This window comes from Coptis chinensis, chromosome 3 (assembly GCF_015680905.1).
Source record: "Coptis chinensis isolate HL-2020 chromosome 3, ASM1568090v1, whole genome shotgun sequence".
Lineage (NCBI taxonomy): Eukaryota > Viridiplantae > Streptophyta > Magnoliopsida > Ranunculales > Ranunculaceae > Coptis > Coptis chinensis.
In genome coordinates, this window is record NC_141458.1 from 23,298,683 (window position 1) to 23,357,920 (window position 59,238).

General features: G+C 35.8%; 1 protein-coding gene, 2 long non-coding RNA genes and 1 pseudogene across 9 annotated transcripts; all 4 read right to left on the reverse strand.

Annotated features, from left to right (window-relative positions):
- Positions 1–11,594: 11,594 nt before the first annotated feature.
- Positions 11,595–13,063, reverse strand: LOC147508694 (11S globulin seed storage protein 1-like; annotated as a pseudogene). The gene is made up of 3 exons (XR_015218150.1): positions 12,696–13,063; positions 12,267–12,553; positions 11,595–12,152 (listed from the first exon to the last, which is right to left on the reverse strand). The product of XR_015218150.1 is annotated as an 11S globulin seed storage protein 1-like (transcript).
- Positions 13,064–14,772: 1,709 nt separating this feature from the next.
- LOC147508695 (uncharacterized) lies at positions 14,773–30,874 on the reverse strand. Of its 5 annotated transcripts, XR_015218154.1 has the most exons (12): positions 30,546–30,874; positions 30,201–30,432; positions 28,599–28,683; positions 26,544–27,250; positions 25,416–25,599; positions 25,173–25,302; positions 24,397–24,482; positions 24,176–24,275; positions 23,176–23,232; positions 21,675–21,733; positions 15,283–15,441; positions 14,773–15,128 (listed from the first exon to the last, which is right to left on the reverse strand). It is a non-coding gene; the product is annotated as an uncharacterized LOC147508695 (long non-coding RNA). The 5 variants fall into 5 exon arrangements; XR_015218152.1 differs by lacking the exons at positions 24,397–24,482; positions 25,416–25,599; positions 26,544–27,250 and adding an exon at positions 29,776–29,999 and having other exon boundaries at positions 25,173–25,278; positions 30,546–30,817; XR_015218155.1 differs by lacking the exons at positions 25,416–25,599; positions 26,544–27,250 and having other exon boundaries at positions 25,173–25,278; positions 30,546–30,560.
- A 425-nt stretch (positions 30,875–31,299) lies between these two features.
- LOC147508696 (uncharacterized) lies at positions 31,300–33,481 on the reverse strand. The gene is made up of 2 exons (XM_086599157.1): positions 31,990–33,481; positions 31,300–31,916 (listed from the first exon to the last, which is right to left on the reverse strand). Exons 1-2 carry the CDS (start codon positions 32,702–32,704, stop codon positions 31,435–31,437), a joined length of 1,197 nt encoding a protein of 398 aa, XP_086455283.1. The 5' UTR covers positions 32,705–33,481; the 3' UTR covers positions 31,300–31,434.
- Positions 33,482–38,695: 5,214 nt separating this feature from the next.
- Positions 38,696–42,905, reverse strand: LOC147508697 (uncharacterized). Of its 2 annotated transcripts, none has more exons than XR_015218157.1 (3): positions 42,235–42,905; positions 42,066–42,145; positions 38,696–39,144 (listed from the first exon to the last, which is right to left on the reverse strand). It is a non-coding gene; the product is annotated as an uncharacterized LOC147508697 (long non-coding RNA). The 2 variants fall into 2 exon arrangements; XR_015218156.1 differs by having other exon boundaries at positions 42,087–42,145; positions 42,235–42,892.
- Between the last annotated feature and the right edge of the window lie 16,333 nt (positions 42,906–59,238).

The following is a 59,238-nucleotide window of genomic DNA, read 5'->3' on the forward strand; positions in this document are numbered from 1 at the left end:
AACACGTTTCCTTATAATCATATGCCCAAATTTCTTTCCTTTGGAAGTTCAGACTCCAACATTTCCATCCCTACACTAGTCGATACACATATTACGGATGAGGATGAGATAGATGACTTTCTCAAAGATGTAGAGGACTATCATAGTAACGTGGATATGACCAATCTAGATGAGCAATTCGATGAGTTTCTTAGAGCAGGTGATGATTCACCCTATCAAGAACTACTTTGCACAACATCCACCTCGACTCCCCTCCTTCCACCCTTTCAAAGGAATCTCGAGTTTGCACTCGATCCTGTTGTTTCTTCTGTGCTTCATAATTTTTTAAATTCACCTAGTAAACAAATACTTCAGAAAACAAAAGCATTTGACACCTTCATTTTCAGACTTGAGACAGTCCCTAACTACACCATGAATGAGTTTTGTGCTAAACCCACATCCTCATTGTTTACATGCTTTCCTTCTACAACTTACCCATATCCACCATATTCTCCACAACCATTCACTCTTCCACACTTATTCACTAGGACACCCTCTCGTTCAAAAATGAAAAAGAAGGTGCATGCTACGTTATGTACTAGGGTTATCCGACTTCGCTTTCATTTCACTAGGTTGCGTCATAGGAAATCTTGGTGCTTGATTGTGTTTGGATATATTTTCTGTGATATTTATTTATGAAATGATCCACAATTATTTCGGTTGTTGATATATGATAAACTGCATGTTCATACATATGTTTAGATAAAGTCTCGAGTATCTGACTATAAACGACTCAACTTTTGTGTTTGGTGCATTTTCTTTCATTTCCATATATTGGTGAGTGCACCATTAAGGTAACCGGGCCCTCCCTACGGAGTGTGTGGCTGTAAGTACCGGATCCTAAGTCCACGTTAAACATAATTCACGTTTTCCACTCTTACATGTTTTCTCGGATTTTTGAGTCATGTTTCTCTATGGGGTGAATTATGTCTTTCTTGTTTATTGTTTTTCTTTTTAAAATTAAAAATATATAAATATATATTAAAGAATAAACATAGTAATATAGGAAGTCTCGGGAATCTGACTTTAAAAGACCCACTGCTAAAAACAAATTTTCTAAGCTTCGTTGTAAAAAAATTTGTTTGGGGGTGGGGTGTTCGTGTTTCCGTCCTAAAATGTTTTATGTCCCATTATAATTTCTTAGGCCGTTTAATTGTATTCTGATTCGGGTTGACACAATCTATGAATGTAGAGTTCAGTCGTTCGCATAACGTACGTCATGCACGCACTTTGAGGCGTTTTACACTATCTTATATGTCATCCATAGTCGGAATAGAGTGTTTTATGGATCATTGGATTGGAAATTCTCTCCTGATCATTTCCATATCTCATTCGCAAAAATCGGACCGGTAACGAAGCGGCAATTTTGATTTGAAGTTTCGCAAAAAAACCGAAAAATTCACAAATTTCGATTTGGGCTTGGGCCCAACCCGCGCCCTTACCTTCACCATCAGTTCATCGTTTTTTTTACAAACCACCATTAACAAAGCTTCAAACAAAACCTAAAAAAAATAAAAAAATAAAAAGAAAACTAAATTTACCTACGCCCACAGTTCAAATCTAATCTAAAAGCTTTCCACCACCACCTCCACCAAATTAAATAACCAAAAACCACCGAAAATATCAAATTTTGAACCGCCGCGCCACCACTCCACCACCACCACTGTTTGCTTCAGTCGTTCGATTCAAATCCCACTACCACATCCCATTTAAACCCCCACTACATTCCAAACACCAATGGCTCAACAACGCCGAATTTTACCAGAGCAAGCTTTTACAGGCGACCACTTCGCTACCGCTTTACGGATGTTTAAATGATCAGTCGAGACTGGAATAGCTTGTGGTACTCGACTGAAGCCTATTACCACGAGGACTTAGTCCGACGGTTCTACAATACGAGGGAGTTGGAAGGGACTAGGATTTTTGTTGTGGTGGCGAAGAAGAGGAAGGAAGTGACGACTGGGTTGTTGGCTGAGATTCTAGGCATTCCGCCTAGAATCCATCTGGATGTCACGTTGCAGGAGTCCCAACATAACGGGGTAGAGCCATTGATGAACGAGACAGTTACTGAAGGGAACTATAATGGGAGGTCGCATTGTGTTCGTCAGGCTTCCCTTAGAACCAACCAACCGGCTACAAATTTCGGTGGATTAGTCGGGTCGAACGCCCGGGAAGGAGAAGGTCGATGACATCGGCCCGAATCGCCTCCACATCTTATGGATACTCCAGAGCGAAGTATGAGTTCTGCATCTTGGAGTTTTTACTTAGCTTGATTAGGGGAGTAGGGAAGTCTGTTGCACCTCTCCCTGTGTTGATAACCAAGATCATGCTGAAGTTGAGAGCAGCTCAGGCGTCTGATAGGTCGTACATCACCCTACACCGAAACCCACGCATCTATAGGGAGTGTGTCTAACGAGTTTGGAGGTTGGCTGAGGATAGAGAAGAAGACAAGGAGGACGGTGGAAATGAGAATGCCGAGGAGGATGGGGGAAATCAGAATGCCTCGGAGGATGAGGAGGATTTGACTTGTTTTGATGTGGATGCCTTGGAGAGGTGTTTGGTCGGACGCAGAGCGCATGGATGTGATTCATCGGGCATCGCGTTAAACACTATCTCGCGAAGACCTCTCGGACTCGACAGGCAACGATGCATCATAACCGAGATCCGCATACGAGAGAGGATGAGAGGGTGGGAACAGATGAGGGGCGAGCTAGAAGCTCGGCCGCCCGAAATGACATGCTTGCATGATTCCCACCTCACGGGGACTCTCCTTCTGAGGACACACCATCGAGGCACGAGCGTCGTCGCCAAAGGACGAATGGTGCTGGCCCATCAGGAGCCCAGGAGGCATCTCCGGACCGTGAACCCTCCGCTACCAGTACCGGAGTGGTTAGGGATAGCATCGTTTGATGTTTCTATGTTTATTTGTAGTTTCATTATTGTCATTTATTTTAATGTAAGTTTTATTTTCGTAATTTGAATTTTGTAGTGAAATGTACTTCGAATGAAATTTTTAATATAATGCGGTTATTTTCATTATGCGTGGTTGTTTAATATTGATCCCACCTTCCCAAATTCTTTGGGTGTGGTTTTATCTACTCCAGCATGATTTTTATATGACCCTCATCTTAGAATTTATTGCGGAGTCAAGGTGAAAATATGGCCGTTTAGGCATATCTATGAATAAGTATCATGGTAGGATGAAATATCAATTAAATAGGTAGATTCTATCATAAATTCAACCTAAAAGATACTAGGTTTGATTTAGAATCAAGAAAATGATTTGTTTCCGTTTTCGGGTTTGGAAATTTTAGGATTTCCGAAAACTGCCGTAAATACTTTTTGGCAACTTCCCGATCCGTTTTAGCAACTTAAAACCTATATAAACTTCATACATTCTACACTCACAACTCACACTACACCTAACCTCCATTACTCACCTTTCACTCCCACGATTCCCACGTTTCGGCTCATTTTCCGAAGTTTTTCAGAACTCCGAAAAGACTTTTCGCTTCTATAGGAGCGCGCTTTTCGCTCCGCGATATTTTTTCAGATTTTTTGTCGAGGCGACTTCGTTACCCAAGGTGAGCGCGACCCACGCTCAAACACTGGAAATTCCAACTATTCAGAGGGCACTCACGCCCTAAGAGAGCGCACTCGCACCCTGACTTCCCTGGACCAGAAATTTTTTTAGTTTTCTGCGGGTAGTATCCGGATCATTCGCAGCTATTCCAGAGCGTAATTTTGAGATGACATCTCCAACATTGGTACCGGAACAGTCTTTTAAAGATTTGTTCCAAAGCACTACTTATGGTGCTTGGTTTCACGGCGATCATCACATACGCTGGTTGGGGAGCCGCTTTATGGTAAGACCCGATGCACTTTATTCTCCAACACTAGCATCTTATTTTTACGATAACTGCATTTTCTTTGAAAGACCAGATGGAGAATAAGTGTTCTCCATCAACATTGATAATGAACCAATGGAAATTACCAAGTTCTTGCTAGCATTTGTTCTTGGACTTGCTATGCCCATGAAATACAAGACCCATGGTGTTATTGGGTAGATAATATGTATGTCTACACTTATGAGTTTTTTGCATGAGTCATTGGGGCGGGCATTTTCCGTGATCGAGGACCAAGGGACTATAACGTCTCTTTTGGTAGCCCGTCCCATGAACATAGGAACTGTTATGTTTTGGATCATGCTAAACATTTTAGGGAATGGCGTTTTTCTTACGGAATGATGCCACTTGCGGCGTTTTTCCTTGCTTTAGCCACGGGGCGTATGTGTCATGACCTTCCCCGAACCTTAATGTCTAGTTTAGCTCGATCCCATAGCATGAGGCATAAGTTCCTTCTTATGCCCGTTCTAGTTTCCCGTATTATGCTATATTTCTTTTCTATTTTTTGTACACGCCGCGGATTGGATTACGGTTGACAATCGCATCGACCCACCAATAGTATTATTCGATCTTTCCGCAAATGACTTGGCAAGGGTGGAGGATACAACCTCATCGTTGCACCCTACACCCGTCGGACCAAGTGGCTCTTAATAGTTTAGCAATAATAGATGATAAATGGCGGGAAGCCCGGCAAATTATCATGGCATGGCAGATCTAAAGGAACCTCACTTTTTATGGAGAAGAGGATGAGGAAGATGATGAGTAATCACGGGGAGATAAGGTAAGTTTTCATTCTAGTTAGTGTAATGCGCTTATGTCCCAAGCAATTTCATTCTTGTTAACCCCATAATGGGTAGAACTCGTTATAGAGTTCGTCATTTTTATTTCCTTTATTAGTACGCTCTAACTTTGTTTTGCGGATGTTCACGAATTTCACACGCTTCAATGGTATTTTTCTACCCTCTTTATTTACAATGCTTTGAGGACAAAGCATGCTTCTTGTTTGGGGGATAGAAACACGGTAATTAAGGCATCCGTTAGGATATAGATATGTATAATATGCATTTGTTTTCTAGTTAAAATTTCAAAAATTCAAAAATATAAATAAATAAGTTATGCTATACACTTAGGAATAGTGGTATTGTTTTCTTTCTCTATGCTCTTAACGATCTAGAAGTCTCAATGAGCTTTTTGCATTAGAATAATTGTTAGAAACTTAGTTTAATATGTAGGTAATAATTTTTCATCTATCTATAAATATATTACATTAGTATCTATGATTGTTAGCATGAAGTTTTTCTCAAATCTAGGCTAGAGTACTTATTCTACAAATCCTGTGAGAATATAGCCTAAAGCCTTATATGAGCGAAACATTTGAGAAATGACACAAGGGAGAAGTAAAATCTGGATAGAGAAATCACACGTCCACTTGCTTGATCACTATGCCATATCCTAAGCGAGAATTTAGGCCCTCTTTGGATCGATATAGCCAGAAATTCAAACCTATGAATTATTGTCCGCTAGTCACCCCTTTGAGCCTTTCTTTAGCCTTTCATAAACCACAATTCCTTTACCCTGTTACAAAAACAAAACAAAATAAAAAGAAAAAAAAATTCAACTTACCCAATCTAGAATAAGTCTGAGAATAGAATGAGTGAAGAAAGAAAAAGAGAAAAACCTGTGTAAACAAAAGTTAGTTAATTGCTTCAGAAAATAAAGAAAAGAAGTTTCCATCCAAATAAAAGAAAAATAAAAATAGAAATAAAATAAAAACTCCAAAAAAAAAATAGAATAAAAGGAGTCAAAAGCCAAAGGAAAAAAAAATATGGCTAAGGATGGAAACGAAGTGTAGAAGCAAAAGTAAATAACAAGGTTTCTCTAGTTACATAGTATGAAGACTCTATTATCTCAGACTTGTCCTTTTTGAATATCAATTTCCTTCCTTCTTAAACCATCTCCTAATCTCCGCAACACCCAATAAAGACCTCTAGCTCAATTAGGAATAGGTTAGTGTGATAGTAAGTGGCAGATGTGTTTGATCAACTCAGGCTTCCTTGTTGTCATTGAGATTGTAAGGTAAAGTGTGCCCACCGCATTAACCGAGTAGCTAAACTTGAGGGAAAAAAAAAAATCGTGAGTGTTGTATCTTGACTATTATTGTGAGAACCTACTTAAGGACGTTATTCGAAGTTTCAAAACGGACCTGCTAGGCATTTCATAGTATTACTCATTGTATATATGTTTATTATAGATGATTGATTATTATGCATATATTAGCTTAGGTTTCACTTGATTACTCTATATGCATTGCTAGTGAGAGGTATAGTTAATTTAGAGCATGGATAAGGAAACAATAGTTTTATTTCTTAGTCGTTGTAGTATAGATGAAGTTTGTGAGTACCTTCATCGGAAAACTCTCACGAGGCTATAACTTCGTCCACTAGGGGAATTCCTAGTGGTTTAAGGCCTTATTGCATATGGTCAATGCAATCGCGACTCAAATAAACGCGAGTAGTTAGAACTCCATTTTTTGGTCACTTATTCTAATTTCTCATCTTTGCTTGAGGACAAGCAAAATGCTGTTTGGGGTGGTTTGATAAGAGCCCAAAACTGTAGTTTTAACCTCGTAAATATCATACTATTAGACCAATTATGTGAGTAATAATTAAGAGTTAACACTGATTACGTGTTTTTATGCATTTCAGGCTTCAAAGTCCATTATGTGCAAAAATGCGCCACTTTAGCGAGATAAAGGAGCAAAGGTCGGTTACTAAGGAGTTCCATGATTAAAGGCCAAGTTTCAAGAAGACAAAGCCTTTCTAAAGCCCGATCAAAAGCTGAAAAGTCGACGCAGAAGTAAACGTAAAACAGTCAAGTCAGAGAACTTCCGGCGTCAGATCTTTGGACTCAGACCTCGGAATGGGGCCTATCTTATGTCAAAACGACCGGATCGGAAAGAGCTTTCCAATGGTCTAAGCCTTGATCCAATCAGAGGAGCAGAAGTGGACGAAAATTCTATCGAAGCCAACTGCAACTGAAGAGGCCTGTTTGGACTGAAAGAATTGGGTTTTGGGCCTGATTCTCTGGCCCAAAACATGGCTCCAAGCCCATGCACGATTTTTGGATCTGAGAGTATAAAAACCAAAGCTTAGCTCTTTGTTAATGGTAGATAAGAGGTAGAGAATAGTAGATTTTTAGGTTAGAAAATAAAGGAGCTTAGAATAGAAAGTAGCCATTAGAATAGCTTCTAGATCTAGATTTAATTGTTTTAATTAAGTTTAATTTCAAATCCAATTCTTGTTTTAGATTAAACTATTAGAATCATTACTCTTAATTAGTTTGATTAATAAAAATAGCTAGTTGTTAAATTTCGATTCTTGTCATTTACATTTGTGTTAGATCTGATTCATTTATTACTTGTTATTCAATTCTTAGTTATTAATTAGATTTTAATTATTGTTTAATTTAGATTAGTAAATTTCAATTCTTTATATCATGTTTAGTTTAAATTTAATCGGAAATAATTGCGTAATGATTCTCGGCTAAACCTCCATTAGAGGGGGTTGAGAAGCCTTGATGAAAGCTTGATTCCACTATCGTAGAATCGCCGTAATTTCCTTTCCACTCTAGAAATGATTAGTTCACCATGAGAATGGGTTTAATCGTTCACATGCTAGTTATGAATTGGTAGGAATGTCATGTGTAATTAGGGATTAGGAAGAACCAATTGTTCTCGCTGGGCATTCAATTCGATTACTTAACGATTAAATGGTAATAGGATTAAGTCGAAGTTAAGGTGGAATCAATCCCCCTCTAACTCCTTATCATCGAATCAACGTAGCATTCCCATAGTTGTTCTGATAGTCGACTAGTGCATCTTGTGGGTAGTTGCATCGTAGTCTAGTTGCCTTTTCGTAAATCTCTCATTAGATTTAAAGTAGATTATTTATACTTAGAAAACATTACCATGCGGAAGGACTAGGAGTGGAACGAATCACTCTACTCCACTATATCTCATAGGATTGAGAGTAGAATTCTTTGATAATATAGGCATAATAAGAAAGTGTGTAGTTTTACTTTCGTATAGAGTTTCATCGCTTTATTTCGTAGGTAAAACTATTTCATTTTACGTGTATCAGATATGCCTTGTCATGAAGAGTTCATCAAGGCTAGCTGGAATATGGAGACATGAGTACTCTTTCTCATACATCTCCATATTCTCCTTCCCTCATATACTACTTAATGTCTTCATATCTCCCTATTCCCACTCTCAAGGTGGAATATACAATGCTAAGTAAGAATATACAAAGACTTGTCTATTCCGACTTGAACTTGAAACAGAGAAAACCAAATACTAACTTATATAACCAACCAAAATACTATCAATATCACTGTTAATGTTAACAAAATACTATTATTAGTACTCCTGAAAATTGAATACTGAATACTGGTGCAGTTATAACTTGACTGCTACCTGAATCCTGATGAGTGCAGTTTAGGCTTGATTGCTACCTGAAACATACTTGCAGTTAAGGCTTGACTGCTACCTGAAACATACTTGTAGTTTAGGCGTGACTGCTACCTGAAACATACTTGCAATTTAGGCTTGACTGCTACCTGAAACATACTTGCAGTTTAGGCTTGACTGCTACATGAATACTAAAGACTGAATATTGGAGATATCATACTGAAGACTGAATAGTGGATATGCCTTGTCATGAAGAGTTCCCCAAGGTTTGCTGGAATATGGAGACATGAGTACTCTTTCTCATACGTCTCCATATTTTCCTTCTTTCATATACTACTGAATGTCTTCATATCTCCCTATTCCCTCTCTCAAGGTGGAATATACAAGGTTGAGTAGGAACATACAAAGACTTGTCTATTCTAACTTGAACTTGAAACAGAGAAAACCAAATACTAACTTATACAACCAACCAATGCCCACATAAAAAAAAATAGTACTTCATACTCCAGTACACAAAAAAAATTCTAACAGAACATGCATCAAACAATACTCACTATAAAGGGTGGAGGGTGGGTCGTGCCTTTTTATGACTATGAACTTCTGAAACAGTGGAAGATGGAAAGAATAATTTTTGAGGACTCTAAGTTAAAAAACTTATTGCACCCCAGAAGAATGCCACGACTTATTGTCAAAAGGAAGCTCAAATGGTGGTGTAGCTGCAGTGTTTGATGAGATCCCTTACATAAATATCTTCCTTGCCAAATATTGTTCCAAGTACACCATGGTCGAACCTACACAAGACTGATGGGTTTGGATTTGTAAGAATCACTTCCTTTTGCAAAATCACCAAACAAGAGTGTGAGGTAGAAGATAAAGGAGATTTATCGAAAAGAAAGACAGAGGAGAGGAGAGGAGTCTCGCACGAGTTTTTTTTTTTTCTTGTTAGAAAAATGGAACCTAAACAAAATTTCTACCAGTTTCATGTCGGTTTTACCCTTTATACATTTTCTCATCTTTATAGTATAAGATGACAGATGTGTGGTCCAGATATGTGCGTATTGAGACGCATTTGAAGCCCTGTGTATTGTAGATTTGGTATTTATTTAATTTGTTTTTTTTTGTTTTTTTGTTTTTTTTAAGTGGAAATTTTATTGATACTGATAACGAATTTTACAAAAAAAAAATTAGGACAAGCGTGCAACAAGCTGCGCCGCAAGTCCTTTCTGAATAGCAAATCCTATCCTTCTAAAAACAAACTCGTTAGAACCAGCTGTCATAACGTTACAGTTCATAACTTTCTGAAGTCTCTTGAGAAGCTCAACAAACTGTTATTCCAAGAAACTGAAAGTGTCGAAACTAAACGTAATGAAACAATGCTGGTTAGCCCTGCAAGCTTCCCCATGCATCTCCATCTTCCCTGTCGCTGCTATCTTAGTTGCTTCTCCCACCTCAAAGTCACCATTCCCCAACCCTACGAACGGAAAGACTCCGGTTACATCAACACATGCAAATTTACTCTCAGACCAACTGTAAATCAAGACATCCGCAGGCCGAAAAGTCGATCTTCCCTCATTCGGATCAGTGAGAAAGTTAACAGGAGCTTCTTTCTTCACTTGTACCCCAGCCCTCCAAAATGCATCACATAAAATGTCTCTAACATGATCATGTCGGTATTTGAAACCTAGAAAATGTCGACAATGTGCTGCATGGTCCCCGAAAGTATCCAATCTACTCTTTTTGCAAACATGGCATAAACCACCGTCAGAGTACAAAGAAATCATGAGACGGTATCGGAGACTAGAATGATACTCTTTTTCTTTTTCTTTTTTTTGAGGAGTCCATAGAAAATTAAGAATAGATGAGGGAGATTTAAACAAATCTAAAGAGGTGTTTCTAATTATTAGCACCTCCTCTTTTTTAGGAGCCACTAATATTACTTGATTTGGAAAATAGAGCGATATGGTGAGGAGAGAGAATATGCACGAGCTTTTAAATATATATACTAGGTATTACCCGTGCCTACGACACGGATTGTTATAAGGTGCTTATTTTGTTGTTTGTGACATTAATCTAGTACACCATAATATTTTAAAATGTGTGGACTGTGTGGGGATTTGTAGACATTTCACTTTTAAGCACTGTTCTAAAAATCGGTCTAGGCGGCCACCTAGGCGGTCTCTAGGCGCTAGGCGGTGCCCAACCGACTTGCCTAGGCCCTAGTCGTTTGAAAAATCGGTGGACCGACTAGGCGGTCCAGTCAAGTTTTTTTTTTTTTTTAATGATTAAATGTCGAAAAATAAAAGCCCGTGTAGGCTTAAGATTTGAATGAGTTTAAAAGAGTTAAATCTAATGTAAATTATATGTCACTATAACAAAGAATATGTTTTTATATGAAGTCAATATTCCTCAACTATTACGCATTTTTGTAATATGTATCTTTGTTTGTGTTTATTTTCCGCCCGACTACCACCTAGCGTTTTTTAGAACACTATTTTTAAGTGGTACTACACGTTGGATAATATACTTCTTTGTTGTTGTTTATTTGATGGATGCCAGTATGAGTTGATGAATGCAAATTTTAAAATAGTGTAGATCTTGTTTTATTTATAAAACGTCTCAACTTTACCATTACAAATTTTATAATCTATTTATTGGAAAAGACAAATATTCTTCCTTGTCTTTATATAGAGCTCACAATGCCTTAGGCTAACTCCAATGGTTTGGTGCGCCAAAACACCAAACCACAATAACACAGTAGATACAGTTAGTGAGATAGCGAAATCAAATCCAATGGTTTATTTTTCCCGCCCCAAATACACAATGGCGTCCAACACAAAATATTAAATATCGGTTAAAAAAAAACCAAGTTTTTTTGGACGCCATCACCAGTGGCGGGCAAGAAATAAAAAAAAAAAAAAAACTTTTTTGTACGCCATCACCAGTGGCGTGGAGTTATTTATCTTCCTATATTGCCCTTTAAAAAAAGCCATAACACAAAAGAAATAAAAAAAAAAAAAAAAAAAAACCTAAAAACCAAGTTTTTGTACGCCATCACCAGTGGCGTGTAAAAAAAAAAAAACCAATTTTGTTGTACGCCATCACCAGTGGCGTGTAGTTATTCTCCCAGAACAAAAAAAAAAAAAAAAAAAAATCGCTCACTCTAAATCGCTCTCACACTCACCTTTTGTTTAGAATCGTGTAGTCATATTATTTCGGCCATAGTACCTCTGATAATCTAAATTTAGTAATTAAATCATATGAGCATTAAATTATTCAAATCATACCCTGTAGAGAACTCCCTTCTCGGCATTCAAGTTAAGTAGTCTCAAAATGGGAAGGTTCCTGCTGTTGATTCTATTGATGCGTCCGGCGTTGGGGTTGTATACATCAGATTTTGAGGGGTTGTCAATGTTCACTCTAAGCTTTATGTTGCAAAGAGGTTCCTCTAAACCATTTGGTCTTTCTTGCTGATATTCTTCTTCTTCCTCCTCCATTCTTGGTGGCCTAATAACTTGAAGCCCACTCTCCACACGGACGATACTTCCCCTGTTATCATTTTGGCCCTTTAACTTTCTTGCTATATCTCTGCTAACACCGAAAGCTTCAGCCAACATCTGATCGTCGAAGCCACTGAAAATATTGTTGGACGAGTTGTCTTGTTCAAACCCCCTGGATGGGTAAGCTGACCTCCCTTGTTGCCTTTCTCTTTGTTGTTGGGGGTTGCCACCTAGGTAGAATGACTACAATGCAGATGTTATATATATCAGTCATTTAGATTTTTTGAATCTATGGAGTTTAATATTATGTGACTTACACATTTAGACGTATATTAATTTTGTGTGCAATATTCTTACCCTTCTATTGTTATCGAGTTGGTTTTCATTGTTGCTTGTGTCGAAAAGAGAGACCATGACAAGGGGAGTATCACCGTCATTGTAGACCCACTTGGCAACTCCTGCAGGTGTGGCTACAATATCTCCTTGGCGCACGCGTCGGACCTTCTGATGCTGGTCTCCTTGTCTATATCTGCTCTGCTGGCCTTGTTCATGCTCACTCTGGAACTGTTGTTGTTGCTCAGATTGCTGAGTTGATTGGTATGTCTCTGGACAACCTGGGATAATTGTTCCATGCATACCCCTACCTGTTCAAGCATGCATAAACATATTTCATATCAATAACATAGGGATTTTATCTCACTTAGCGCTTAAAGAGTCTATAACCATGGTCCAGCCGGCCTATTTGGACATACAAAAATGAAACAGTAGATGAGAGAGAAGGCTAGCCTTGGAGAATGTAGGAAAGCTTAGGTGCGTTGTTGAAATGAGGCAGGAGAAGTCCTCTAGGCTGGATTGTATGACGAGTTACTGCAACACCGGCGCACTCAATTGCTCGTTGTTCTCGTCCCAGTGTTCGGTAACACCAGCCTCGGACTGAATCCTACGAGTTGGTTCAAGTGCATCAATATTCTGGATACGGCATTGGCTTTGGGTTTCTCGTTGTGATTGTTGAGTTGCTTGGGCGTGGAACAAAATAAGAAAACAAACACTAAGTGAGAAAAGCAACGGAAGCTTTGCCATTGTGGGTGAATTAGTGACTAGTGACTACTACTATGAACACTTGCTTGTGTTTGATGTGAAGGGGTGAATCGGGATGGCGTGATATATATAGTAGAAAAGGGTGGCTGTGGAACTGACAGATTGCAATGGTTGGTGACGTTCTTAAGCCATCTTTCACCAGGCATGGCTATGAAACTCTATCAGAAGGCGAGTGTACAAAGATACTAATATTAGTTTTGTCCTTCTAAGAGAAAGATTGATACCGTGGGCAAGATATGCATCCATTGTTATTAACACAACTTTCATCAAGTGGCTGTGCAGAGTTCATGATTAGAGGTTACTTTCTTTTTCTTTTTCTCCTCAATTTCTGATTGCTATTTGGTCATAACGATCGCAATTCAGGTGGATTAGGGGTGGCGACTAAGCAGTTTTTTAAATGTTTTGCTTGTTTGCTTTTCACTCTATTGTCGAGTTCTACCAAGGTGTTGAACAAAAGTGTAGAAGTATAAATCGCTCTCACACCTTCCTTTTCGCCTTCACTAGTGTAGACAAATGAGGATATATACCGTCAGCCAAGTAATAACCGACAGTATAGTCCTTACCCATGAGAGAATAGTTTGCCGGAGGGGTTAAACCTAATGTTAGTTTGTGAAAAAGATTAGAGCGCCACAAAATGAAAACAAGATTAGAGCGCCACAAGATTAGAGCGCCATCAAAAAGACCGGATTGTGGAAGAGACAAATCAAAACAAAAAAAAAAAGTTGATAGTCAAAATGAAACTTCTCTCAAAGAATTAACGCGACAATCTCAACGGGCGATGGAGGCCATTGAGGCAGCAACTGACCGTGGAAAAAAATTCTATGAAAGTGAAGCGTTTAATCCTTCAAGGATTAAACTTGCAGAAAAAAAAGAATTCCGTGAGACATTGGCATGGGAAAAGGAGATCATGAGCACAAATACATCGACTATGACACCTCAAGGAAAAGAATGGTACAAAAAACAAAGAAACAAATTTTGAAAGATCAAACTCTTACTTGAATTCACGGACTCCTTCAAGAAATTTGCACTTTGAAGAATACGGAGAAAGCGATTGATTAATTTGATTAAAATTTTAAATGTTTCGTATGTATTTGATGTATTTTTAATGTATTTCTTTTTAATTTGTTGTTTTTTTATTTTCAATAAATGTTTTATTTAAATAATTAATTAAGTTGTTGGAATAAATTTAATCTTAAAATTGAAATTATAACAAAGAGATACAAATAAATCAAAAAAATTTAAAAGGGTAGGATAGAATGGTAATTGAACAAATTAAGTTATTAAAAACAAAAAAAATCAATTCTAAATGCCATTGTGAGTGGCGTGTAACTTATTATTTCAATTAATAATTCAGTGCATGCGCCATTGTGGTGGCGCAACAATAATTAACTTATTATTTAAATTAATTCACATTCCTACCCGCCACTGGCTATGGCGTGCAACACTAATAATGATTTTTTTGATTGCCCGCCATTGTCAATGGCGTACAGAGCATACGCTATAACGTTAAAATTGACTGCAAAAATAGAGAAATTTATGAAGATAGCGTTAGCGGTATAACGTTTTAACGTACCATTGGATCACATTTTACGTTAAATTTGATGATTTGCAGCACCATTGGACTTAGCCTTATAAAACTTTTGATGTTCATAAATAAGAAATAAAATTTCTACCCGATTTATATTCCTTCGACAGTGGCTTTGCCTTCAATAATAGTGAGTAGATTCATGCAAAAATCAATCAAGTGAATCAAAACTTTGCAAGATCAGCACAAAAAATTGGGTCTTTTACATATATACTTACTGTCTATTCCTTATTGTCAAAGTAACAACCACACAAACGGATACATCTAACATCTCGTACACTCGTCGAATAAAAAAACAAATCTTAATTTTGTTCAAGATTTACATCTTACTTCTCCATAAACATAAATACACATATTACCAGCTACTTTGAAAAATAAAGTGGTTTTACATTTCACTGAAACCTTGATTATGCTTTCACAGTTTGGGAGATGGCTTTTTCGCCCTTCTAGTACTCAAACAAAATCTTTTATGCATTCAACACTTTGTACCTTATTGCTCGCCTTCAACACTCTCCCATCCAAACTCTTTTATGCACCTGCACCAGCCACCAAGCAAATAAGAAACATAATTCGAGATGGTGTGGCAGATCCTAATTAACTCGAGACTGCCGGGAGCACTGTGGGTTTTGACTGAAATAAACTAATAGATTAATGTAAAATAAAGGAAAACTCTAGTTAAATGTTGCTAACCGTGCAATTCCCTCAAAAGGATGCAAGCAAAGCTCATGCCATTGCTTAGGGGCTCACGGGGTAGCCATCACATTGCAAGCAAAGTACCAGGCCATTGCTTGAGTCTCACTGGAAGCCATCACATTGCAAGCAAAACATCAAGCCATTGCTTGGGTCTCACTGAGAAGCCACATGTTGCAAGCAAAAGATCTAACACATGGGCTTTGTTGTAGAACTTCTATTATCACAGTTTAGTTGGGAAAAATAATTGAGTCAATGAAGTGGATAGCTAAAAGCAATTTATTATTCTTTGATTGGCGAGTAACTAAATGTACATTGGGACTAAAGCCTTGGCGATGGGGTCACGTGTGAGGTGATTGGCGATTTCTTTCGAGGGAGACTAAAGCCTTGCTGTTTATTTCCTAAAAAGGTAAATTCTATCACATTTCTCCCTATCCTCCCCTAACCTTATCTTCTTCTTTTCCTTTTATAGTATCTTTTAGAACTTCCTCGTCCTACACACATAGCTTCCTTCCTCACCCCCTCTCTGACTAAAAAGCTTTCTCCCTCCCTATGTCATTTTCCCTGTAACTTCTTTTCGAGCTAACGATGGCTGGAAGAACACAACAAACGGGGGAATGCTCTAACCCTTCCCTTATGAACTGGAGTTCTCTGTTTGGGAACTTAAGCTCGAACCTTTATGACAATGGTAACCTTGAATGGATTGAGACTGACCTAGAACAAGATGTAGTGGAAGTTCCAGATGATATACTGGATGAAGGCTGTGAGGTGTGGAAAGACCATTTAGTGGGCCTCTTTGTTACCATTTCCATTGGTTAAAAGGACATTAGAAAGAACATGGAAGAGAAAAGCAAGCTACGAAATTTCTACTGATAAAGATATATTCTACTTCAAGTTCTTGGAGGAGGATGATAGGAAAATGGCCTTGGAAGGTGGTCCTTTACTCATAACAGGTTCGGTATTCGTGATTCGACCACTCTACCAATATGGGTAAAACTATGGAGTATCCCTAAGCAGCTTTGGACCAAGAAGGGTATAAGCTTGATAGCAAGCAGAATTGGCAAACCTCACTGCTGGGATGCTGCCATAGCAAGAAAACAGAGGTTGGACTTTGCAAAAGTCTGCATTGAGGTGCCCGTTAATGCAAAATACCCAGACTGCCTCAGGTTTAACCTCCGCAATGGTAACATAGCAGAGGTGGGAGTAGAGTATCTTTGGCTCCCAACCACATGCACTATCTGCGAGAAGATTGGGCACAAGGATGACAACTGCCCTACTAATGCAAATTCTGCTAGTAATGCCAATAATGCCGGAAATACAAGGGGTGCAAGGACTGCTGCAAACACTATAGGGGAAGTATGGAGAACTGTACACAGAAGCAACACAGCACCTATGGATGCTCAAATCCCAGTAATCAGTACTCAGAATGATGGAACTCAAACCAATCAAGATAATCCTGCATCTCTTAGGGAAAGTGTAAACCAACATAACAATGGAGTTGTTGACAACCATGTTGTGAGAAATAGTGCACAAGTACCAAACTCGGTTGCTTATGAACCAGATTCTCGAGTAGTTGAGGTATATGTGGGCAATGCAGAAGGTCCATCCCCTATGGCTAGCAGATTGGAAAGTCAAGCAGTAGCAATAACTCCCTTAACTGAGGCCAGAGGATCTACTGGACTAACTGATGAGGTCCACGAGCATCAGAACACTGAGATTGGGGTATCACTTTAGAGGTGGAAGAAGTAGCAGTGTATGAAGCTGAAAGGGATTTATTTGTTGAAGCCAGAGAAGAAGAACACATACAACAAATACTTAAAGACCCAGTAGCCGATACAGAAGTGTTTACTAATCACCTACAAGGGAAGAAAGGGAAAACCACCGCTGCAAAAGGGGGTGCTACAACAAGCACAAGCAGAAACAACACTTCACAGAGCCATTCACCTCAAAACAGCTCTTCTAGTAACAACTGAGGCAAAGGGAAAACAAAAGGTAGGCCCAGGGGGTCTACAAAAGGTAACAATCCCCCATCCTTTTTATGATTAAATTAGGAGTGTGGAGTGTGCGAGGCATTAACAAGCCTGCGAAAGCAACTGAGATCAATAAGGTTAGAGTAGAGAATAACCTATACATGTTTAGTTTGTTGGAAACAAAAGTTAAGAGGGAGAATTTTAATAGTATTAGTAATTTATGCTGTCCATTTTGGTCTCACTTACACAATTATGATTCTAATCCTAGTGGCAGGATTTGGTTCTTTTGGGACCCGAGCTTTGTATCTGTAAACTTACTCAAGGAAACTTCACAAATGTTACATTGTGAAGTGTTGTTGATGCCCACCAATAAAGTTTTTAATCTATCTTTGATATATGCAAGTAATGGAAGAAATGAAAGGGTTCAATTGTGGAATGAGATTATGAATCTGAAGAACAACATCACACTGCCATGGTGTGTGTGCGGAGACTTTAACAGTGTGTTATACACTAATGAAACGCTAGGCATGGGACCTGTGCACCCAAGAGACATTGAAGATTTCTCTAATTGTGTGAATACTAGTGAGTTAGTGGACCTTCAATTTTCTAGAAGTTTTTTTACATGGACCGATAACTCTGACGGAGATGGTAGGAAATGCTCCAAAATTGACAGATGCCTAGTAAATTTGAATTGGAGCACCAACTTCCCGGCCTCTGAAGCTGAATTCCTTCCTCAAGGTGTTTCAGATCATACACCAATGATTTTATCTTGGTTCAATATAAGTCACAAAGCATACCCTTTTAGGTTCAGTAATTCATGGGCTTTACATCCTGGTTTCCATGATATTGTTAGAGAGGCATGGGGCTGGTAACCCCATCACTACTCTTTACTCAAAGCTGAAGAACTTGAAGCTCATTCTGAAGGGGTGGTCAAAGAAACACTTTTCAAGGTTGTCTGAAAGGACTGAAGAAGCCAGACAACAACTTTTTCAAATCCAATTGTTGTTATAGGGTGATCCCACAAATAGTCTACTGATGATAAATGAGAAAGCAAGCAGATTGGCTTGCAGGGATCTGTTGGAAATGGAGTACGAAGATATCATACAGCGATCTAGTTGTACATGGATGGTTAAGGGGGATAGATGCACTGAGTTCTTTCATAACATTTTGAAAGAAAAGAAAGCAAGAAACAAGATCTGGACTCTGACAGATGAAGATGGTCTGAAGGTAACAGATGATCATGTCAAGCCAAAAATAGTTGAACACTATACAAAACTGCTGGGAGAGGATAAAACAATTAGAAATGAATCAATCATCCCACAGCTCCATGTTTCTAATGTAGTGGAGCCTAACCTGGTCTGCACTCTGGAAGAGGACATACATGAAGAAGAAATCCGTAGGGCCCTGTTTGATATGGACAACTACAAGGCACCAGGACCTGACAGTTATAATGCTTTTTTCTATAAAACATGTTGGAGTATATTTGGTGGTGATTTCATTGCTGCCCTCAAGTTTGCTTTTCACTCAAACACTATGCCAAAAGGTATGAATTCTACCTTCATCTGTTTGAATCCAAAGATCCCAAACCCTTAAAAAATCACTGACTACAGACCTATAGCTTGTTGCAACATATCTTATAAATATTTTGCGAAGGTTATCTCAAATAGGCTTAAACCTATCATGCCTCTAGTGGTCAGCCCAAATCAATCTGCTTTCATAGCAGAGAGAACCATCCAAGAAAACTTATTACTATCCCATGAACTTCTCAGAAGTTATAACAGGAAAAACATATCCACTAGGTGCTCTCTCAAAGTGGATATAAGTAAAGCTTACGACTCCGTGTGCTGAAAAGCTATAGAAGAGATGTTGCTGAGACTCAGATTCCCTCTCAAGCTTATTCGCTGGATCAGTTTATGCTATTCCACTGCTCATTTCTCTATTCTTGTCAATGGCACACCAGAAGGCTTCTTTAAAGGAAAGAGGGGACTCAGGCAAGGAGATCCCCTTTCTCCTTATCTCTTTGTTCTCGTCATGGAGATACTCACTTGTCTTCCTATGACAAAGTTCAATGAAGGATTGATTAAACCACACCCCAAATGCAAAAAAACTAAAGTCCTCAACTTATGTTTTGCTGATGATTTACTTCTCTTCCTCAAAGATGATATTCAATCTATGTCAGCTGTTAAACATGTTCTTGAGAGTTTTGCAGCAGCCACTGGACTAAAAGCAAACTCCTTGAAAACCACTCTCCTCACTGGTGGCATGAATGAAGGAGAGAGCAAGCATCTGGCAGATTATATGGGAGTGACTCTCACTGAGCTACCTGTCACATACCTTGGACTGCAACTCACCTCCACTAGGTTGGGCATTAAAGACTGCTACCCTCTAGTAGAAAAGATCACTTGCAAAATTCAAAACTGGAAGAACCAATGCCTATCCCATGCTGGAAGACTTGAACTTATACTCTCACTGGCAGTGCTTGATCAAGTATCTAAGATTTGTAATGACTTCCTATGGAGTGGCTCTTCGAAGAATAGTAGCATGCACCACTCAAGCTGACTCAAAACTGCATTACCAAAGAATGAGGGTGGGCTCAATATCATGGAGCTTAGAATCTGGAATAAAGCTTCCTATTGTGGGTTAGTGTACAAGATCGTAACTAAAGGTGAGAGTCTATGGACTAAGTGGGTGTGGAACCAACACATTAAAGGAAAGAAGTTCTGGCATATGAAGGTACCACAAGATTGCTCTTGGGTATGGAGGAACATATTACAGATATGAAAAGTAGCTTCAAAGTTCATCCGATATATCATTGGTTCTGGGAGAAACATAGAAGTATGGTATGAACCATGGTGCAGTGACAACATTCTTATTAATGATCAAGTTGCAAAGAACCAACTGCATTTACCTTTGGAAGCCAAAGTTAGTGACTTGATCACAGATGGAGTATGGAACTCTAATGTCCATAGTTTGCAGGAGGGAGAGTTGAAAAGAAAGATTCTAAGTACAGAGATATGCAATCATCTACAGGAGGATAGAGTGGTGAGGACTTTAGAACCAGATGGGATGTACAGTTCAAAGTCAGCCTATAATGCTCTAAGGATCCCTAGAGAGAAAGTCATGTGGTATAATATGGTGTGGGGAAAACTAGTGGTTCCAAAACATTCTTTTTCCTCATGGCAACTCATGTCAGGCAGTCTACCTACTCAAGATAGACTGATCAAGAAAAATGTGTTAAAGGAATCGAAGTGTTGCTTCTGTCACAACGCCAGAGAAAACTCAAAACATCTCTTTTCTGAGTGTTCGTTCACAAATGCAGTTTGGAAAGGTATCAAAAATCTATTGGGGCTGAGAATTCAAGGAGATTCAAAGAGAGAATGGAGGATCCTTATGAAGTTGTGCACGAGGAATGATATCAAGGCAGAGATACTGAAAACTTTCGTTTGTGCCACGGTGGACCATATTTGGAAGGAGAGAAATGTAAGGAGATTCAGAAACATTAACTTATCTTGTACGGTGGTGCTGAGCAACTTGATTTCAGAAATGAAAACATACCTGCAAAGCCAGATTTCAGAGATTGAAGACACAATGAGAGAGAGGATTCTAATTGAAAGACTTGGGCTTCAAGCAAAGTACAAGAGAAAGGAGCCGATCCCATGTCTATGGATCAAGCCTCCAGAAAATGTAGTGAAATTGAACGCTGATGGTTCAATGATAGACGAGAGATGTAGTGCAGCAGGGGTTATAAGAGATAGCGAAGGGGAGGTTCTACTTGCCTACACCAATGAAGGAGGGTTGAGGTCGGTACTTTACCAAGAACTAAAGGGCATTCTGCTTGGGCTGCAAGGGCGCCAAAAGATAAACAAGTCTGAGATTATAGTAGCTACTGACTCTCTCAGAGCTGTAAGAATACTCACAGATAAGGAACCACCACCATGGTACTGCCTAAACCTGGTACTTGCTATTAAGAGTATCATGAACGGCCCCTACACTGTGTCTATGGTTCATGTTTACAGAGAATCGAACAGGACTGCTAACTATTTAGCTAGCATATCTAGTCATCAATCCTGTAACTTTTTCATACAGCCTCTTGATGAGAAGCTCAGCGTATATATAAAAGAGGATAGAGATGCAAAGATTTATGTGAGGTTTTAATACAGGTCAGGGTCAGCCATAACCCTTAATCTAGTTTTAAAAAAAATGTACATTGTGTGTGCATTCACTCTTTGTATCTTTTGTACACGCAATGGGCAATGGATAAAAACATAAAGTGGTGGTCATCACTTCAAAGGCCTTTCAAACATATCAAATATTGCATAATTCATCCGACTTGATCTAGTGAATATGACATTCTGAGTGATGGACCACAGTCCACCACATACAAAGTAAAGCAGCTAAAACTGCTTTGCAAATTATACGTACCCAAAAACCTATGATATTTGTAAGCAAATCTCAACTCTAATGCTGCAGAGGCAGGAAACCTGAAAACACATAAATGAAATAAATTGTAACCAAAAAGTACAAATATAGGAAATATGTTAGTCCACTACTTCACTCTCACGTTGATCATCCAAATTCCAAATGCATAGGTGATATAATTCATTTGATAATAAAGGATTAGAACGTAGGTGATATAACGACGGTGTATTAGATCAATTGAGTGGAGATAGGAGTTTTTTTTTTTTTTTTTTTTTTTTTTTATATCCGTAGATAATTGAATACATAATAAAGGCATGCGTACTTTCCAATTTGGGTATCAATTAGTGATGTGCTTTGCTAAAAACATATATAACCACCAAGTCAAGTAGAATGCTTGTATGAAGCAGCTTGAGATAGCCAAGAATCAGCATCAAATTTATACCCTTTCGGTTATGTGAAAAATTAAAATAGCCTAAGACTAAATCACATGAATTTATGAAGGAGCAAAAAGGAAATGTGCATGGCTAGAGTTTGGTCCTCATGATTTGATATTTAGCATCATCCTTTGCAAGCCTAATGCACAAATATTTAGCCTCAGAAAGTATTGTGCTTGCCATTCACTTTTCTAACTTATTCCCCACCAGTCGTTCCTTCAAATACTAATAAAAGAAGAAAATGACTTAACAACTAACAAAAATAAGTTTCAAAAAGGTGGTTTGTGTTTACGGTCATGAAAGTACAAATGAAAAATATATTAATCTAAAAACACTATAGAAAGAACTGATATGCTAATGACATTGCATCTGCCATGAATGGTAGCTACGATAGGTTCCACGTACAAAATATCTTTTTCATACAAATAATACGTGAAAAGGATAAAGACAAAAATAAAGGTGGGGAAATTTAAAAACATGAGATATGAAAATGGCTAAAAAATAAACAATGTGACAACCCTTACACAAACACCATTAAATGTTATTTACATGTATTGTGAGTAGTTCTAGGAAACACAATATAACGGAATACCAAATCAGACTGAAATCTAAAGCAAAAGCTAAGTTGAACACACTATATTGGCAAATCGAACAAAAATACAATAAAAAAGAGGACCATTGCATAAAACAAAAGTGAAGAGAATTGTTGCCCATGGTGTTTTTTTATAGCAATTATTAATGTGGAGAATAGGGTTAAAGAAAAACATTGTAATTATGTTTTTGCCTTCCTTTTTCCTAAACCCAAATAACAATAATAAATAAACAAACAAAAAAATAATTCCGTGTGAGATATGATATTCAAGAAAAAAAATGGATGCGCATGAAAATGATGTAATTCATGGGGTTAAGAATTCCCTAAAGGTTCCCAAAAAAGCCTAAAACAAAAGAAAAGGGGGGGGACGGGGGGGGACGGGGTTGTAAAACTAAACAACAATGTCAATCAATTAGGGGGAAAGTTACATTGCGAATTAGAAATAATGCTCTCAAAATCCAGGTGGAATTAGATTTACCTCTGAAAAACGGCTTAATATTATGCTTTAGCTGTGCTTATTCTCCAATTCCCTTCACTGATAGTATGAAAACAGAATATGGAAAAGAATTAGTTAAATAGATAAAATTAAATATGAATCGGTATCTTTGACAGCCCAAGCCTCAAAACTGATACCCCAAAGGGGCAGATTGAATTTAGCACCACACAAAGGATTAAATGAATTTTTTTAAACTAAATCTTATTTCTATATGCATAAGGTTGTTAGCATATTCAGAATGAGAATTATTTAAATAAAAGTATTCATGAAAAATATGGAAAGGCTTAAACCATGGAATCAAAGAAAAAGCAAACCAAAATAACACCCAGCCACATAGTCTAATTATTGCCTTTAGTACACACACATATACATGCTTTCCACACTTTGCATGATTGACACCCAATGCACTTAACCGCATGCAAGCACGATGAGCATGTAAATATTAGCCGAATGGAGAACTCATTGCACAACTAAAGTCTATCATCTATTTTTGTCTTGTTCTCTCTCTTTAGTTTAGTATAGATTCTAAATAAAGGGCAGGGCCGGTAGGCATAAACTCAGTCTGTATGAATAACATCTTATCATTTATATTCAATTTGAATAAATTCATAGAACTTACTACATCACATTCATCTTACGAAGCAATATAATAAAAGCTTATTACTGGCCACTATGTCAAATGGTTCGCCCACATAGTCTAATTATTGCCTTAAGCGCACACACATATACATGCTTTCCACACTTTGCATGACTGATACCCAATGCACTTAACAGCATGCAAACACGATAAGCATGTAAATATTAGCCGTATGGAGAACTCATTGCACAACTAAAGTCTATCATCTATTTTTGTCTTGTTCTCTCTCTTTAGTTTAGTATAGATTCTAAATAAAGGGCAGGGCCAGCAGGCATAAACTCAATCTGTATGAACAACTAACATCTTATTCTTTATATTCAATTTGAATAAATTCATAAAACTTACTACATCGCATTCATCTTACGAAGCAATATAACAAAAGCTTATTACTGGCCACTATGTCAAATGGTTCGCCCATTCTAATCTTGGTTTTGCTTGCTACAACCTGCACCATAGGCATACCAAATAATAATTATAAATTAAAACCAAATAATTCTTACTTCGAACACAATTCAAAGATGACCAAGATCTATCAACAATGAAACCGTGTCACACATAATAGTTACCTTAGATTTTTGCCTACTTTTTTGCGTGAGACAGTGAGAGAAGAGCTGACTTAAGATGCTTGGAACTTCAGATGGTTGGAGGAGAACTAAAATAGAGTTGGGAATTGAAATAGAGTGAAGAGTTTCTTAGCTATTCAGTTTTAGTAGATGCATGGGAGAAAAATAATGTAATATGGACATCAATCATAATGATTTTGATCGATTGATTACAAAGGACTGAAAGGAGTTAAAACTACTGGACAATCTAATGATTCCAATATCTTTAATTACAGAAACACTACTTCAAACACTTCTAATTTTGTGTATTAGACGTCTACCTCTTGGAAAGCAAGGCTTTCTACTGTGTTTTGCAAAAAACTGCGCCTTTCTCTCATTTTTTTTAATGAAAGAAGCATAAGAAAACTTTAAAAGAAATGGAAGACTTAACGTACATGGAGTTGGAATTAGGGAATAAAACATTAATATGAAATACATAATTTAATGGGAAACTTATAGAGAGTCGAGAAAAAGTTGAATGATATACATGGAATCAAATTGGCATGATCGAAAGTTGCAACACAAAATGGGATGTGAGGCCTAAACAATACCCAACTATCTTCAATTAAATTTTTACCAAATGATGAAAGATAAAATCAAAAGACAACAAATTAAAAAACTTCGATTGAAGTAGAGCCAGAGAGTCTATATATATATATATATATGGGAATAAAAAGGATGAGCTAAAAAAGGAAATGAAAAAAGAGGATCGTGATGGGAGAATTAATTATGGGATTTACCTTGTGAATCCATTTAGCCATGAACCATTAACGTCCGAAGTCCATCTCTTTTTTTCCCGTTTGTTTTTGTGTGCGCAAACCAACCATTCAGTCAACAACATTTGAGCTTGTGTGGAACAATCAAGTGGTACTATTAGTTCAAAATTGAGTAACAAAAATATGTAAATCAATAAAATTAGTAATAGAATTCATTTTGCAAAAGAAAAAAGGGGGAAAAAAATAAAAGATTGCAAGCAACCTGACCTTAAATATGAAGAGAATGGAGTCAGTGAGACAAATGGTTTCACTGTGTATTGAAAAATGGTCCTTTTAATAGCTGAGGAGCAGGTGGTGTCAAACTCTTGGATCCATGAATCCTGTAGTCATATATTCTATGTGGAGAGAGGTCAACTTTGCTGCTGATTCGTAAGCTAATCATAGAGTTATCCTAGGGCTAGGGGTGTCTCTTTTTACCGAATTTCCGATTTTTCCGAAATCCGATCCGAAATTGGTCTGGCTGTGGGTGTAGTTTTCATGGGCGGATTTTCCGATTTCCGAAAATTCCGAAAAAAAATTGGATCGGATTTGGATATAATTCTAAAATCCGATCCGATCCGAAAATTTCCGATATTATTGCCAATTTATTCCGAAAATATATACTTCTCTCACTATCCACTTGATTAGATCTCGACCGTTCATTCATTTTCTAGTTTTTTACTTTTTTCTTGAAAAAAAACATAACATAACCGCTTACTTCCCCACTTGAATTGGACCACTCTACCGTCATTACAATCGTCCGCCATAACAACAATGATATGAAAAAAAAATGTCATTGAGTCATACAATGACTTCCAAACCAATCCAAAAGCCAAATTCCAATAGATAGAATATTATGTAAAAGCTACTTTGAGTCTAAGACCATAATCCATTATTTATCGCAGACACTTCACGCTTCAATTTCCAATAATACCTAAAAAAGATTGAAACATTACAAATACCCGCATCCTCAACGAAATGCAATGCTTGCTATTGGTGGCTGCAGGTTCTTTTTCTCATTTTTTCTTGGATCACTTGTTTGAATGAAAATAGGTTTTCTCAGTAAACAAGTGCGTATTGTTGTTGGTACATTGGTGTTGTGGACATGGTTTTCTCTCCCTACAATGAACATTGGCGTATGATATTCCAAAAATAATTGAAAGTAAAGAGATCTTTGAAAATTTACCAAGTATTCTGAAATTTCAGAGTTATTCCGAAATTTCCGAGAGTTCTGAAATTGGAAATATATTTTGAATCCGAAAAAAAATTGGATCGGATTTGGCTAGCATATTAGATTCCGAAAAAAAATTTGGAAAAATTCCGAAATAGGTTAATCCGATCCGAAGTCACCCCTACCTAGGGCCAAACCATATCCATAGTGAACACTCTGTTGGAAGGCCTATACTGTTATATAAAATGGAGGATCCCAAGTGACTTACTTGGAATTTAAGAACTTGTATAAGTGCCACTGCAGGCTTCCTATTATTTTTCTTTTTCTATTCCTCTGTATTTTCTATCGGTCCTCTTCTATTTATCAATAGAAAAGTTACTTAGAGAGTTAAAAAAACAAAACAAAACAAAACAAAACAAATCAAAACAAAACGCAACATGAATCGGTAAATCACAAACATATATATATCAATAGAAAAGTTACTTAGAGAGTTAAAAAAAAAACAAAACAAAACAAAACAAATCAAAACAAAACGCAACATGAATCGGTAAATCACAAACATATATATATATATATATAAACATCATATATACCACTATGAATATACATTTATAATTAAGTAACGACAATTTCCATCCATTTAGCCATTGGATTCGAGCAAAAAAAAGTGTAGCGTGTTCAGCTCTTTCTGAAGGTAAGTGTAGTACCACACAAATAACAATGAGAAATGAACTCTGCAAGAAAACAATTCGTACCCAATATCGATTGTAGTATCTTTCTTATCTCTTGTAAGTAACCATGGTTGGGCAAGTTCGTGTACGCAGTTGGTAACCTGAATTTCAATTTCAAGCAGTGGCGGCGCCAGGGGGCACAAGGTACGCCCAGGCTCACCCTGAAGTTTTAGTAGAAAAATCAATTAGTATTGGTAAAACTATAAATTTTAACTTTCCTTAAGGGCTTCAGCATACCCATTATGCGTTGAATTGTCAATTATGCCTACAAAGAGTAAAATAGAGTAAGTGTCTCTAGTTAGATAAGATAAGGTTTTAAACGTAATTTTGGAATTTATTAGTTGTTTGACTTGAACCTAACGCATTTGAAGCACACCACACATGGGCTTCACACTTTCACGGACACTTCAACTGAAAAGATGGCAGTGCACTAGTGCTAGTGTAAGTTTGTCATATGAATGTTTGCATCCTCCTCTAAGGCTGAGTCCAATGGTGTATCACCCTATATCTCCATTCCACCAAAAAACAGTGTTTTAAGGATGGAGAGTCAATTTTGGTGTCCAATGGTTCGGACCATTCTATGCCACTTCGAACGGCGTGGAATTAAAAAAAAAAAAAAATGCATTCCATGCCACTTCAAATGGCGCGGTATGACGGAATTTAAAAAAAAAAAAATGCATTCCACGCCACTTCAAATGGCGCGGTATGAAATTGAAAAATGCATTCCACACCACTTCAAGTGGCGCCGTTTGAGTTTTTACAAACCACGCCATTTCAACTCGCGTGGAATGCACTCTCTATTCCTCAATATTACTCTCTATATATGGATAGTATTATGGAGATAAGGGGGAAAAACCACCGCCACTCCCTTCACTTTTGAGGGAATGGGGAGCCATTGCACCCAGCCTAACCATCATAGGCTATGTGGTATTATATTTTGACAAAAGAACAACAAAAATGAAAGCAAAAAAAGGAGTACAAGAGTATAGACATTTAAATGCACCTTATCAATTAACAGAACAAACAATTTGATGAACTAACCTATGCAATTAATGGTCTTGTTTACTCCTTAGGAAGTATATTAGGTGTGAGTTGCGATTGTTCTTTCAAATTAAAAATTTTTGTTACGTAAACTTTAATATGATTTTGAATTTGAAAATTGACAAACTAAACTAACAGTACAATTGTTTGTTTGCATAAAAAAAAAACTAAAAAGAAAATTTGACAAATGTTAAACTAAAGAGAAAAAATTAAAAAAGATACGTGTACACTCTAATTGAATTGCGTTGAAAATTTGTAGTGTTAATCGGCTCACTCTGGAATAAATTCCTGGCTTCGCCATTGATTTCAAGTCATTATCCAGGATTCCAATTTTGGACAAAATTGTAAGACAAGTATTGTGTTTCACAAACCAAATGAGTATAATAGAAATTGCACTAAATTAATTCTACAACATTCAATAAAATTTGATAACCAACACGAACAAAAAAGCCAGGAGAAGATATTTACCAGTAAGCCAATCGTGATAGAAGTGCAAGCAAGACTCATCCCTATATGTAGTTTGTCTTCCACTGCAGTTTAGTTAGCGGCGGACCTAGGGTTCAAGTTCATAGAGGTAAGTTATTTGGTTATCTTGATTTTTTTTTTTTTATTCAAATGGAAGAGCCAGTAGCAATTTTCTTTAAGACGTCATAAATGCCCAGCTAAAAGTAGCTATTTTCTTAAACATTCATCAACTAAAAGAAAGGACACTGAAGTATACAAACTTATTCAATATGCTGACACAACTACTATAATAAGAGAACCAACCCCAAGGATATAATTCTTTGAATCCAAACCATAACAATTTGCCAAAAGATGTAGTGGAAAATTTGATCATCCAAGATGGAAAAAGAAAAAACAAATATACACAAAGATAATAAACCACAAAAGTTATATAGTCGTAACAAATGAATTGTTAAAAAAATACTTGGCAAATGCACCACAATCCATCCTGGACGTTCGTTATATAGGCAAGTAAAAGCAAGGAGAGCTATATATGAGGCTAGGCATACTTCAACATGTATTAAACAATACTTATAGGTCGTACCTAGAGGTTCCCAAGACATAACACATCACTTTAGTAGTCAAGATATATAGCAGATTAAGTCAGGACAACCTAGCAACGAAGACACCAAGAACCTCTGACATCGGACAGTTGGCATGCCAAAGCCATCCCACCTTTGCATGAAAGCACCTAGTAAAGCCAAACTAATGAACCAAAGATTTATTTATAGACCCAAAATCAATATATTTCTTACAGATAATGCAGTGTTTAGACCATGAGGGGGAAAGGGGGGAGAGGGAAAAGGCGGCAGATAGAAAGGAGAAGGGAAAGTAGTTTTTGTTGGTAATTAAGAGATGGTAAGAAAATTGAAAGAATGATATTATCAATCAACGACAGATAGAAAGAATAGCAAACAGAGAGTTTAACTGGCCTATCAAACAGAGAGTTTAACTGGAGTCGTTAGTATAATTCATTCGTTTTAGTTCTTGTTTAGGTTGTATCAGATGGTAACATCGTAATAAAGACACCAATCATTTTGTAGTATATAAGTCTCTGTCCAGTGATCGAGAAACTTCACCTTACATCATATTCTGAATATAAGTGTGAGTGTGAACCTAATTGCAAAACTTAATCACGTACACAGTTTATATGGTACGGTATGATTGAGGCATCGAGGTGTAAGTTGGTCCAGAGCGCATACTCATCACATACAGATCGAAATCTCCGCAGAAGTTCTTCAAAATTTGTGCAGACTATATATATATATATATAGAAACCCATGGATTGTCTAATGATTTCCATAATAAATTAAATCCCAACACCCTTGAAAATGCTTACACCATAGCTGTAAAACTGGTTGAATCCTTGCAATATAGAGAAAATATAATTATCATTTTCCTGAGGTGGAAATGTGAACATGCATTGCAATAATGTAAGCAGAAAAATAAAAGATAAGCTTCTAGAAAAACACACATGAGAAATTACCTATTCAAGGGATCATGTGTATTCAAGAATATAACAGATAAGAACACAGTCAAATTAAATTAAATGGAAGTGGGAACAACCATTTTCGATTCAAGTGTCAACACAGAGTGAGATTGGGATCTTTTCTTGCGCTCCAATCAAATTTGATATGAGAATCCTATCATATTAAAGCTTGGTTAAGCGATAAGCACTATAAAATATAGAAAAACAATTTCTTACAATTAGACATGTCATGGAGATGAGAAGGCAACTTATCTAACTACTTTGCAAAATTTAGTTGAGTTTTTGCTTCTCGCCTCTGTCTCCGAACACCTGACAAAAAATACATATAAAATAAATTTCGATGTGAAACGTTCATTTCCCAAATGCGAGGTAAGATAAAATAGAGATGAAATAAAAAGATAGAGGACTAATACCAAGCTTACCTGAGAATGGCAAGAGTAACAAACCAAGCGAGAATTGGGGAGCCTGCACTTCAGAGGCTAAACCACTCAAATTGTTCTTCCTATTTCTTCAGGAAAAATACCTTCAACCTCAACTTTGCATGCCACGGGTGGTTTGACTGATTAAGATCGATCAAACTGCCTTTTTGTAAGTATTAAAGTGGAGAAATATTTGATTTGGGAAGACGCCTCGTTGAACCATTTCGTAACGCATGATTTTTTCAAATCTGGAGCGTTGTGCAAATCCCTTGATTACATAAGTGAAACCCCAATTTTCATTTTAATTAGGGGTTTAATTACAGCTTGAGACCGGGCAATGGGGTTTAAACCGTTTTTTTTACCGTAGACTCTTCTCTCCAAAAACCTCCCATTGTATTATGCGTTATTTGGAAGCCCATGCCTAATAATTCATTTACAACCCATTTAATTCATTTACAAAACATTTAGGGGTCGTTTGTTTTTTTGAGCCTCTGAATTCGAATCTTTGAATCTTTGAATCTTTGAATGACCCACCTTCGAATCTTGAATCTTTGAATCTTTGAACTCGAAAAAACATGTTTGTTTTCTGTCGAAATGACCCTCTGAATCTTTGAATATAAATCATTTAGACATTTTTACCCTTGCAATCTATTTTGAACACTAACTTGATTACTTGTAAAACCAAAGAGTTAAAAATGGATTTGACAGAATTTCCTTTGTTTATTCAACATTTTGATGCCTAAAAGACTCATATAGTAATATGAGATAAAAAAAAATACTAAAAATATAAACATAAATAATAGTTCAATAACCATAAGGTCATCTATAAAATTTGCATACCAAGTTAAATGACATTACAAGTAACTCCAAAGTTCGGCTCTTGTAAACTTGATCATATATGTCCATTAAACAATTGTTCTGCAATTTGATCACGCAAGTTGATCATGTACTCATGTGCCTCAGGTCCAAATATGTGATTTATACTTGGTGGTGCTTCTGGTCTGTCAGAGTTAATTGAAGACCTCACTGGAATAGTCACATTTTCTTTTTCATATCGCTTGAACAATCGATCATCATCATCAATGGCCACGCAACGGAGAAAATTGTGTATTGCCATGCATGCTACAACAATTTGAACTTGTGTGCGAAAACTATATGGAGCCATCTTATTCAATATCTTGAATCTTGCTTTCAAGACACCAAATGTTCTCTCAATTACATTTCTTAGCGAAGAATGTGCTTGATTAAATTTATCTTCTTTGTTTTTAGGACGACCACCGCGATTAAAATCTGCCAACCAATACCTAGCATTCCTATAAGGACACATAAAGCCCCTAGTATGTGTGTATGCAGCATCACACAAGTAATACATACCTACAATAATGAGACACATAAATATGTAAACCAAAAATATATATTTGATCAGTGAGGGTGTTTTGATACGTACCTTCAAGAGGCAATGGAAATCCGTTTTTTTCAGGCCACCTTAATGTCTCATTTAATACACGAGCATCATGTGCAATCCCTTCCCATCCAGCCATCACATAAGTAAATTTCATATCAAAATCACACACACCAAGAACATTTTGGAAACAATCCTTACCTCCTCTTCCTCGAAAGGGAATTTGCTTATCAAGTAGAATGTGTGCATCTATTAATGTACCATCCAAAGCTCCAATTGCTCCTTTAAATGGTCCTCTCTTAAGACGGCGTTGGTAACGAGATCCACCTTTATGAATAACCCCATCAAACGGCGAATCAATTATCATCTCCTTTGAGAAATGGAGCATTGCCACTAGCACCTCATGAAAACACTTACTAATGTTTTGTGTTGAATGTTGAAATCGATCCACTATTGATCGATTTCGCTTATTGTGACCAATAGTCATTAAAAACATAGCTATTTTTTCCTCTACATCAATATGTTTACTATCATGAAGCCACTCTCTTTGCCGAAAGTGATCACATAGCATAATGAAGGCAGACTTCTTCAACCTTAGCATGTTAAACATATGAGTGGAAGTTCCATGTAGAAGCTCTTGTACATACATTTTCCCAGTAAGCGCGGATATGCATATCTTCTGCCTTATACGCTTACGCTTTGTCAAAAGCCATGTGAATATTATGATTAAATACACTAATAACCATTGTCGTTGTGTCATTTTCCCTGAATTAAAATAATAATAATAATAAATAAATAAATCAAATTAAATATTAACCTCAAAGTAACAAGTTTATAGCAACCATAAGCAATCAAGTCAACAAAAATACTCATAAATGTTGAGTCATAATAACCATAATATGACAGTAATCCAAGTCAACAAAATGTAAATACGATAGTCATCCAAATAATTAACGCTGCAAATATTATGTCATCCTAGAAGTAATATTCTTCAGGAATTGGATCTTAAGCCTATTTTCTTGAAGATTCAGAAGTTTCTTGTTATGAGAAGCATGGAGGGAAAGAGCTTCCAAGGAGTTAAGATAAAGAGAATCATCTAGCAAACCCAAAACATATAACTCTTGCACCTGCGCATCACCTTCATCCACAAGCTTCTTGTCTCCCATAGTTTCAGTCTTCACCATCTCCACAAGCTCCCCAATACTCTTAATAAGAGGATCTGCTGGCTCAATCGAGTCTCTCTTACGTTTTTGCTGCGAGCTACTTGCATAACTCTTTGCTCGTGACGTAGTCGGAACCTGTCTTTGGTTAGGTGGTTCATCTACTGGAGTATTCTATACATATGTAGGAGATTCTTCATTATCAGATGGGATATCATGAGAAGGATTATATTGTGTGTCATCCATGGGTACATCCTGTGATGTGTAAGGATCATAGTCCCCACAAATTGTGACATTAGGGAAGTAATCAGCTCCATGAATCTGGTTATCCTCATCTCCATCACTTTCAATATTCTGAACCTTTGCAACATCATCATTGGGGGATTAGGCCATTGAATTGGATGCTTGTGATTAAACATTTCATCGCCAGAAGCTAGGGTGGGCTCAAACAAGGATTCTAACAACTCCATATTCATCAACGGAGCATGCCTGAATTGACCCGTCAACGGATATTTCTATTTATCGCAAAAAAAAAATCAAATTAAACAAATAAAATAATATGCATACGCTTATATAACTTGTATGAACAAAAAAATGTGGGTTTCTACCTCAATTAAGTCGTCCCAAACTTCATCCGGGAATTCAAAGACACCTCCAACAAAATCGACTCCATGTCCCGTCCGTTTTGATAGTAACCTCCATGCCGCATATTGCTTTCAAAGGTAATCCCATTGGTTCTTGAGTTGCCTTTGTGTGTATTGGACATTGTAATTCTTGCTCATTTTTTCATTAATCTTAGTCCATGACTCTGATTTTAACGAAGTTCCACTAAAGCCTTTATTATTAACCTCGTCCAAGCACATTTCGATGAAACATTTTTTCTACATATCATCAGTCTTTAACCTAATATTTGGAGCAGATTTCTCAACGACTTCCTGAGTTGCTTTTTTCTCTTTCTTAACTCTTGGAGTTAATTTTTCCTTCCGAGGACCCATGCCTAATGTCACTCATTAGCCATTTAAATGAATTTAAAATAATGCACTAGTAAAATAAAAAAAGACATAGAAAAGACTAATTCATGAAATGGTCAGAAATGGATGATGCATAACTTGGCTGGACTCAATCTCTGACCATGAATGATCCGTGTTACAAACACACTGCGCACTCGAGTCTTTGCATATAAAGGTGACGGTTTAAGATACAGTAGTTTCATCCATGGGAACAATCTCACTGATGTTATACTAACAGGTGCCATTTCAAAATACACCATAGGTTATGAATCTAGGTAATACTTGCCTATAACTCCTATAGGAAAATACTTTGCTTCAAAATGCAACAAAACTAGATTTCTGATGGACTATCTTCCAAATGACACAACTCTTTCCACAGGTATCCAAACGCTACAAGGCTTTTTGCGTTGAAAAGAAGACTCTCAGAAATTACTCTTTCATGTTTTACAAAAATACTAACTCTCACTCTAACTATATGAAAACTGGACTCGAACACAGTGCGCAGAAAACAGAATTCTGACGCACTGTTTTCTGTCAACCAAACTTCCCGACATAATAGTTGTCTCTAAAGACCTCGGAATGCATTGAGTCCAATTGGGTTGGAAAGAAGACTCAGAAAACTCGCTCTTTCATGTTTTTCCGAGAGTTTGAATCTGAACCTAACTATGTGAAAACGTGGTTCGAAAACAGGCACAGATCCTGATTTTTGTAGTCAGAAAATTCTGACGTGCTAACTTCCGAACACCATAACCATATCCACAAACCTCGGAATGCGACGAGGTCGATTGGGTTGAAAAGCAGATTTTTTTGAGAGCAAGTCCCTCTTATTTATTTACATGCTAAGGCTAGTCCTCCACTTTTCTTTTCTTCGCTCAAGTATAATTTTGTGACTTTTTATCTTTTTTTGCAAAGGCATCTTTATAGTTGCATTCATCCACTATTATCCTTCTTTTGTTACGTCTACTTATTGTTTAAGAAGTCTATGTGTTTTATACTTGTTTGCAGGAGCTGAAGCAGTATCCCACTCTCAGAGTGGAGGTGACAAATGCTGGATGTGAATCGTTGGATAGAATGCGCGATGAAAGCAAGAAAGCAACTCTTAAACTAGTTGACATGGAATCTAGTTATCTGACACTTGAATTCTTCAGAAAACTACCTCAAGATATCGAGAAGGGTGGAAACCCGACACATTCTATTTTTGATAGATACAAGGATTCATATCTCAGGCAAATAGGTAAGTGTTGTCTAGTATAATATCTTTATGTCAAATTTAAGATGTACTATTGCATTCAGAAGCAAGGTTTGGGAATTGTCTGGTTACCAATTTCAGCTGTGATGATTCGATATGTTTGATTGAACTCTCATACTATGCCTGTGTTCTCTACTTCTTTTACTTTGACAGAACAGGAACAACTGTCTCGTCTTATGTGGGAGCTTGCAGAGCTCCATCCTGAAGTTTGTTGTGTATTGTCAAGTTCGTGAAGCCTAACGATGCCTTCTCGAATTTGAGTACGCAGCTTAATGTACGATCAGCTGTGTGCACTAGGCATTTACACAGATAGAAGAATGTCAATTATTCCATAAAGTGTCTTTTAAAACAACATAGGTGCGGTTTGCAGAATTTGATAATCAATGTTACCTTCTTTTTCTAACGATACCCATACTAAATGTTACAAGTCATTCATAGATTCAAAAAGAGCATGTTCGTGCTCTTATTCATTGGCGACACTATCTCATCCATCGTGAATTTATTATTAATTCTGACCATGATGCTATGAGGTTTTGGGTACCCAATGAAGGTTTCGGATAGACAGTTCGGTTTTCTAACATTCTACTTATGCTAATTGCATCAATACTAGCTAGGTAGGCGGATCTTTATATAAATAACACATATTAATCAATACTAGGTATATGCATCATTCAAAACATGTTGATTAATCAATACATATTACAATGAAGGAATTGTTTCCAACGATTCAAACATATTTGTCAATCAAAAGAACAACAAAACACAAAAACAAACGATATATAAATAGTACACACAACACATATTAAGAATGGATCAAAGATAAATATAGTAGAGAAATCGATATTTGGGAAAAAATAATAAAACACAACTTTTATGTACCTTGTTATTATAAGCCAACAACCAAAAAAGTGAGAGAAGATGAGTTGGAGTTATCAAGTTATGGAAGGGTAGAGGTGGAAACCTAACTTGAGCGACTCTTTTCTTCATTCGATTGAAAAAAGAAACGAATGTTGAAGTCGGTTTGGTACCTTTGAATCTTTGAAGACTCCAACAAAACAAACAACTTGACTTTCTTTGAATCTGAAAAACTTAGTTTTCTCTTGGTCTTTGAATGCTTAAAAATAAAAAAACAAACAACCCCTTAGTTTATTAAGTAATACTTTTAAATGGCATTGAAAAGGAGTTTCAAAATGCTCTAGATCGTACATCTACCCCAATCTAACTCATATCCCCAAACGATCCCGACCACCCTTTGTCCTCCCAATGTGTTTTATTATAATAGATAAATAAATATAAACATACATATTGAGTTAGAAAATCATTAATGTTATCTTTAGCAAAAAAAAAAAAAGTTAGAAACACATTAGAATTGGTTGTTGCTCTATCAATCAACTTTCCAAATTTTTTTGTATTTCTTTCACCGTTGTTCCATATTTGATATGCTCATCGTATTATACATCAACTATCATTAAATGATGTTAATGGAAAAAATTGATTTTTCTCCACATGCGACTTTTCATATCACGAATGATGTTGATAAGAATTTTGTCCATGCCACTATATAGCGTTGGAAACTGTTTCACCCCCAAATACTGTTAAGACTAAAGTTTTCTATTTCTCAAACACTATTACAACCCCTAACACTATTACTCTCCTCTCTTTGGATCGCCTCCCTCTTTCTTTGGTCTCCTCTCTTGAAACAAAATGCCCTCCTCTTCTCTTTCCACTTCTTTTCCTTTATATCTTTCTCTCTCTCAATCCTAGCCTTCCACCTGTCCATCCATCTTGCGGTCTTCTTCTTTCCACGTGTAGAGTTTCTGTACCGTGACAGATGTCCCATCTCGATCCTGTAAACCGCGGCTATGTATCTTATGCTGACCTGGGTGCCGCCATCCGCTGATTTCAAGGGTCCCTTATCCTACCACCACAGAAGCCGAGGAGGAATACAACACAACTTACATTGCAATGGAACTTTAAATGGATGATTGTGATAATCTAGGAAACCGCCAACGCCAACAAAATTTTAACATTGGGTATAACATAGAGAATAGCATACTTTATTTATAATTCAATTATTACGAGGATGCTTATTCTGCATAACTTGATCAGTGAAAATCAATAATCCTATCAATTAAATAACTTTTAATGAAAATACTTTCGCCTAGCTGAAATTGTTTTTAAGAAATTGTAAGCGTGAAAATCATATAATTTAAGTGATCGAAGTATTGAAACGGTGAGATTATAAATCCTAATTTTATATCCTCCATAAAAAGTGTAATTATTTAGATACGAGTAAAACACTTGGGAGTCGATTAAGGGTGTGTTTGTTATGATGGAAAGGAAAGGAAAATAAGAGTGGTCCACCTTTTCCATAGTTTTTAAGGCGTTTGTTTACCCATGGAAAGGAAATGGGCTTTTCCATATGGAAACAAATGGAAAAAGTTTTGTGTCTTTAGCTAACCCCTGAAATTTTTGTGGAAAGGAAAGGAAAGGAAATAGATGAATAGAAACTTACTACTAATACACTCCACTCAACAATACAATTATTCCTTTCCATAGCTTTTGCAAACAAACATGATTATTCCTTTCCCTAGTTTTTACTTTCCTTTCCCCAGTTTACCAAACACATACCATTTAAAATTATTTCCTTTCCATTCCATTCCATTCCATTCCATAGTGGACCACCCATTTTATTTCATTTCCTTTCCATGAGTTAAAATTTAACAAACACACACTAAGGAACACTAAAATGGCAAGATTAAGTATAAGGGATTAGAGGGGAAAAAAACACATAAACAAATAATTACAATATCACTTTACGCGAGTTCCGCAACAATCTTTCTTTTCAATGACAACCATTGGATGCACATTAAAAAACAAAATCCCCAAACTAACATGACCCTTTCCCATATTTCACCCATTAGAATTAGTTTAGATGAGCTTCTTCAGCTACATACCATCGTGCACCTTGATCCCTACATTACTAGATGGTTATTCGATTATTTTAACAAAAGTCTCAAATATTATCTATCTCAATATCTATCCCTAATGTGATTATGAGCAACGACAATATTATCCCAAGTTGTAATATGATCATTCAAAAAAAAAAAAAAAAAAAAGTCTATTTCAAATTAACAAATTAATTAGAAATGGATCCAGATGGATTCGAACCATCAACCTCTCAAATAATGAGCACTCTTACCCTTTTAAGCTTACAAATCCATATACAAAGACAAACATTCACCATATTGAATTCGAATAAAGGTATTGTCACCTTAATCCCAAGTAATTGGGATGTCCAATAGCCCAAAAATACACTAATGGACCTCCTCTTAGTAAAACCAACTCAATACCCATTAATTAATTTAATGCCATGAAGCCAAAAATTTCCTTAACAGATCATTAATAACAAATAAAAAAAATACATACGAGGGGAGATAGGTTCAGATTCAATAGAATCTTAGCAGATCCAAAATCAGCAATCTTCACCCTATGTGTAGAATCAGTGTTAACAAGTATATTTGACGCTTTGATGTTACGATTCATTCCTTTTTGGTCATGAATATGAGCAAGTCCAGCCAAGAGTTGTTTCATAAAAACCTTCCATAAGAGACAAGTATTTAACTGATTTCAAGACAAATGGACTAGAAACACCATCGCCTCCTTACCTTCACCATAGCAGGACATTCTATTTCAAATTTCATTATGTAAGCTGTCAGGTTCATGTTCATCAGCTCTGTAACAACACAGAAAGTCCTCTTCGACAAATAGATCTTCACACCTGAAATTCAATGGAACTGGTTACCATATTCTACATATTTAGATGTAGGTCCAAAGTCATCTGGTTCAATACAAATTTAAATGTATTAAGGAGTGAAAATTAGATTAGTCTATTGTATAGTTACAACCTTTATGGTTCTGCCATAGCAGTATCTAGATGTATATTCTCCACTGTAATTGTGGCCTCTAAGCCTAACAAAAAATAACTCATGACCTCCCACTTGAGTCTCGTGTCTTACACAAATACTTGGTGCATTTGCAAATCCTAAGGTCTTACTCAGCTTTCAGAACAGGGCAGTAGCTCACGACATTGTTTTTCCAAGACTTAATAACAAGGATACCACTGTATGGGCACAACTTGACTATAATATGAAAGTTTTCCATACACGGGATTGAAAAAAAGCAGTTGGGGAAAAAACTAAAGAAAGGAAACTCTTTAACTGTAAACTCAAGTATCAATTGATGAGAAAATAATGTGCAAACGATGGCAATGAACGTACAGTTTCAATGAGCAAAGGACTGTTAAACCTTTCATGAACATAATTTTTCAAGTTCTTATTAAGGTTCTAACAATTTTCATCTTTTAGTAACTAAACATTATAATAAGTACAACGATTCATAACGTGAATAAGTTGCCTATCAAAAGTCACCTAGAGCCTATTCTTCATGAATTTACCTCAGAATGTTTGGATGAATTAGTTATTAGTTTGCACATTATACAATTTAGGGGAAGGATCATATGGCATAGTTTATTCTACATGGGATACTAAGCAACAGAAGTTGGTAGCTGTGAAGACAATGCCAATGGATAAGGGTGAAATTACAAAGTCTATGCTCAGAATGTTTGGATGAATTAGTTCGCACATTGTAGACTTTGTAATCCCACCATCATCCATTGGTATTCTCTTCACACCTACCTAAGCGTGGAATTCGAGCTAAACAAGCCGAGTTTTACCATGCTCAAGCTTGGCTCGCTAATTACACGAGCTTTAAATTGAGCTCGAGCTCGGCTCATATAGTTAAACGAGTGAGCTCGAGCCGAGCTTAAACGAGCCAAGCCCAAGCCGAGCCCGAGCTGCTCGGTTATTTTACACTATAAATATGTTATTTGAGCTAAACGAGCCGAGCTTCATCAAACTCATTTGTTACACGAGCTTTAATTTGAGCTCGAGCTCGGCTCATATAGTTAAACGAGCCGAGCTTAAATGAGCCAAGCCCAAGCCAAGCTCCGAGCCCTCGGCTCAAATTCCACCCTTACAGCTATCAACTTCCGTTGCTTAATATCGCATGTAGAATAAACTATGCCATATGTTCCTTCCCCTATCCCTGTCTTGTACCTTCCTATGTTCAAAAGCCTAGATAGTAAACAAAATTTCATGAAAAATAAAAAAAACTCGGAACATTATTATGATTATAGTAAAAATATAAGTAAAAAAACGAAGTATGACATTATTATGATTACAGTAAACGTCTGATAGTTATGTTCACAAAATAAATTTACTAGTAAAAGCAATGGAAAAAGCAATCTTAATTTTCGGCAGATTTTCTGTTTCTTTTGATCTATTTTCATTCAAAAAGCAAGCCCAACTCCTCACAACAGCAAAATAGCTTACGATAAAACATCAAAGATTAGAATCACAACAATAGCCAACTTATTTTCAATCTTAGGAAATAGTGAATCCCAATCCCATCCATCTCATTTACATTTACAAAAATTACATAAACTTCAATTTTCTACACACTTCTATATTATAACCCTACCACTATATCCAAACCTCCAATTTCAAAACCCACAAAAACATAACATTTAACATTAAAAAAAAAAGAAAAAAAAAAAAAAAAAAAAAAACAAAACTGCAAACAAAACAGAATTTCCACAACTGAAGTGCACTAGATCTTCAATTTCATTTAGCTTACAAGCATATTCCTCAATCATTGGTCCTTTTATTGTTTCACTAACACATAAATGTAGCGTTTTAAGGTACTTCTGCAACGCATCATAAACACTGGTACAGAAGAACAAAAGAAACAAGGCAAGGGCTACTAATATAAAAACAATCATTGTGTGAGCCATATTCATGACCACAAACATCACATGTAGTAGGGTCAAAAGAGTACACAGAGAGAAAAAGAAAAGCAGAGGAATATAATCCGAAGAGGAGTGAGAGAGAAACAAGTGGGCCTTGTATGGTATTGGGCCAAAAGGATTGGGCCCAATAGCAGGAGGCCCAATGACTTTGACCTAATAGAAAAGAGGAAAGGAGAGAGAGAAAGAGGGAGGAGAGGAGGCGGCAGTGAAGGGAGATGAATGAAGGAGGAGAACTATGAGACAACTTGATCGTAGGCAGTCCCAAATGGGTTCAGCTGAGAGGTTCAAAGGAGAGGGCGTCTCATCTTCGTGAAGAGACCGAGGAGAGAGGAGAGAGAGGATATGTGAGGCAAAAGGGTATAAATTGGGTTCACACAATCATACCAAGTTGGTTTATGTCATCACCTGCTGTAAAGCAAGTTCCAAGCAATTCATAAACTCAAAAAAAATGTGTGAAGCACTAGGAATCATTATAACACAGTTCATAGCCAACTAAATAAACACCATGACAAGCTGATCCTTATGTATCTAATAATCAAACATTATTTAATTTTGTTGGCATGTCACAGAAAAGTGGGGTGGATCAAGGACATACTTTTCAGAAAACTGGGGTGGGTCATGTCACAAAAAGCCAGGCTTGAATGAGATTAGAGCTGCATAGCAGTACACGACAGTGTAAATAGCACCAAGGTAGGAAACAAGAATCACAAAGCAAATTGACTAGACTGAATTGTTCATGCCAAAGTCATAGCCAGACACTACTTCTTACAACTTCGGATGACAGTAACAGAAACATACTTAGTCAAATTCAGATAAATGCTAGCAGTTACAACCTTATAGGACGGGAGTATAACCTTTGAAACAAATCGAGCATTCCAGCTGTAAGGAGGAGTTCAAGGGTAACTGTATAATCCTGCAAATCAACATCATAGTTGATGAGAAGATGATAACATTTTATTATAAGTTAATGTAGATATCGAGTTGAAAATTATTACTACGAACCTGTTAAAATGCAAAGATTAGAGTTTGAATGGGGGGTTGTTCATAACTCATAAGCAATTAGCCTTAATGGAAGCATTATCATCGATCTCTGGGAAACATGAAAGATAGTCCGTAGTTATAAGTGAACCTCAAAATTATAAGCATAAATGAACCTCAACCTCAGAATTATCTCTTCTAAAGCCTGCACCCACCACAACAACAACCAAAAAAAATGCTTGTGTCAGATTTCAAATCACTCATTTTCAATTGTATCAATTTTGAGGTGAAAGAGGAGGCGAAGGTTGAGAATGAAGAGTAATTTTCTTTTTCTTCTTTGGAAGCCGGGAGAGAAATCAGCGAAACACGTAGAGATTTGGTAACTTGGTGCAGCCAGTTAAACAACTGATCTACCGGTTTTCCCCTTATTCAGTTTTAATGAAAGATTCGAAATCCACGATGCAGAACACTGCACATTAAGTGCATTTACAGTATTGCGCATTGAGGAAAAAGTAAGAATTATGTAAAAATGCCAAATGCCAATCTGAGAACTGCACAAGAAATAACCGAATCACTGGGCTTCTATAACCGGTTGGGCTGTAAAACAAACAACTCCATTTGTACGACTCATTTATTTCTTGCATTTGAATTTTGACAAAAGCAATATTGGTTGGAGACCCATGCTGATTTTCAACAATGACTAGAGGTAATACGAGTAGTTTTTTTCTGATACTCAATTAGCCTTTATATCGAACTAGAAAATGTGTTTTAAGTAGTTTTTTTCTGATACTCAATTTTCTGATACTCAATGACTTTTATGAAGTTTGAGTGCATTTATTTACCGCAACAAGATGTTTATAGTTTACGTTTTTTGATACATGCCAACATGAACATGTGAGTCATACTACGTGTTTGCGGAGTTTAAGTTGAAGATTGTTATCATCATTGTTTATATTGCTGCTTTATTGAGCAATAGTTTTAGTTTCAATTTATTATCAAGCTTGCAAATGATATCGGTTTTTTCTAATTTTGTTGTTTTTGGCTTGAAGTAAGTATGAGTTAATAACTTTTTAGTACCCTAAATTTACCACAAGCTACGAGCCTTTTTTTTTTGGCCTAAATAATACCTTGAACTTCCAATTTGTTAGTACTATTGGAATTTTCCTGACCAAAATGCCCATGCTTATTTTATTTCTAAATTGCCATTGATTATAGTTAAGTTGGTGGACATGTGTCGTAAACTAACCCATCCCAATAGAATGTATCCAACGGTGGTTGTTTATCTTCTTTATCCACCCCCACCACCACTCCACCCGGCCACCACCAACCATAATATTTTTATTAAAATTGAAATGGTTTGAGAATGGTATTGAGTTATTTTTTTTTAGACCAAAAACTTATGGTCGGTGGTGGTCGGGTGGAGTTTGTGGGGTGGTTATAAGGGATCGGTGAAGAAGATGAACAACCAACATAACCACCATCGGATTCACTCTATTGGAAAGGATTACACGATGACACATGTCTATAAACTTAAGTGTAATGGATGGCAATTAAAAAATAAAATAAGCTAGGGCATTTTGGTCAGAAAATGTCTAAAGGTAATTAATCGTAAGACATTGGAAGTTCAAGGTACTATGAGGCCAAAAAATAAGTTCGGGTACCATATTGAAAACTTTTGGTAAATTCAAGGTACTAAAAAATTAGAGTCGTGATACTAAAAGATCGATCTCTTAACATTATCGTACCTGCTGCATCTAAACTGTTAGATTGCATAGTGATGCTAAACCCAACACGTGCTTTAGCTTGGAGAAAAACGTCATTCGGCCTGCTTTTGTCACACTTTTTCTTATTTTCCAAATTAAAAACGAAATAAACCAAAAACCAAAAACCAAAAGAAAAAGAAAATTAATTGAGAAACCAAAAACAAAACAAAAAAAAAAGCTAGGGTGGGGAAGACGATAAACATTGAAAGTCTCTCCCGTTGTCTCCCTCCATCAAGGGCTTTTCTCACCCTTTTTTCTCCTAGATCTCTCTCCAAATTTTAATAACTTTATCGCCTTTAAATCCCCTTTGTGTTGTTGCTGCTCCATTGTGTCTGACTAATTGGTTCTTCGTTTGAGATGCTTTGTCAGGTAATTGTCTCTGAACTCTTCTTAGTTTTTGTGTGGTGGTGTGCCTTGAGACTGTAGTAGATAGGAGAGCATGAAATGCATGTTCAAATTAAGTATAAGATGGTAAGCATTTTCATTTTTTGTAACTAACAGCTTAATTACTTGGACTGTAATTTCATTGTTCATATGAAATGGATCGCTATTTTTGAACTGAACCAAACATGGCCTGATGTAATTGAGTATGTGATTTGGGTTTGAAGGATGAATCTTATGTATTCTCAATTTTATGATTATTCTTAAAGTTAAGCCTATGCATTCTTAGTATGGTGTTTTTGTATCTAATTAGGTGGTTAAAGTTAAACGTAATCAATTAGATGGTGATTAACTCAAATCTAGGTTTTTGGGATGATTTTGTTAAATGTTTGTATGGGTGTGAGACTGTCGAAACGTTTGAGCTTGGTTGGAAACAAACATTCAAACATGTATAAATAATTGTAACAAGGCAGAAAGATTATCACCTCACTAGGATCATTAAGGTTGATGTTCATGCTACCATGAGACAAGTCATTAGCTCCTAAACTTGAAGATTGTTGACTGCACAAACTAATAATGCATATCACTACAAACTATAATTACAAGTTAACAAACACAAGCAAATAATGACCATAATCTATAACTCAACCCTGGCAAGTTTCTTAACATCCTTAGCTTGACCGGGATTGGTTCTTGTTTGTTTCTTGCCATTATTGTCAGTCCATGATTTTTTCCTTCCTGGTCGCCCCTTATGCTTCATAATGGGTGGATCTTTCAATGGTTTCACTTTGCGCATACGTATTCTAGACTTAGTTTGGCTCAACTTTTCACTTGGTGCACTTCCAATTTGCTTTATGGGGTTGATTTCCACATTTTTGAATGTCGCTTCAACTTCCTTTAAAAGATTATAGAAACCCTTCATTACAACCTTGAATGCTTTTGATAAGCACCCAAAAGTGTATTATGAAACCCCATTGAGACATATAAATTTGGTTAATTATGTGTTTAATAATCATGAAATAAATATGTTTTCATACTTTTGCAGGTATTTGCAGTAAACATGGAAATATTGGTTAAACTGAAATAAAGCACGAGGAACGGCAGATATATCTAATTCTCCCAAATCTACACGTAAGCATCAAACTTCCAAAGCTCCTACCTCTCGAACCAGGGACTCGAATGCGACCACGAGAGATGCTCGGATAATCGTAGGCGATGAACTCTACGATAAAGGGAAATTGTAACACCGCCCAAAAATACCGGACCGCCATCGGATCGCATACATGGACCCACTATCTTGGGGCCACAAGATTGGATGAGTCATCAATCATGGAGCATGTCAAGACAAAGATAACAAATTATTGGTGCAAAGTTGACACCTTGCATGTAATAAATTAGATTAGGTGTTAATAGTGAAAAAAGGCAAGGTGTCACTTTGTTTTAATGTGGTAGATAAAAATGAATCAATGTGGTTTGATAATTCACGTGGGAGGAAATGAGATTTCTCTCAAATAGAGAAGAAATTAGACAAATGTGGGGACACTCCATTTACTCCCTTGACTTATTTTTCTCACATGACATTATTTTAGTTCCTTAGTGAAAAGGAGAAGTTAGTTTTTAGTTTTGATTAAAAAAAGCTTGTAATAGTTTTAATGGAGGAACACTTGTTCTTCTAGAAAATAATAGAAGTGAGTTTGGTTGTTCATCTTTCTTCTCTCTCTCTCTTTCTTTCTTTCTCTTTTGTGTTTTTTTCTTAGTTCATAAATCCTTGTCCCAAGGATCATGAGCTAACTTCCCTTTTGGGGAGTTAATCTAACTCATGTGAGGGTAAACCAATTGTTGTTGGTTTGGTAGGTTTAGGAAGAACAACTAACTCTACATCCTACCCCAAAATGGTAGTTGGTGTAAAGTTTAGTTAGGAATCAAGCAATGAGCTTAGAGATAAGTCATTGTTTGGTTTCACTTGCTAGCATGTATGAGCTCTTTAGTGAGCCATGCATGCTAGGGATCAAATCTATTTTTCCGTTAAGGACTTGTCTATGAGTCTAGGAAGAATCAAAACCTTTTTCAAATCAACACTAATGATAGTTTCACATGAGGAGGATTAACTCTCCACCTTCTTTTTCAAATCTTTATTTCGGTATTAAGTGAATGTTTTCAACGTTAATGTTTTCTTAATGTTTATGTAGGAAAGAAAAATCTAGCATTTATATTATGACCTTACTCCTTAGTTTCCCTTAATTGTAAATTCCAATTTGTAGTTGTTCTAAGCTTTAGTTTAGTTCGAATCTTTATTCCAACTCTACGAAACGAAGATCGTGAGTAAGGAACCTTGATTGCTTTTGCACCAATTTAGAGAGTTCAAAACTCTAAGTAGTGTTCTCCAAGCATATATCAGCTTTGACTGATGAAGCACCTTTAGTTGCTATATTAACGGTTTCACGATAGAGTTGGCTAAACCTTATTGTAACAGATGCATAACAATCATCTACCATTTCTTCTCCATCTTTGGTTGTCACTGATTCAGACTTCACATCCTTTGTCCATCTTTTAAGCACGTATTTTTCTAGAAGGTTCAAAACATCCACAACTACAAATATCTTCATAATGTGCCTGCACAAATATCCAGGAAATTCAAACAACAAACAATTGCATGTGACAGTATTATCACAAGAATCATATGTGACGGTTCGAAATGTATGATCATGACCATCCCTCCACACATGAAACGTGGACTTTGTACCGGTTTTCTCAATCTTTCTTTGGCAATAAGAAAAACCTTCTTGGAGTTGTTGCTGAAACCTTGCAAAAATTTCTTTCGTGTAAACTTTAGCAGCTTCCTTCTCAATTACCATAGAAAATTTCAAAGCTAGCACGATTGGTATAATTGCTTTCATAGTCTTCATCATTTTCAGCATCTCGCATGTATACTACAGTCATTTCAAACTGTTTCATAAATGTTATTAAAGGCAAAGATCTCTTCAAGTAGCCATCAAAGTATGCATTAATACTCTAACTCTGTTGGGTCGTGTACCTATATGCACAAAATATATCACGCGTATAAACTGAAGCCCATTTCTTTCCCTTTTCAAATATGTTTGCTAACCACTTATTTTCTCCTAGCTGGTACCTTCCAATTAGGGGTGTAATACGGGGCGGGGCGGGGCGGGTCAACTGTGGGTCAAATAGTGATGGGTCGGGTCTAGGGGATACAAACCTAGTGGTCACCAACGGGGCGGGTTGAAGTGTCATGTCTTAGTACCATCACCTGACCTGTTGGGTCAGCTTACGGGGCGGGTTTTGGGCGGGTCATTCGGGTCAGGTGGAAATTATCATTTTAACCCAATTTCACCTAGAAAAAAACTTTCTAATTCTACAAGTAATATATTTCCAATTCACAGCATAGAGAAAAAAAAATATAATCAATCAATTAAAAATAAACAAATATAAAAAAAAACTTGAACTAAAACCCAAAACCATATCTGTAAATTTGAAATTTTTTTCTCGTGATTTGTCATTTGTAAATTGATTATTTTTCATAGCATGATAAAATGAAGATGTGAGCGAGGATCTATGGTATAAAACAATAAAATATAAACTAAAAGAATTCGAAATTAATACAAAGATGAATGATTAATCTTCTCAAAAATTAGAAAGTTGAATTTAAACTTTTGATATTTGCCCAATGTTCAAACTTGAATATTTGAAATTGATGTTGAACTCATAAGTTTGTGTTTATATCTCCTAAATTCCTACTAAAGTTAAAAGAAAATATAAACAAAATACAAAAATATTAGAGTTAGAGTCTTGAAATTGTGCAAGTCAACAGGGTTGGGTCAACGGCTTTTGACACGGTGCAGGTCTGGCGACTTGACGGGTCGGGTTTGAGCATAGAACTTACACCCATAGCCCGACCGTGTAAAAACGGTGGCGGGACGGGTCTATTTTCGGGCCGGTGCGGGTTTGGATGGCGGGTGAAGACCGGATGCCCTACCGGATGATGGGTCAACAGTTTTTTTTTACACTCCTACTTCCAATCATCCCGTTTCTTCGAGTACTTAGCTCATTTTATTCTTAGATTACTCTTATTCTTATATTAATATTTTCATGAAATTATATAGGTTTTGCAGATGAGTTAGAATGGACATAAATCATGCATGCATTTTGGTTATGTGAAAGTGGGAGATGACTAATGACATTAGATATTCTTCATCACCTGCGTATTATATTTTATGAAATTGGAAATTGGAGGTGTTATGTAACTCCCATTTTGGTACTTCATGTTTGTGATCTTTTTTTTGTACAAAGGCACCTCATTGTTTTGAATGAATAGAAAGATTGTGAAATACATATTTGTGGTTGCTCAAGCACGTTCCCTTCTGTTGTTATGTATGTTGGTAAAGGATAAATAATGAAGTGTGAAATCCAACTGCCTAGATAACAACGTCTATCACACTGAAATGTACCAGCAAGTTTTTTTTGGTAAAGATGTACTCGTAGGTTACGACATTGTAATATTCAATTATGACAATGTATATGTACATGTTTATCTAAGATTAAATTACATTGATCATTGGTCATATTGAATAGCACAGTTCCAACATCTTATTACCACGACCATGCTGCATAAATCTTCAAAGCTAACAACAAATGATATATGTACTACTACATTTTATTTACTTCATTTTTTTTCCCTAAGTTAGGAAGTTGTACTCAAATGAAAAAGATCTTACGAGAAGGTTGGCTTAGTTAGGAGTACATTTCCTAACTAACCGGATTCAATCAATAAATTTCATTGCTGAGACTTGAACTCGGTTCTATCGGGTGAGAGCCGATTATCCTAATGAACTAGACAAATTGATTACGTTTTTTTACTTCTTCACGTAAAAATTGTTCATGACTTATCTCATTCCTAGAAATCCCTTTACTGAATTAAATACACACATTTTAACATTCCATTATATAATAATTTATTTATTTTTCTTTTGAGTCTCTCTGTTTTTCCTTCGCTTCTTTTAACTTACATTACATGTTCATGTTATATCAAAACAGTACTGGCAGCCTATGGTTACAATTACAATTGCAAAGTGTGAAAACTATTGTCGAAATAACAGAACAAATTATAGTTGCAAATAATACATATTGCAAATAAATTGTCAAAAGTCCATACTAAAATACATGCTTTATCTAAAATAGACATATCCATGTCCGTTAATGGACATGTTCGTGGGCAACTTATATAGTGTCTTTCACTGTTGATACAGTGTCATAAAAAACACTACTAATACGGACGATACCATATAAGTTGTGCAAGACACTATATATATAAGCTGCCTATGAATATGGCCATTTTAGAGAAAGCCTATCATACTATATTGTCAAAATATTGCAAACAAATATTTCATTATTCGATAAGATAGGGTACTTGGTATATTTTTGCATAAACTACAGCAACTGATAAATTTGATTCTTTTAAAAACTGTCGTGCTATTGTTAATCCTATTATTCCAGCTCCAACAATCACTACATCAAACTCCAACGCCAACGATAGCGACGAATTGAAGCTAAAACAATTGGGCTTAAAGTATAGTTATTTTTTCTAGTACTTGATTTGGTTGTGATCTTGTGCAAGATATGAATTTGTTGACGTTATATATATATATATATATATATATATATATATATAGTACTGATTTTAGCAACACTATCTTCTTTTTCTTTTGGTATCAGAGCCATGGCAGCTTAATTTGAGGTTAGTGCATTACGGTGAGGAAATGTCTTACAATTATATTTAATTGTTTTATTTCCTAAGTAAAGATGTAAGTAAGAGATATTAGTATGATCAAGGAAAAAGGCATAAGGGTTACTCTTTAGGACTACTTGCTAAAGGTTCGGTTTTCCGACCACAAGAATGTCCGCCTGGATCCTAAAATACTGTTAACTCTTCCTTTCCAGTATTATAAATAGTATCTTGTTAGAGATGAAGTTAGGATCACTTAATTTCATTCTTGTTGATATAAGACTATTTGCATAAGCAATAGGTCATTATTGTTTCTTTGCGTTTATACTGGTAACTCTGGGATGTCACCCAAGTCGCGTAGGGTATATGCAGTGCCGTTTAGTAGGAAATGCGTTTAGGCCATTTGCCAGACGTGGTTTTACTTAATATAAACTTTAAAGACTTGATTTTGATTGTACTGTTTATAATATTTGGAGAAGAAGACGATGTATCAATGATTGCATCATGAATAATTTTATTACTGTTTGGTACGATTATAATTCATTATACTCTACTTGTTATTGCACTAACACCTCAACACCCATAGCACAGTCATCAAATGATGATCTAAGTTCAATTAAGAACACAAAATTAATTGAGTATGATCTCAACACACAGGACAAAATGAATAAATGGACGATTCCTAATATGGATCCCAAAACCATATATAGATATGGTAACTAGATTGAAAAAATGACCAGTAAAATTGCTGTAAAAACTATGGAACAAACTATTAGTTTACATTCTATGAGTAATAATTTGCATATTTTAAGTCCTCGTGATTTATATTCTTATGTGAAAAATTATAAATTTATTCATGTAGGATTAATACTGGTTCCTTTCAGACCTTTGACCCTTTTGGGTATGAATGCTTGTATTCAAGCAACTCTCAAAGATGCTAGATGTCTCGACTATTTACCGTCCCTTATGGGAGCAGTAGAGACTAGTCTTTGTCATGGACCAGTTTATTTTGATGTCTATCCTAATTTAAGTTTATCTTTATTTGATAGAAATCTTTATGATTCTTTATCATTACAAATTCAGGCTAAAGGTTACAACTTTTTACCTGGATCTGAGGTGATTGGAATTACATAAAGAATTCACTATAAGGTGTTACAAACTTTAATTCCTAATGCATGGCATAAAACTACACCAGGTAAAAATGTGTCAATTGATACAAATCTTTTAACTTCTAGTGTAGCTACACCTAGGATGATTCCTTGGAGTGAAATTCAATTTCCTGATTCATGGGTTTGCAAAAATGTTGTTCAACCACAGCCAATCATTAATAATGATTTAGATCAAATAATTCAATTAACTGAAGGTGAAGTTATATTAAACTTTAAGAAACCTTTTGTTAGTAGAAGTTTGTCTTTGAGATCCTCTTATAAGATCTCCATACCACAATCTCCTAGAAATTCAGTTTCAGAAGCTGAATCTTTATCTCAGTATAATCAATCTGTAGAAGAGATTTGTATCTCTAATCAACAAATACCACATGGTATTTATACATAGAAAACTAGGGAATCTCCCACAACGTAAGAAATGGATTTTGTTTTATAATGGATTACAACTTTTATGAAACAAATCAATTCTATAAATTAAAATATGAAGAGTTGAGTAAATATTTTACTCCTAGAGAATTGAAACCTATGATTCGTCCTTATGATGATTATTATGATTATCATCAGAGGAATCACACTACTCTTGCAAAATGGTTTTGTCTTGAGTATCAAGATCATAAAATTCTGAATGGCAGAGTTGAACATGCAACTTTAAATAAAGAGATGAGTGATTATCTTAAAGCCAAACAACAGGCTAGGCTTTTGGCCAAGGTAAAAATTGATTTACCTACTAATAAGAATAATACCTTAATTAATAAGGAGATTAATTTACCTAATAAAGAGGTAAGTCATAATCAAGTACAGGAAAAGATTATTTTTCAACTAGTAATTTCTGAAGTAAACAATAATATTACTATTGAAAAATGTACCTTTACTCTTGTAGACAATAATAGGGTAAAACCTATTTCTCAAGATAATAATTATTTACCCACTCAATATGATGTAAAAAGATATTTACCAAATATCACAGTAAAATATCAGGATTATGAACTTGTTGATAATTATATTAGAGTTTTAGAATGTGATAAAAAACATTCTACTGAGAACAAGAAGATTTCGTCTGTTTATCCTCCAATAACACCTTTAAATCTAAAGGATAATATTGAAAAGGTGAAACCACCTAAAAAACAGGACATATTAGTCAAAAAGACTGATAATAGATTTAAGACTTATAAAAAACCAAAAAGTCTTAAAGAAAAATAGCACTGGAAGAGACTTATTCCTAAAGCTAAAGCTCTTCGTTTCTGTCATAAATGCGATTATTATGGTCATAAGACTAGTCAGTGTTCTACTAGACCACAGGACTATAGTAATCTTTTGAAGATAAGAAAATTTAAGATTAATATACAAAACAAGATCTATAATCTTAATTATCTTCAGAACTTTATGACTTTACAAAATCTTGGTTCTTATAATAATATGAGATTTCCTAATACTCCTTATTTTAAGGGTAATCCTCGTATTACTAATGTTCTTGATTTACAGTATGAGGTTAATAACCTTAAAACAGAAATAAAAGCCTTAAAGATTAATATGAATCTTTTGGACAGTTCAGTTTTTCAGCACCATAACAATATAGATAATATTATATTCCAAAGATAGAATGTTTATGTCACCTTGGTTATTAAAGGAGAATATACCCTTACTAATCATATTGCTCTTATTGATAGTGGAGCAGATTTGAATTGCATTCAGGAAGGATTAGTTCCTACTAAATATTTTGAGAAATCTACTCAGAATCTTTCTACTGCTAGTGGTGCACCTATGCAGGTGGCATATAAGTTGACAGATGTATTCATCTACAACGAAGGACATTGTTTATCTTCCACGTTCCTTCTGGTTAAAGATATGTCTCAGCATACTATATTAGGGAATCCTTTCCTTAATTCCATCATGCCTATTACTAGTATTACTGAGATAGGTATTCATGCAACCATTAATAATAAAAGAGTTATTTTTGAATTTATAACGATCCTCCTGTGCAGAAGCAGATTGCTATGATTAATAATAATTTGATAGCAAAAGAAAGTCAATTAAACTTTCTCAAAGAAGAAATAACTTCTTTAAAACTGCAACAAAGACTTAACACTAAGGAATTTCAGCTACAAATTGAACAAATTAAAAATCAGTTTAATTACTGAAGTTTGTAGTGAGATCCCCAATGCTTTTTGTGAAAGAAAGAAGCATATTGTCTCTTTACCCTATGAATCTAGCTTTAATGAAAATTTTATTCCCACTAAGGCTAGACCTAGTCAAATGAAGTCAGACTATCTAACTCTTTGCCAAAAGGAGATCCAGAGTCTTCTGGATAAAAAATTAATTACTCCGAGTAAGTCTCCTTGGAGTTGTACTGCTTTTTATGTAAATAAAGCAGTTGAGAAGGAAAGAGGTGTTCCTAGATTGGTTATTAATTTCAAACCTCTTAATGATGTTTTACAATGGATTAGATATCCTATTCCTAATAAAAAGGATTTATTAGATCGCTTATCTACATCAATCATCTTCTTGAAGTTTGACCTTAAGTTAGGATATTGGCAGATCCAGATAGCTCCTGAAGATAGGTATAAAACTGCTTTTACTGTACCTTATGGACATTATGAATGAACTGTAATGCCCTTTGGATTAAAAAATGCTCCTTCAGAATTTTAGAATATTATGAATAATATTTGTAATCCTTATTCGGAATTTTCTATTGTTTATATTGATGATATTCTGATTTATTCTAAATCTTTAGAACAACATATTAAGCATCTAAAGATTTTTAAAGATCTTATTAAACGTAATGGTTTAGTAGTGTTTGCACCTAAGATGAAGTTGTTTCAAACAACTGTTCGTTTTCTTGGTCATAACATTACTGAAGGAAAAATAATTCCTATCGACAGACGTATTGACTTTGCAGCTAAATTTCCTGATGAAATTTTAGACAAAACTCAGTTACAGAGATTTCTTGGTAGTCTTAATTATTTAGCACACTATTATAAAAATCTTTCACAGGATACCTTTATTCTATACTCCAGACTGACGAAGGTTCCTATAGCTTGGAGTTCAGCCCATACTCTTGCAGTACAAAAAATTAAGCTTAAAGCAAAGCAATTACCTTGCTTATCTTTGCCTAATTTTGAATGGTTTAAAATTGTTGAAACAGATGCTTCCAATATTGGTTATGGTGGTATCTTAAAACAAAAGAATCATATTTCTAGTAAAGAAGAATTAATTTGTTTTACTTCTGGGACTTGGAAGAAAGCACAAATTAATTATTCCACTATAAAGCAAGAGATTCTTTCACTGGTAAAATGTATTCATAAATTCCAGGATGATAAATTCCAGGATGATTTATTAAATCATAAGTTCTTGGTACGCATTGATTGTAGTGCTGCTAAACAGGTATTACAAAAAGATATCAAGAATATTGTTTCTAAATAGATTTTTGCAGGATGGCAAGCTGATCTTTCTGCCTTTGATTTTGATATTGAATATATCAAGGGTGACTTTAATTCTTTGCCAGATTTTCTAACTAGAGAATTTTTGCAGGGATTATGATCAGCACCTCTCAAAGAGGCAAAGGTCGTGGTTATACCACTAAAGGCCATGGAAAAAGCAAAGGAAAATATAATTTCCTTGACAATGTGGAGCAATTTCCTCCCTTATCTCAGCAAAAAGGAAAGTCAATAAAAGAGGTAGTTCTGACTCCTCTGACTCCTTATGTCCCTAATAAAAGGGCAGATCAAACAGTCATTTATCTTCAACCAGGTGATGAGCAGTGGGTGCCTGATCCTTGGGAAATGCAAAGAAGATATTTTGACACACAACAGTATCCTGTTGTTGACGGCAAACATAGATATATCTATGAAGAAATTTTAGCTTCGGCTACTTCTACTATGGATATTAACCATACGTTACAGAAGCCTGATTCGGAATATAGTCCGACCTTTTACAGCAAAGCAATCTTTAAGAGAATTATCTCTTACAATGAGTGTGGTTTGGATCCCAACAAGTGTCGAAAATTGAGTTCGACAAATATCCTTTATAATTACTGGGATTATATCTCAGCTTTTACTAATGTGTTTTTCTATTAGAATGCTCACAGGAAACATTCATGGTTTATCAAACTATGTCCCCAGTCTATCAAGACTGACTATCCATATTGGATTTTTCAGTGGTGGGAATATTTTGGTCCTGAGCTGGATATTCTCCCTGAGAATCTTTTAGATATTTTTGTAAAATGGACGGACAATCATCCTCAGCTGAAAGGTGATGACAAGATGCCAAAAGGATTATCATCCTTGACCTTTTTTACCATATATGGTATACCATGGATATTCAAGTGGGATTTTAAATGTGAATATAATCACCTTAAAATTCCAGTTCTCAAAAGGAAGTTTTATTCAAGATGGTGGATTACTTTCCCAACAGATGAAGCCATTATCAATATTGAGAATGATTTGAAATCATTCATTGAACAGACTCCCAGACAGAATCCTACCAGAGATATGGATATAGGAAACCCTTTTGATATGATGAAGAATCTTATCAAATTTCAGAATTCAAATCTCTCAGAAAGTTAAATCAATGACTTATGCATGGAGAAGCCCTTCAAGTTACTAACTATAGCATCTCCTGGTAACAAGGAGTGTGTATCTTCAGAAAATGCAATAGTATCTTCCCAGCATGATGATATTTCTATGACATCAATCAATAGCTAAGAAGAATCAAATCAATTTGCTTGCTTAGCAGGAGAAGGTTAGCCAGATGAGGAGTTGGATAACAATTTTAATCTCACTGAAGCATTGACTCAGATATATCCAAGTTCTGCCAATCCTCCAGTTGAACCAATTGACATATGGGCCAAATTCAAAGAAGCTCTTAAGGCTAAACAGGAGCCCAAGCCCACTTCCTCTAAAAAATAAGGAAGATTATGTTTACACGGCAAGTTTTTTAAAGATCAAAGAAAACAATAATCACCTATGGCCCATGATAAGGACCAGAAACAGAATCAGCATTATTTTGCTTCAGATTCTTATCCTTACAGCTGAAAATACAATGCTTTGTCCTAATGGGACCCTTGAAAGGGACATCCTGCCTTTAGCTTTTCCCCAAAGCCAAAAGTTAAGCATTATAATGATTCTTATCCTTTGAAGACAGAAGTAAAAGACAAGTATGCCATGTCATGGTGGCCCAGTCGACTGCTACTCTTTTAGCACACATAGCCACTTCCTGTGCGGACTTATGTGCTTTCTTCCAAGTCCCAGAAGTAAAACAGATTAATTCTTCTTTACTAGAAATAGGATTCTTTTGTTTTAAGATACCACCATAACCAATATTGGAAGCATATGTTTCAACAATTTTAAACCATTCAAAATTAGGCAAAGATAAGCAAGGTAATTGCTTTGCTTTAAGCTTAATTTTTTGTACTGCAAGAGTATGGCCTGAACTCCAAGCTGTAGGAACCTTCATCAGTCTGGTGTATAGAATAGAGGTATCCTGCGAAAGATTTTTATAATAGTCTACTAAATAATTAAGACTACCAAGAAATCTCTGTAACTGAGTTTTGTCTAAAATTTCATCAGGAAATTTAGATGCAAACCCAATACTTCTGTCAATAGGAATTATTTTTCCTTCAGTAATGTTATGACCAAGAAAACGAACAGTTGTTAGAAACAACTTCATCTTAGGTGCAGACACTACTAAACCATTACGTTTAATAAAATCTTTAAAAATCTTTAGATGCTTAATATGTTCTTCTAAAGATTTAGAATAAATCAGAATATCATCAATATAAACAATAGAAAAATCCGAATAAGGATTACAAATATTATTCATAATATTCTAAAATTCTGAAGGAGCAATTTTTAATCCAAAGGGCATTATAGTCCATTTATAATGTCCAAAAGGTACATTAAAAGCAGTTTTATACCTATCTTCAGGAGCTATTTGGACTTGCCAATATCTTGACTTAAGGTCAAACTTCGAGAAGATGATTGTTGTAGATTAGCGATATAATAAATCCTTTTTATTAGGAATATGATATCTAATCCATTGTAAAACATCATTAAGAGGTTTGAAATTAATAACCAATTTGGGAACACCTCTTTCCTTCTCAGCTGCTTTATTTACATAAAAAGTAGTACAACTCCAAGGAGATTTACTCGGAGTAATTAATTTTTTATCCAGAAGACTCTGGATCTCCTTTTGGCAAAGAGTTAGATAGTCTGACTTCATTTGACTAGGTCTAGCCTTAGTGGGAATAAAATTTTCATTAAAGCTAGATTCATAGGGTAAAGAGACAATATGCTTCTTTCTTTCACAAAAAGCATTGGGGATCTCACTACAAACTTCAGTAATAAACTGATTTTTAATTTGTTCAATTTGTAGCTGAAATTCCTTAGTGTTAAGTCTCTGTTGTAGTTTTAAAGAAATTATATCTTCTTTTGCTATCAAATTATTATTAATCATAGCAATCTGCTTCTGCACAGGAGGAGTTATAAATTCAAAAATAACTCTTTTATTATTAATGGTTGCATGAATACCTATCTCAGTAATACTAGTAATAGGCATGATAGAATTAAGGAAAGGATTCCCTAATATAGTATGCTGAGACATATCTTTAACCAGAAGGAACGTGGAAGATAAACAATGTCCTTCGTTGCAGATGAATACATCTGTCAACTTATATGCCACCTGCATAGGTGCACCACTAGCAGTAGAAAGATTCTAAGTAGATTTCTCAAAATATTTAGTAGGAACTAATCCTTCCTGAATGCAATTCAAATTTGCTCCACTATCAATAAGAGCAATATGATTAGTAAGGGTATATTCTCCTTTAATAACCAAGGTGACATAAACATTCTATCTTTGGAATATAATATTATCTATCTTGTTATGGTGCTGAAAAACTGAACTGTCCAAAAGATTCTTATTAATCTTTAAGGCTTTTATTTCTGTTTTAAGGTTATTAACCTCATACTGTAAATCAAGAACATTAGTAATACGAGGATTACCCTTAAAATAAAGAGTATTAGGAAATCTCATATTATTATAAGAACCAAGATTTTGTAAAGTCATAAAGTTCTGAAGATAATAAAGATTATAGATCTTGTTTTGTATATTAATCTTAAATTTTCTTATCTTCAAAAGATTACTATAGTCCTGTGGTCTAGTAGAACACTGACTAGTCTTATGACCATAATAATCGCATTTATGACAGAAACGAAGAGCTTTAGCTTTAGGCATAAGTCTATTCCAGTGTTGTTTTTCTTTAAGACTTTTTGGTTTTTTATAAGTCTTAAATCTATTATCAGTCTTTTTGACTAATATGTCCTGCTTTTTAGGTGGTTTCACCTTTTCAATATTATCCTTTAGATTTAAAGGTGTTATTGGAGGATAAATAGACGACATCTTCTTGTTCTTAATAGAATGTATTTTATCACATTCTAAAACTCCAATATAATTATCAATAGGTTCATAATCCTGAGATTTTACAGTGATATTTGGTAAATCTCTTTTTACCTCAGATTGAGTGGGTAAATAATTATTATCCCGAGAAATAGGTTTTACCCTATTATTGTCTACAAGAGTAAAGGTGCATTTTTCAATAGTAATATTCTTGTTTACTTCAGAAAGTACTTGTTGAGAAATACACTTTTCCTGTACATGATTATGATTTACCTCTTTATTAGGTAACTTAATCTCTTTATCCATTAAGGTATTATTATCAATTTTTTCATTGGCCATAAGCCTAGCCTGCTGTTCGGCTTTTAAATAAGGGTTAGTTAAACTTACCCCCATACTAGATGCAATTAATGTTACCCCCCCATTTTCAAAAATATTAGTGATACCCCCCCAATTGCAAGAGGGGTAAGTCTAACTAACCCTTTAAATAATCACTAATATCTTTTCTTAGAGTTGCACGCTCAACTTTGCCATTCAGAATTTTATGATCTTGATACTCAAGACAAAACCATTTTGCAAGTGTAGTATGATT

Coding starts and splice junctions, on each gene's coding strand:
- LOC147508696 (XM_086599157.1), bottom strand. CDS start 32,704: ATGACACAACGACAATGGTTATTAGTGTATTTAATCATAATATTCACA. Junction 31,917..31,989: donor ATTTCCATTGCCTCTTGAAG/GTACGTATCAAA, acceptor TCATTATTGTAG/GTATGTATTACTTGTGTGAT.